The sequence below is a fragment of the Triticum urartu genome, chromosome 6A (genome assembly GCF_056163025.1).
Source record: "Triticum urartu cultivar PI428250 chromosome 6A, HENAU_Tu73, whole genome shotgun sequence".
Classification (NCBI taxonomy): domain Eukaryota; kingdom Viridiplantae; phylum Streptophyta; class Magnoliopsida; order Poales; family Poaceae; genus Triticum; species Triticum urartu.
In genome coordinates, this window is record NC_141878.1 from 8,344,727 (window position 1) to 8,416,815 (window position 72,089).

General features: G+C 45.7%; 2 protein-coding genes, 1 long non-coding RNA gene and 3 pseudogenes across 6 annotated transcripts; 4 read left to right on the plus strand and 2 right to left on the minus strand.

Moving 5' to 3' along the window:
• Positions 1-9,365: 9,365 nt before the first annotated feature.
• LOC147963092 (uncharacterized) lies at positions 9,366-10,860 on the minus strand (annotated as a pseudogene).
• Positions 10,861-14,300: 3,440 nt separating this feature from the next.
• On the plus strand, positions 14,301-15,193 carry LOC147963093 (uncharacterized). The gene is made up of 3 exons (XR_015608737.1): positions 14,301-14,400; positions 14,555-14,612; positions 14,851-15,193. It is a non-coding gene; the product is annotated as an uncharacterized LOC147963093 (long non-coding RNA).
• A 10,269-nt stretch (positions 15,194-25,462) lies between these two features.
• Positions 25,463-28,213, minus strand: LOC147963094 (putative F-box/kelch-repeat protein At3g17540; annotated as a pseudogene).
• A 1,999-nt stretch (positions 28,214-30,212) lies between these two features.
• Positions 30,213-33,144, plus strand: LOC147963095 (uncharacterized; annotated as a pseudogene).
• Positions 33,145-36,807: 3,663 nt separating this feature from the next.
• On the plus strand, positions 36,808-39,873 carry LOC147963096 (putative F-box/kelch-repeat protein At3g17540). Of its 2 annotated transcripts, none has more exons than XM_087527791.1 (4): positions 36,808-36,907; positions 37,062-37,119; positions 37,358-38,526; positions 39,511-39,873. In XM_087527791.1, exons 2-4 carry the CDS (start codon positions 37,085-37,087, stop codon positions 39,531-39,533), a joined length of 1,227 nt encoding a protein of 408 aa, XP_087383917.1. In that variant the 5' UTR covers positions 36,808-36,907; positions 37,062-37,084; the 3' UTR covers positions 39,534-39,873. The 2 variants fall into 2 exon arrangements, with proteins under 2 accessions (XP_087383917.1, XP_087383916.1); XM_087527790.1 differs by having other exon boundaries at positions 39,546-39,873.
• A 12,381-nt stretch (positions 39,874-52,254) lies between these two features.
• LOC125516338 (uncharacterized) lies at positions 52,255-55,797 on the plus strand. Of its 3 annotated transcripts, none has more exons than XM_087527498.1 (5): positions 52,255-52,402; positions 52,489-52,596; positions 53,029-54,188; positions 54,942-55,026; positions 55,505-55,797. In XM_087527498.1, exons 2-4 carry the CDS (start codon positions 52,559-52,561, stop codon positions 54,980-54,982), a joined length of 1,239 nt encoding a protein of 412 aa, XP_087383624.1. In that variant the 5' UTR covers positions 52,255-52,402; positions 52,489-52,558; the 3' UTR covers positions 54,983-55,026; positions 55,505-55,797. The 3 variants fall into 3 exon arrangements, with proteins under 3 accessions (XP_087383624.1, XP_087383623.1, XP_087383625.1); XM_087527497.1 differs by having other exon boundaries at positions 52,493-52,596; XM_087527499.1 differs by having other exon boundaries at positions 52,547-52,596.
• The last annotated feature ends 16,292 nt before the right edge of the window (positions 55,798-72,089 follow it).

Consider the following 72,089-nt stretch of genomic DNA (forward strand, 5'->3'; position numbering starts at 1 on the left):
ACTAGAGGCCAGCTGCCACCCTTCCTCTCCACTCTGATTTTACCCTTGATACACGTCGTCGCATCCACGCCCGCCAAATCCTCATCAACACCATGGATCCAACCCTGAAAGACAACCTCGACAAGCTTCATCAGGATTCCAAGGTGGACACCGCCAACGTCATGCATCGGCTCGATGTGCAGGCCTCGCAGCTCCCCACCCAGTCGTAATAGATCGACAATCTACTCCACTTGAAGCCGGATCTTGAGGCAAGCTTCCCCAAGCTGGAGACCGCAATTGCGGCTTCAAGCGACGACCCTAGGTGAAGCTCTGGCATCGTTGGGTGGAACGACACTGCAACAGAAATCGCGACGAATAATATGATCATAAACCCACAATTCCTCGGATCCCAACAAACACACCGTAAAAGATTACATCAAATGGATCTTAGAGAAGATCATTGTATTCTAAAATAAGAGAGAGAGAGAGAGAACCATCTAGGTACTACTATGGACTCGTAGGTCCTGAAGGAACTACTCACACATCGTCATGGAAGAAGGGGGTTCATGAAGATGGCCTCCCCAATGATCCCCCCCCCCCTTAGGTGAAGTACCGGAACATGGCTCTAGATGGGATCGCTGAGGAACAGAGGCTTGCGGTGGTGATAAAATTTTGTAGATGGATTTCCTAAAGGCCAAAAACAAGCAAAAAATAGGAACTGACACTGGGCACTAAATTAATATGTTAGTCCAAAAATTACTATAAAATGACATATATAAATCATACAAAAGTGATAACATAATATAATTAAATAATAAAAAAATTATAGATACGATTGAGACGTATCAACATCCCCAAGCTTAATTCCTACTCGTCCTCTAGTAGGTAAATGATAACAAAGTAATTTTGATGTTCAATGCTACCTATCATGTACTTGATCAAATTATGTAATTGTGGTATGAATATTGGGATACGAGTGATTCAAGGCAATAGTCTATCAATTTGACATTGAAACAATAATACATAAGCATACTAGTAATAGTAAACAATCATTGCCTTTCAAAATAATGACGTTAAAGAACGTGATCCCTACACACTTAATCATGTAAAACATGGCATGCACAGTCTTCCTAACATAAATATATCAAATCATGAACAGCCCCGGTGCCAAACGAAACAATTGAATCATACTTTTTCTCGCTTCAACATTTTTAATTCTCATGCAATACTTGAGCGTGAGTTAGGGACTTAGCAATTTGGATGGCAAAGAGAATGATTATGGGGATTTATAAGGGAAGACAAAAATGTATGAGAAAGTCTCACATCGACGAGGCTTGATCGTTCGGCAACAGAGGGGCCTTACAATCGATGTCAATGCGAGGAGTACGAATTGCTATGTAACAGATGTACTAGAGCTATAAGTGTATGAAAACTATCTATATGAAAGTAAGTGAGTTTGCTCATGAAGACCTCGAGCGTTTGAGAAAGCTCGTCATCGGAATATGCAACTCAAGTTCTATAATATAAAAATCCCACTAATATATGGAAATGAAAAACATGGAGACTCTCTATATGAAATACACGGTGTTACTGTGAAGCACAAGTGTGGTAAGACAATAGGTCTCATTTTCTTTCTTTTTTTTTCATTTTTCTCTTTCTTTTTTGTTAATGTAGCCACTGGTATGGCCCATGCTGAAATTAATAACACTCTGTATACTATGTTAGTTGTTCCATCCTTTATCATTGTACGTTGTTGCGTGTGAAGTGGCTTTGTAGGATTTAGTAGTGTAATTTGCTAACTTGTTTGTACTAATATTTTGTAATATAGTATGTATTAGTGAAGTTAGCAGTTTAGTTAGTGACTTTCTAGCTGCTGAGAGCATCTCCAATAGGTGCCCTAAAATAAGGCATGAAAAGGTGGTTGGAAAAAATTCGCAACACCTAAAACTGGTTTTCCACTGCATCAAAAACCAACAACTCCAATAGATGGCCTAATTTTTTTTGAAAGCATACTGCATACATCAATTCAAACAAACGTCCAAACGTTGCATATATTTAAACACTAAACATTATTGTTCATCATACTACTTGATTAAACATAACAGATCTTTATTACACCACTCGTTCGACATATAGTCAGCCTCGACAGAGTTCCAATATGTCAGGGTCTCCTCTGGATCGGAGGTGAACTCCTCCTCATCCGATGACGAAAGGTTGATCACCGTCGATAGGTCAGCCTCCTCCTTCTTCACCTCCTCCTCCTTCTTCTTCCCGTGGTTTCGCTTCTAGAAGAACTCTGCCTCGTACTTCACGTACTGGGGGTTCTCCCCCGCGAACCTCGCCATGGCCTCTCTCTCGCCGGGAATAATGCGGATTTCCTTCTTCTTCTCCCCTCCTCATTGATCAGCAAAATGGTCACCGGTGGATCGATGAACTCTGTATCCTCTTGGGTTGTGACCTCCGGCAAGTTGAGCACCTATCGCAGCCGGCCAAATCGTCAAGCGGCGACGTCATAGGCTCGTGTTGTGATGTCTGCCTTCTTGAACGGATTGATTCAGTAGTGAGTGTTGTCGCACTGAAATTTGAAGCTGAAGTGATTGGGGCCACGTGCTCACAACCCGTTGAAGTCGGTCTTTCTCTCAGACTTGAGCTTCGACGGCATGGCAGTGAAGCAGGTATGGCGACGACGAGACGAGACGGCGGCGGTGCAGCATGGGGGGATCCTCGTCCGTCTCCCTCCCAAGCCGTCCTCCCTGCCCTGCGCGTCTGCTGTATCCAAGCGCTGGAGCAGCATCCTCTCGGACCCTGTATTCCACAAACGCTTCCGCAAGCACCACCGGAAGCCTCCTCTTCTCGGCTTCTTCAACGCATTTGCTAACTGCTTCACTCCCATGATGGGCTCGCCTGACTGCATCCTTGCTGCCCGTTTCTCCCTGCCCAAGAGCGCCATACCCTAAAATGACTACGAGGTCTTCAGGGGCTGTCGACACGGCCTCGCTGTCCTAATCGACCTTTGTCCATCGATATGTTAGTTGCCCTAGATTCGATCGTCGGTATCTCTATACCTAGTTCAATACCGTTACCGGCAAGTCTCTTTACTCGTTCCGTAATACATCACCTCGTGACTAACTCCTTAGTCATTTGCTTGCAAGCTTTATGATGTGTATTACCGAGAGGGCGCAGAGATACCTCTCCTATACTCGGAGTGACGAATCTAATCTCGATCTATGCCAACACAACAAACACCTTCAGAGGTACCTGTAGAGAATTTTTATGATCACCCAGTTACGTTGTGACGTTTGATAGCACACAGGGTATTCCTACGGTATTCAGGAGTTGCATAATCTCATAGTCGAAGGAATAAATATTTGACATGAATAAAGCAATATCAATAAACTGGACGATCCTTATGCTAAGCTAACGTGTGGGTCTTGTCTCACATCATTATCCTAGTGATGTGATCCTGTTATCAAATGACAACACATGCCCATGGTTAGAAAACCTTAACCATCTTTGATCAACAAGCTAGTCTAGTAGAGGCTTACTAGGGACACGATATCTGTTTATGTATTCACACATGTATTTAAGTTTCCGATCAATAAAATGGCATGAATAATATGTTGGAAATATGCCCTAGAGGCAATAATAAATTAGTTATTATTATATTTCCTTGTTCATGATAATCGTTTATTATCCATGCTATAATTGTATTGATAGGAAACTCAGATACATGTGTGGATACATAGACAACACCATGTCCCTAGTAAGCCTCTAGTTGACTAGCTCGTTGATCAATAGATGGTTACGGTTTCCTGACCATGGACATTGGATGTCGTTGATAACGGGATCACATCATTAGGAGAATGATGTGATGGACAAGACCCAATCCTAAGCATAGCACTAGATCGTGTAGTTCGTATGCTAAAGCTTTTCTAATGTCAAGTATCATTTCCTTAGACCATGAGATTGTGCAACTCCCGGATACCGTAGGAGTGCTTTGGGTGTGCCAAACGTCACAACGTAACTGGGTAGCTATAAAGGTACACTACAGGTATCTCCGAAAGTGTCTGTTGGGTTGGCACGAATCGAGACTGGGATTTGTCACTCCGTGTAAACGGAGAGGTATCTCTGGGCCCACTCGGTAGGACTTCATCATAATGTGCACAATGTGATCAAGGAGTTGATCACGGGATGATGTGTTACGAAACGAGTAAAGAGACTTGCCGGTAACGAGATTGAACAAGGTATCGGGATACCGACGATCGAATCTCGGGCAAGTATCGTACCGCTAGACAAAGGGAATTGTATACGGGATTGATTAAGTCCTTGACATCGTGGTTCATCCGATGAGATCATCGTGGAACATGTGGGAGCCAACATGGGTATCCAGATCATGTCTGCATGTTGGTTATTGACCGGAGAGTCATCTCGGTCATGTCTGCATGTCTCCCGAACCCGTAGGGTCTACACACTTAAGGCTCGGTGACGCTAGGGTTATAGAGATATTAGTATGCGGTAACCTGAAAGTTGTTCGGAGTCCCGGATGAGATCCCGGACGTCACGAGGAGTTCCGGAATGGTCTGGAGGTAAAGAATTATATATAGGAAGTGCTATTTCGGCCATCGGGACAAGTTTCGGGGTCACCGGTATTGTACCGGGACCAACGGAAGGGTCCCGGGGGTCCACCGGGTGGGGCCACCTGCCCCGGGGGGCCACATGGGCTGTAGGGGGTGCGCCTTGGCCTATATGGGCCAAGGGCACCAGCCCCAAGAGGCCCATGCGCCAAGAGATGAGAGAAGGAAGAGTCCTAAAGGGGGAAGGCACCTCCGAGGTGCCTTGGGGAGGAGGGACTCCTCCCTGGCCGCACCCTTCCTTGGAGGAAGGGCCAAGGCTGCGCCTCCCCCCTCTCCCTTGGCCCTATATATAGTGGGGGAAAGGGAGGGCAGCAACACCTGAGCCCTGGCGCCTCCCTCTCCCTCCCATGACACATCTCCCTCCTCCCGCAGCGCTTGGCGAAGCCCTGTTGGAATCCCGCTACTTCCACCACCACGCCGTCGTGCTGCTGGATCTCCATCAACCTCTCCACCCCCCTTGCTGGATCAAGAAGGAGGAGACGTCGCTACTCCGTACGTGTGTTGAACGCGGAGGTGCCGTCCGTTCGGCGCTAGGATCATCGGTGATTTGGATCACGACGAGTACGACTCCATCAACCCCGTTCTCTTGAACGCTTCCGCGCGCGATCTACAAGGGTATGTAGATCCACTCCTCCCTCGCTGCTAGATGACTCCATAGATAGATCTTGGTGACACGTAGGAAAATTTTGAATTTCTGCTACGTTCCCCAACAGTGTGGCCCTCGTGCGATGCTTTTCGTTCGAAGGGAGGAGGGGATCGAAGGAGGTCGAACCATCACGACGTTCGATCCTCCTTTAATAGTAGAGATTTTTGCGTCGGTGTGGTGCGCGAGGTTTTCGGCAGATTTTTTTAGTGCGTGCTATCGTACGAAGGGAGGAAAGGGCCGATGTGTATCTCGTACGTGGGCTGAGCTGGCGATTTTTGGGCTGCTGCGGGCGTGTGGCCCTCGTGCGATGCTTTTCGTTCGAAGGGAGGAGGGGATCGAAGGAGGTCGAACCATCACGATGTTCGATCCTCCTTTAATAGTAGAGATTTTTGCATCGGTGTGGTGCGCGAGGTTTTCGGCAGATTTTTTTTAGTGCGTGCTATCGTATGAGGGGAGGAAAGGGCCGATGTGTATCTCGTACGTGGGCTGAGCTGGCGATTTTTGGGCTGCTGCGGGCGTGTGGCCCTCGTGCGATGCTTTTCGTTCGAAGGGAGGAGGGGATCGAAGGAGGTCGCACCATCACGACGTTCCATCCTCCTTTAATAGTAGAGATTTTTGCGTCGGTGTGGTGCGCGAGGTTTTTGGCAGATTTTTTTTAGTGCGTGCTATCGTACGAGGGGAGGAAAGGGCCGATGTGTATCTCGTACGTGGGCTGAGCTGGCGATTTTTGGGCTGCTGCGGGCGTGTGGCCCTCGTGCGATGCTTTTCGTTCGAAGGGAGGAGGGGATCGAAGGAGGTCGAACCATCACGACGTTCGATCCTCCTTTAATAGTAGAGATTTTTGCGTCGGTGTGGTGCGCGAGGTTTTCGGCAGATTTTTTTTAGTGCGTGTTATCGTACGAGGGGAGGAAAGGGCCGATGTGTATCTCGTACGTGGGCTGAGCTGGCGATTTTTGGGCTGCTGCGGGCGTGTGGCCCTCGTGCGATGCTTTTCGTTCGAAGGGAGGAGGGGATCGAAGGAGGTCGAACCATCACGACGTTCGATCCTCCTTTAATAGTAGAGATTTTTGCGTCGGTGTGGTGCGCGAGGTTTTCGGCAGATTTTTTTTAGTGCGTGCTATCGTACGAGGGGAGGAAAGGGCCGATGTGTATCTCGTATCCGTGAAGAAAGTATTCTTTATATGCCAAGCATGTTATTATGCTTCTTCCAATTGATCTACCACCAACACAGCAAGATTCACAAACTACTTAACCAGTACAGAGTTTCAACTACTTTACTTAAATTTTTGATTTTTGTGTAGTATTATGTTGTAATGAACCAATTGACCAATACACAGTAGTCTATGAGTGAATCTATCTCTCTTTCTTTTTTCGCGATGGAGACTGAATTGAGGTATTCAACATATGCTGTTGAAGACTGCATGAACAAGAAAAAAGAAATCTACAAGGTCAGGTCGAGTGCAGGCTACGACATTGTGAATGTCATGTCTGTACTGCAAGGAAATGGAGCATGGAGCAGGCCAGCAGGGCATGGCTAAAAGGTCAAATCGTATAGAACTGAAACTGTGCTAAAAAACTGAACATCACGGCCAAACATTTTAATTTTGACAGCAGCAAGGATCTAAGGCAGCATTTTTCCTTATGCGCACATAGCCCCAGAGGCCAAGGTGCAGCCGGAAGAAAAACGTCGCCGTGGCAGTCACCGGTTGGCTCTCTCGCCAGGCCGCTGCGGTCTTTGTTTTTCCTGGAGGACCAACTTATTGGACAAGTGTCAGAAATGGCAAGTCCAAGATCTGAAAAGTATCTTCGGTGTAACTGAGGACAAGAAAAATCTCTATGACAGATCCAGAATAAGACTAGCATTTAAGGAAAAAATCAGTAATTTTCTCCAGTCAAATAAAGTTCAAACAAAATCTCACAACTCTTTTGCTCAAGAGCCAAGTCATAAAACTCTTTGAAGTTCAAACAAAAACTGACAACATTTTTTTGATTTGTCTCCTCCAAGAAAGAGCCAAGTCAGTCTAACCCAATTAGGCAAACATCTCCTCTGAGTTCAAACAAAAACTCTTTGAAGTTCAAACAAAAACTGACAACATTTTTTTGATTTGTCAGCATTTTCCTTGCAATCCAGAAATCCAACTAAAGTTAATAACCATGACAATTTATCGGTGGCGAATATCCAGACACCGGAATATAAAAGTGTTTATGCATGAAGCAGGGGATACTGTTGAAAGTACTGAAAACATCAGAGGTGCTAAAGAGGGTCATGTTGCAACCCAACAATGAAGGTTGAAGTAGGCAACTAGGGCAGGGGATGCAAGCATTGTCTGCTTCTGCTGCAAGTGGTGATGTGAGCAGAGCATTATCACAGTTTGATCACTAGCAAGACTCACAGTTAGGGGACTTCACAAAGAAACTCTGTAAAGTGCCAGAGCCTACTGCTTCTTGTCCATCCAACTTGCTAGTACCTCACATCACAGAGCAAAGCATTAGCCTAACCAATTCCATGAGCCACTAATCAGGCACGCAAATTGACTGATGTCTGCTGATCTTAGAGAATATACAAGAGTAAGAGTTTGCACGCCTAAATCCGACAAGTTCCACTTCATAGGCCACGCTACATAAGAAAAGTAGGACAACCTACATACTACATAGAGGAGACATCTCAGCCTCAACCACTTCACATGACACAGCTTACATAGCGGAAGAACCTATACTACATAGCAGGATATTTTGAGCGTCGACCGCACTAAAAATAGAAGAACTTCCCCACACCAACTAGCCATGCCGAATTGAACCCTTAATACCTGCAGAAAAAACCAATGTCATCTCAGTAAAACAAATTGCTAATACTCTCTGACAGAAAAGCCAAAATTTGTATGATCCCCCAAAATAAAATTGAATTTCCCATAGGTAAAATTATACAAAAAATATCCAAACCGAATCATGCAGTGTTATTAGACAAACTAACACTACAACCGGAGAACAGCAAAAGAGAATATTTAGTTTATACTGGAACCCATTTGTTGACAGATTTTAAAGATTCTTACTATATAACTACGTACAATCGTGTTAGAAACTAAAAGATCAGTGACTTCACGCGTATCATCTGAGGTAAAAAAACTGAACTTCCAAGATTTTCAACTCAGTTCCGGATTTACCTTTTGTGCCGAGCCCATGTGAGAGGCTCAGAGTACAACGCAAAAATTTCTGGTATCTCTACTCAAAGGTATGCTTTTTTTCAAATATAAGAATCGACAATGCACAGGAATTCCTTGACATTCAATCACTGAATATGGCCTTCCACCTCCCCTTATTAATGCAGGCCAGAGAGGATGTCCGAGAGATTCAGAACAGCACTGCCACACAGCAACTCAACGAAGCTGAAAGTCTTTGCTTGGCTGCTCTTGTCTGATCGGTTGAACACATACAACATGCTGCGCAGATGCCACTACATCACTGGACCAGGTGTTGAAAAGAAATGTTAACTGCATCCTCTGCGAGCTTCAGACTGAAGAAACTCTTGTGCATCTATTCTTCTCATGTCATTCTGCCAGACAATGTTGGGCCTCTCTGAATATCAACTGGGGGTCTGATGGAGATAGATTTTAACTTATTAACTGCTGCCAAACAGGCCTGTGACAGACCCATGTTCATGTAGGCGTGTACTGTAGCTGTTTGGTCCTTGTGGAAGGAACGAAACAAAATGGTCTTCCAAAGAATTCCCCACTCTCACAGGTCATGGCTGTCTAGATTTAATCAAGATTTTGCCCTTGTTGAGATATAGGGGGAAGTCTGAGCTTGAGGATTTCATAAGCTCCCTAGTGCAACAAATTACCTAAAAACCTTGTACTAGTATCTTCTCTTTTGGTTAGGGTCAAAGACCCTATACCTTATACATATGATGTATCTTTAATTTTGTTTAATTAATACAAGACTGTAGAAGCCTCCCCTACTGTGTCCTTCACAGTTCAAAAATTAATAGACAATGCAGCTTTACTTAAACTGAGTAACCAAGAAAAAAAGATGTACAAAAAGATAAATTTACCTAAGTTTTTCGACCAAGATAGCACGTTAGCAGATATTGTGTGATCGCAGTTCTAGATTCAGTCCTTTCCACCCAACTCCCCTAACTACAAACAAATGAAAATAAAGCGAAGTTGAGTCAACGAAGTAGGCATGTGTGCAAACCACTATATAATATGCCAAGTGGTAAACTATTCGCATAGCAAATGGTTTCACTGTATTCTCTTACTACAGTTTTTGCCAGCTTCCAATTGTTAGAAACCCTCCGATGAAAATATCATTACGAGCACAAAATCATAGTTAACATTAAGCTTGTGCAATTTATACAGGGAGGTATTACCTGCAGTATAGAAATTTGTGTAGGGATAAAAGGTGTCCAAACACATGGTGTTTCTCTTTACAATCTGTTTAATCTGCATGGAGTCAAGTTTGAGTGTGAAATTTCCTGTCGGCGTAGTGAGAACAATCACACTTGTGTCCTCATCATAACCGACGAAAAATAAAGAATGCATTCTCCTTGGAAACACCCCCTCCAGTGGAATGGTTTTCTGCAGCCCCATAATTGGATGGTCAGGTCCAACAAAACGGCGAGGCCAAGTCCGCCATTCTCCATACGTAAGAGCTGAAAACACCCGTCGGGCATATTGTAGTATGCCGGACTCTCAATGAAATTGAGACTCTGAATTTCGAAATCAAACACAAAGATAGCACCTCTAGAAATCAACCAGCAGAGTGCATTCCCGACCAAGATGCTGGGCCTTAACACAGAAATTATACGTGATATCATGGTTGAGAAAACACCTCCCCAAACACCAGACGCCGAGTCGTAGACAGAACAAAATGCCTGCATATCGTATCCACCGCAGCAGACCAAAACCAATTTAAACGGGCTCAAGAAGCAATCTCCATGCACATGCCCATCTTTGGCGTCAGCACACAACACAGCGCCATGCCACATACAGAAACTCTCCGTAAAGGCGTCGTCGAGTCCTGGTGGAAAAGCCACGATGTGATGTCGGCCCGTGAGTGAGTCCCACACAACGGTGTTGCGCTCATGCTTATTGATTACGAGAGCGAGGCCATGCCGGCAGCCCATGTATTCTCCGTGGTCGTTGTAGGGTGAGCTGCTCCTGGGCAGGGAGAAGCCCGCGGCAGGGACGTGGTTCGGCGGGTCCAAGATGGGAGCAAAGCGGTCGGCATAGCCTTGGAAGAAGCCGAGCAGAGGAGGCTTCCGGTGGTGCTTGCGGAAGCGTTTGCGGAAGTGGGGGTCGGAGAGGATGCTGCCCCAGCGCTTGCATACCATGGACGAACGGGGGGGAGAGGACGGCTTCGGAGGGAGGCGGACGAGGATCTCGATGACGAGGTTGTAGTCGCCAAGCACCTTGGACACAGGGCCGGCCGGCGGCACTGAACGGCGCAGCCTCCTGCTGTACACACGCGACCAGCTGGGAATGAGATCGGCCCTGGCATGGAAAAAAAAGTATTTAATGCACAGACATATGCGCGTCGAGGCAGTTGCAAATAAAACATCCAACACACATGTGCACATCCATGATCGATACTCCAATACAGCATAGCGTACGACAAGTAATAATTAATCAACTGGTTTCTCCCATTATCTTATCCCACACACATATATGTACATCCATCCATCCATCCAGCATATATATACGATACACATATGTACATCCATCCAGCATATATATATATATATATATATATATATATATATATATATATATATATATATATATAGGAGTAGGATTTTCTACAAGAGAGATGCTCCCATATTTATTTCATATTTTTTGATAACTTTTGAATCGTTAAAAGTTTAGGGACACTTAACTAGTTCTGTGGCAAGCTATGATAGACACAGTTTTACCTATAAAGTAATGCAGAGGGCGAGGAAATGGATTGGGAATCTTCTTACCCTTGGCCGTGGGAAATCTCAGAGGGATCCATGAGCTGCAGCAGGGGAGGATTGTTAGGGTTTAATATTTGATTAGGAGGGGGGAATCTGGCTAGGGTTTTCTACTAGTACCAGGTAAAAATTAAGAAGAGAAAAGAAGAAGGGGGTAGATTAGATGGAGAAGGAGAGGAAGGAGTAGGGGTTGCCAGACCTCGAATCATCGGTGGGTGGCTGCCGGAGACGGGGCGGCGGTGGTCGCCGGCGGCTCCGCTCCTGCTTTCTCCCGTCCACAGCTGAGGGCATCTCCACTAGGCCCCCCAAGACGTCCCCCCAAGCCACTTTTTAGGCGCCGGCGGGTAAAAAACGTCCCAGTCAGGCCCCCAAGTCCTTGTTTTTCGCCGGCAAAAGCAAAAGTTAGTGCCGGCTGCCCCATGCCACACCCAGCGCACCGGGGGGCTCCTGGGGGCCTAAATCGCCGTTTTGTGGGCCAGCGCCTCTCCCTTGTCCACTCATTTTCACCCACGTGCTCCCTCCTCTTCCTCTCCCTCCATGCAGAACAGAGCTCTCTCCTCTTTCTCTCCCCGCCGCCTGGCACGGCCGCCTCGCCGAGCCGCCATGCTCCGGCCGCCCGGCCGCCTCAGCCTCGTCGCCGGAGGTACTCGCGCTCGCGTTCGCGCTCGCGGAGGTACTCGCGCTCGCGCCGAAGCTCGTCGAGGCCGGCCTGCTTGTCACCACCCAGCACATCACCGCCGGCCGCTCCTCACGATCGTCCCCACCCCTGCTGGCCTCGACCCGGCCGCACGCCGCGCCCGCGAGCGCCGCTGTGACTGGAACACCGGGCACGCGGGGCACGAGGACGGAGCGTCGACGGTCGAGCTCGGAGACTGCGGCGGTGCGCGGGTCCGCCACGCGTGCACGTTCCGGTGAGGCGGCCGCTCCTCCTGGCGTCGCTGGCCGCGGCGGGGGCACTGGGCGTCGGTGCTCTTCCTCATGGCCGCCTCCAAGGTCCTCCTCGTCTGCCTCAGTCTTCCCCTCGCAGCTCTCTCTTCCCTCTCCTCTGCTCTCTCTCTCTCGCTCGAACCCGAGCGTGTCTGAGAGTGCCGCCGTGCACTGCTGCGGCCACAGCCACCGCCTCGCCTCCCCGACGCATCCCAGAGATCCGCCGCGACCTACTCTTCCTCCTCACCGCGCCAAGTGAGCCGGGAAGCACCACTTCGTCCTCGGCGTCGTCTTCGACACCCTCCGGCAACCGAGATCGTCATCGCCGTTATGTCGCCGTCCGTGCCTTCCCGAGCTCGCTGACCACCCTTGCAGGCCCGCCGTGTGAGCTTCTCTTCATTTCCCTCCGTCCTCTCGCTTGATTTCGTGTCGTAACCGTCGTTCCCGCGAGCACCGAGCGCTGCCGTCCGCCATGGCCGATGCTCTGCTTGATGCCGAGCTCATCCCGCCATGCACAGCTGCCTGTCGTGCTCCGAGTGCTCTGCTGATGCTGCCTCGTTGCTCCGTTGGGTCGCTAGCTACCCGCAACACGGCCGCCGCTCCTCCCGTCGCTGCCGTCGCTACACCCCACGTCGGCGGCTGCAACGACCACTGTTGGACGCGCCGCACTGCGGACGTTCCAGCGAACCCACCCGCGCGACCAGCTGTGGCCGGAAACGGCTGGCCGGTGATCGCATCTCGCGCCGTTCCCGCGCTTGGCGCTGCTGCGCTTGGTGCCTGGGGGGCCAACGACTGAAAGAAATTTCAGCCCCAGGCTTAAATTCTCGTCGGCAGCCCCCCAAGCGGCGAAAAAAACGCCTCCTGGGGGTGCCAACGGCTGGACATGCCCTGAGAGTGGGAAACTGTGGAGTGAGGTTGCAGCCTAGCCTACCTTGTAATGCTGGCCCATCCAAGCCCAGCCCAATCTGTCAATTTGAAAAAGCCCTATCGCTAATCTTCTTACTCTTGCCACCCCTCAAAAAAAAGTCTTGCCTAAAAAAAACAATCTTCTTACTCGCACTTAAAAAGAAGCCAGTCTTCTTGCTCTTAAGTACACCTCAGAGAAAATAATATTCTCAGAAAAAACCACGGAGATTTTTTTTTAAATACGGATGACTATGTGCAAGTTTCTCGGAAAATATCCAAGTGTCAGTTGATTTTCTCCTCGGTAGAGTCGTTATGGAAAACCGTAGTCTTCTTAGGACAAGACTTTTTTTCCGTGAGATAAAAAAAATTTGTGAGATGATTTCATTTTTAAAAAACCATGATTTTTAGGAAAACCATGATCTCTACTATTAAAGGAGGATCGAATGTCGTGATGGTTCGACCTCCTTCGATCCCCTCCTCCCTTCGAACGAAAAGCATCGCACGAGGGCCACACGCCCGCAGCAGCCCAAAAATCGCCAGCTTAGCCCACGTTCTTACAGGAACATCAATGATGTCTCGATCAACTGGATGTGTCGCACTCCAATTAGCGATTTTCTTTAGGACACTTTTTCTATCCAGACTGCTGTTTACCATATTAACAGGAACATCAATGGAATAGCTCATGATTGTGCTCATCAGGTTCTCAACTCAAGAGTAGACTCTGTCCTTAGCTGTACTCATTCCTCTCAAAGCAATTCTCTTTGCCCAACTTTGCTTTATCTTCATAACTTTCAACTCCAGGGATATGTAATACACGTTGTACTATGCTTTTGAGATGAATGATATCTTGGCGCTTGGCGCCTTCTTGTGTTAAAAAAAATAAAAATAAATGAAGAAACTAAAAAATAGTTCCTAAAGTCAAGTTATTTGGTCAAACAATGATCAAAATAGGATTTACAAAATTGAAAGAAAGGGGGGGGGGGTTATTTTTAGAAATATAAACTGTGCAAAACATAACTCCTTGAAATATATCACAAGAAAGTGTATTAAAAAAATGAAAATTTAGAAATATAAGGATATTCATGTTTTTTAAAATCGGGTATCACAAAATAAAAAATGGAAAGAAAATATTTATGCTTCAACAAACATCATGATTTTCCTAAAAACCATGGTTTCCAAAAATGAAATTATCTCACAAAAAAAAATTATGCTTACTATAGTGGTCGTTCCCCACTCCCACTCTCAGCTGCGGACTGGAGAAGTTTCTAAAAAAAATTGTGGAGAGGAGAAAGGAGGAGCGGAGCCGCCGGCGACCTCACCCCACCGCCCCGTCTCCGACAGCCACCCACCGGCGATTCGAGGTCTGGCAACCCAATCTACTCGTTCCTCTCCCTCTCCATCTAAACTAGTAACTCCGTTCTTCTTTTCTCTTCTTAATTTTCCCTAGTTGTAAAAGTAAACCCTAGCTAGATTTCCCCCTCCTAATCAAACCCTAACAATCCTCCCCTGCTGCAGCTGTGGGGAGATAGGTGCTTCTAATGGATGCTGCTGCTGAGGTTCCCCAAGGCCAAGGGTAAGATTCCCAATCCAGTTCCTTTCCCTCTGCATTACTTTGTGTACGCTATTATATATGCTCGATGGATGTGCATATGTGTGTGGGATAATGGGAGAAACCAGTTGATTCATTAGTACTCGTTGTATGCTATGCTATTCTATTGATCAAGGATGTGCATATGTATGTTGGATGTTTAATTTGCAACTTCCCTGATGTGCATATGTGTGTCCATTGATTACATTTCTATTCATACCAGGGCCGATCCCATTCCCAGCTCGCCGCGTGTGGACCGGAAGAGGCGGCACCGTTCTGTGCCGCTGGCCGGCCCGGTGTCCAAGGTGCTTGGCGACGACAACCTCCTCACCGAGATCCTTGTCCGCCTCCCTCCGAAGCCGTCCTCGCTCCCCCATGCGTCTGTCGTATGCAGGCGCTGGGGCAGCATCCTCTCCGACCCCCAGTTCCTCAAACGCTTCAGCAAGCACCACAGGAAACCTCCTCTGCCCGGCTTCTTAAGAGGGTATGCTAAAAACTTCATTCCTGCCATGGACTCACCTGACCGCATCCCTGCTGCCCGCTTCTCCCTGCCCAAGAGCAGCATACCCTACCACACGCCCGCAGCAGCCCAAAAATCGCCAGCTCAGCCCACGTACGAGATACACATCGGCCCTTTCCTCCCCTCGTACGATAGCACGCACTAAAAAAAATCTGCCGAAAACCTCGCGCACCACACCGACGCAAAAATCTCTACTATTAAAGGAGGATGGAACGTCGTGATGGTGCGACCTCCTTCGATCCCCTCCTCCCTTCGAACGAAAAGCATCGCACGAGGGCCACACGCCCGCAGCAGCCCAAAAATCGCCAGCTCAGCCCACGTACGAGATACACATCGGCCCTTTCCTCCCCTCATACGATAGCACGCACTAAAAAAAATCTGCCGAAAACCTCGCGCACCACACCGATGCAAAAATCTCTACTATTAAAGGAGGATCGAACGTCGTGATGGTTCGACCTCCTTCGATCCCCTCCTCCCTTCGAACGAAAAGCATCGCACGAGGGCCACACGCCCGCAGCAGCCCAAAAATCGCCAGCTCAGCCCACATACGAGATACACATCGGCCCTTTCCTCCCTTCGTACGATAGCACGCACTAAAAAAATCTGCCGAAAACCTCGCGCACCACACCGACGCAAAAATCTCTACTATTAAAGGAGGATCGAACGTCGTGATGGTTCGACCTCCTTCGATCCCCTCCTCCCTTCGAACGAAAAGCATCGCACGAGGGCCACACTGTTGGGGAACGTAGCAGAAATTCAAAATTTTCCTACGTGTCACCAAGATCTATCTATGGAGTCATCTAGCAGCGAGGGAGGAGTGGATCTACATACCCTTGTAGATCGCGCGCGGAAGCGTTCAAGAGAACGGGGTTGATGGAGTCGTACTCGTCGTGATCCAAATTACCGATGATCCTAGCGCCGAACGGACGGCACCTCCGCGTTCAACACACGTACGGAGTAGCGACGTCTCCTCCTTCTTGATCCAGCAAGGGGGGTGGAGAGGTTGATGGAGATCCAGCAGCACGACGGCGTGGTGGTGGAAGTAGCGGGATTCCAACAGGGCTTCGCCAAGCGCTGCGGGAGGAGGGAGATGTGTCATGGGAGGGAGAGGGAGGCGCCAGGGCTCAGGTGTTGCTGCCCTCCCTTTCCCCCACTATATATAGGGCCAAGGGAGAGGGGGGAGGCGCAGCCTTGGCCCTTCCTCCAAGGAAGGGTGCGGCCAGGGAGGAGTCCCTCCTCCCCAAGGCACCTCGGAGGTGCCTTCCCCCTTTAGGACTCTTCCTTCTCTCATCTCTTGGCGCATGGGCCTCTTGGGGCTGGTGCCCTTGGCCCATATAGGCCAAGGCGCACCCCCTACAGCCCATGTGGCCCCCCGTGGCAGGTGGCCCCACCCGGTGGACCCCCGGGACCCTTCCGTTGGTCCCGGTACAATACTGGTGACCCCGAAACTTGTCCCGATGGCCGAAATAGCACTTCCTATATATAATTCTTTACCTCCAGACCATTCCGGAACTCCTCGTGACGTCCGGGATCTCATCCGGGACTCCGAACAACTTTCAGGTTACCGCATACTAATATCTCTATAACCCTAGCGTCACCGAGCCTTAAGTGTGTAGACCCTACGGGTTCGGGAGACATGCAGACATGACCGAGATGACTCTCCGGTCAATAACCAACATGCAGACATGATCTGCATACCCATGTTGGCTCCCACATGTTCCACGATGATCTCATCGGATGAACCACGATGTCAAGGACTTAATCAATCCCGTATACAATTCCCTTTGTCTAGCGGTACGATACTTGCCCGAGATTCGATCGTCGGTATCCCGATACCTTGTTCAATCTCGTTACCGGCAAATCTCTTTACTCGTTTCGTAACACATCATCCCGTGATCAACTCCTTGATCACCTTGTGCACATTATGATGAAGTCCTACCGAGTGGGCCCAGAGATACCTCTCCGTTTACACGGAGTGACAAATCCCAGTCTCGATTCGTGCCAACCCAACAGACACTTTCGGAGATACCTGTAGTGTACCTTTATAGCTACCCAGTTACGTTGTGACGTTTGGCACACCCAAAGCACTCCTACGGTATCCGGGAGTTGCACAATCTCATGGTCTAAGGAAATGATACTTGACATTAGAAAAGCTTTAGGATACGAACTACACGATCTAGTGCTATGCTTAGGATTGGGTCTTTGTCCATCACATCATTCTCCTAATGATGTGATCCCGTTATCAACGACATCCAATGTCCATGGCCAGGAAACCGTAACCATCTATTGATCAACGAGCTAGTCAACTAGAGGCTTACTAGGGACATGGTGTTGTCTATGTATCCACACATGTATCTGAGTTTCCTATCAATACAATTATAGCATGGATAATAAACGATTATCATGAACAAGGAAATATAATAATAACTAATTTATTATTGCCTCTAGGGCATATTTCCAACATATTATTCATGCCATTTTATTGATCGGAAACTTAAATACATGTGTGAATACATAAACAGATATCGTGTCCCTAGTAAGCCTCTACTAGACTAGCTTGTTGATCAAAGATGGTTAAGGTTTTCTAACCATGGGCATGTGTTGTCATTTGATAACAGGATCACATCACTAGGATAATGATGTGAGACAAGACCCACACGTTAGCTTAGCATAAGGATCGTCCAGTTTATTGATATTGCTTTATTCATGTCAAATATTTATTCCTTCGACTATGAGATTATGCAACTCCTGAATACCGTAGGAATACCCTGTGTGCTATCAAACGTCACAACGTAACTGGGTGATCATAAAAATTCTCTACAGGTACCTCTGAAGGTGTTTGTTGTGTTGGCATAGATCGAGATTAGATTCGTCACTCCGAGTATAGGAGAGGTATCTCTGCGCCCTCTCGGTAATACACATCATAAAGCTTGCAAGCAAATGACTAAGGAGTTAGTCACGAGGTGATGTATTACGGAACGAGTAAAGAGACTTGCCGGTAACGGTATTGAACTAGGTATAGAGATACCGACGATCGAATCTAGGGCAACTAACATATCGATGGACAAAGGTCGATTAGGACAGCGAGGCCGTGTCGACAGCCCCTGAAGACCTCGTAGTCATTTTAGGGTATGGCGCTCTTGGGCAGGGAGAAACAGGCAGCAAGGATGCAGTCAGGCGAGCCCATCATGGGAGTGAAGCAGTTAGCAAATGCGTTGAAGAAGCCGAGAAGAGGAGGCTTCCGGTGGTGCTTGCGGAAGCGTTTGTGGAATACAGGGTCCGAGAGGATGCTGCTCCAGCGCTTGGATACAGCAGACGCGCAGGGCAGGGAGGACGGCTTGGGAGGGAGACGGACGAGGATCCCCCCATGCTGCACCGCCGCCGTCTCGTCTCGTCGTCGCCATACCTGCTTCACTGCCATGCCGTCGAAGCTCAAGTCTGAGAGAAAGACCGACTTCAACGGGTTGTGAGCACGTGGCCCCAATCACTTCAGCTTCAAATTTCAGTGCGACAACACTCACTACTGAATCAATCCGTTCAAGAAGGCAGACATCACAACACGAGCCTATGATGTCGCCGCTTGACGATTTGGCCGGCTGCGATAGGTGCTCAACTTGCCGGAGGTCACAACCCAAGAGGATACAGAGTTCATCGATCCACCGGTGACCATTTTGCTGATCAATGAGGAGGGGAGAAGAAGAAGGAAATCCGCATTATTCCCGGCGAGAGAGAGGCCATGGCGAGGTTCGCGGGGGAGAACCCCCAGTACGTGAAGTACGAGGCAGAGTTCTTCTAGAAGCGAAACCACGGGAAGAAGAAGGAGGAGGAGGTGAAGAAGGAGGAGGCTGACCTATCGACGGTGATCAACCTTTCGTCATCGGATGAGGAGGAGTTCACCTCCGATCCAGAGGAGACCCTGACATATTGGAACTCTGTCGAGGCTGACTATATGTCGAACGAGTGGTGTAATAAAGATCTGTTATGTTTAATCAAGTAGTATGATGAACAATAATGTTTAATGTTTAAATATATGCAACGTTTGGACGTTTGTTTGAATTGATGTATGCAGTATGCTTTCAAAAAAAATTAGGCCATCTATTGGAGTTGTTGGTTTTTGATGCAGTGGAAAACCAGTTTTAGGTGTTGCGAATTTTTTCCAACCACCTTTTCATGCCTTATTTTAGGGCACCTATTGGAGATGCTCTCAGCAGCTAGAAAGTCACTAACTAAACTGCTAACTTCACTAATACATACTATATTACAAAATATTAGTACAAACAAGTTAGCAAATTACACTACTAAATCCTACAAAGCCACTTCACACGCAACAACGTACAATGATAAAGGATGGAACAACTAACATAGTATACAGAGTGTTATTAATTTCAGCATGGGCCATACCAGTGGCTACATTAACAAAAAAGAAAGAGAAAAATGAAAAAAAAGAAAGAAAATGAGACCTATTGTCTTACCACACTTGTGCTTCACAGTAACACCGTGTATTTCATATAGAGAGTCTCCATGTTTTTCATTTCCATATATTAGTGGGATTTTTATATTATAGAACTTGAGTTGCATATTCCGATGACGAGCTTTCTCAAACGCTCGAGGTCTTCATGAGCAAACTCACTTACTTTCATATAGATAGTTTTCATACACTTATAGCTCTAGTACATCTGTTACATAGCAATCCCTACTCCTCGCATTGACATCGATTGTAAGGCCCCTCTGTTGCCGAACGATCAAGCCTCGTCGATGTGAGACTTTCTCATACATTTTTGTCTTCCCTTATAAATCCCCATAATCATTCTCTTTGCCATCCAAATTGCTAAGTCCCTAACTCACGCTCAAGTATTGCATGAGAATTAAAAATGTTGAAGCGAGAAAAAGTATGATTCAATTGTTTCGTTTGGCACCGGGGCTGTTCATGATTTGATATATTTATGTTAGGAAGACTGTGCATGCCATGTTTTACATGATTAAGTGTGTAGGGATCACGTTCTTTAACGTCATTATTTTGAAAGGCAATGATTGTTTACTATTACTAGTATGCTTATGTATTATTGTTTCAATGTCAAATTGATAGACTATTGCCTTGAATCACTCGTATCCCAATATTCATACCACAATTACATAATTTGATCAAGTACATGATAGGTAGCATTGAACATCAAAATTACTTTGTTATCATTTACCTACTAGAGGACGAGTAGGAATTAAGCTTGGGGATGTTGATACGTCTCAATCGTATCTATAATTTTTTTATTATTTAATTATATTATGTTATCACTTTTGTATGATTTATATATGTCATTTTATAGTAATTTTTGGACTAACATATTAATTTAGTGCCCAGTGTCAGTTCCTATTTTTTGCTTGTTTTTGGCCTTTAGGAAATCCATCTACAAAATTTTATCACCGCCGCAAGCCTCTGTTCCTCAGCGATCCCATCTAGAGCCATGTTCCGGTACTTCACCTAAGGGGGGGGGGATCATTGGGGAGGCCATCTTCATGAACCCCCTTCTTCCATGACGATGTGTGAGTAGTTCCTTCAGGACCTACGAGTCCATAGTAGTACCTAGATGGTTCTCTCTCTCTCTCTCTCTTATTTTTGAATACAATGATCTTCTCTAAGATCCATTTGATGTAATCTTTTACGGTGTGTTTGTTGGGATCCGAGGAATTGTGGGTTTATGATCATATTATTCGTCGCGATTTCTGTTGCAGTGTCGTTCCACCCAACGATGCCAGAGCTTCACCTAGGGTCGTCGCTTGAAGCCGCAATTGCGGTCTCCAGCTTGGGGAAGCTTGCCTCAAGATCCGGCTTCAAGTGGAGTAGATTGTCGATCTATTACGACTGGGTGGGGAGCTGCGAGGCCTGCACATCGAGCCGATGCATGACGTTGGCGGTGTCCACCTTGGAATCCTGATGAAGCTTGTCGAGGTTGTCTTTCAGGGTTGGATCCATGGTGTTGATGAGGATTTGGCGGGCATGGATGCGACGACGTGTATCAAGGGTAAAATCAGAGTGGAGAGGAAGGGTGGCAGCTGGCCTCTAGTACCAAGAGTTTTGATTTTTCCTTTTATGATTCTATTCGTCCCAGGCCAAGATGGCTGAATTTCAGCCATTTTTCAAAAAATTCGGCTAAAATTTGACCAAAATCTATTTTTTCGTTGAAAGGTACTTTCCGCCCTAGGCCGAGATGACTGAAATTCCGCCGAAATCCATTTTTTTCCGGCTGAAAATCAAAACACAGCTGGTACCACGATGTTAGGGTCCAATTTGATCTAATTTCTCTCACTGATACACCTCGCAGTTCTTACAGATCTTGATTCGGTAGGTAGTTAGTCGAAGAGATTTCCATGATCCACTGTTTGACATCTTCCTTCCTCTTCTCTTCTTTAAGTAGTGGTCGCAGAAGAGTTGGTCGAGGCCTTGGTGCAGTTGACACAGTGCCGATAAAGGCATGTACAACGGTGTCCAGTCAGCCGTCTGTAACACATGCCATGTAGAATATTTATCTAGGTGGAGGGGAGAAAACGAGGAGAGAGAAAAAGGGCGTCTGCAATTCGGCAGACGGTCGATAGCCCTGAAATTTCGCTAGTTGTACGGCTGGGTGTCTGTAGTTTTTCTTTTCCCCATCCAAACCGTCAAATCCCGTCCTCGACAAATCTAATCCACGCAACATGTTTTGCTTTTCTCCGTCGCTACCCGACGAGACCTGCACGGTTGGGGGCCGCCGGACTGCTGGGATCGATAGACGTCATGAACGAATGAGCTGCAGCGACCAAAATAATCGATCAAGGATCAGTTAGCTAAACGTCTATGCACAGGTCCAGGGAGGAACTGATTAGATTAACGTACGTGTGTGTACATGCTCCTCGATCTTCAGCGACGGCGGCGGTCCGGCTTTGAGAGCTGTGATTCCCCAATACACACCTTCTTCCTGGGATGCATCACCACGCCGACGCCGTCGCCAGTCTCTTCACGTTCTGGAGCAGTGGCTGATGGAGGTGGATCATTGGAATAAATTTCACTCTAACGTCGTAATTTTAGAGGGCTATAGACAGCAAAAAGACGATCCATTGTAGAGGGTGTTTTTACTCATGTCTGTGAATGACGTGGATGGTTGCTATAGCTAATGTACATGCCCAAACTTGCGGTTGGGCTGCACCATCCGCACTGGTCGAGTGGCACTTCTCCTCCCGTTTGGCTGCCATGGCAGCACTTCCGACCTCGCTGTCGTCCGAGTTGGTTGCCATGGCAGTGTTTTGAGCAGGAGCTGCATTTGGGTTCCTGGCATAGCCGGGGGCTAGGGTTTCACTCCCAAGTCTCCCATGAGGAGTACACGTAACGATAGAAGCCTTAGGCCTAATAATATCTTTGTATATGAGAAAGATCTACTAAACTATTATCAGGTGTCGAACGGAAAATGTTTGGCGGGAGTACAACATTATGGAGCACACACGAAGATAAAACAACTTTATTCGATTTTTCAATGGATGGAACAATTAATGCTTAAACTGCCGGTTGATCAATTATATTAGATGCAACGACTTCATTCATCAGCACTGTTTTCCACAAGCATGAGATATTGAGATCTAGTATCATGGTGGCGGCGGCGCCGTAGTCCACTTTGGGCAGCAACACTTTGTTTTGTTGCCACTGCATATGGAACTGAAACTGTGACCACCTTGATTATATCCTCTTTCCTTGCACTGATTGTGCCACTCTGGGGCAGTGCAGTCCTCTAATTCCTTGCACTTCCACTTACCTACAAAGGCAATATATTGTGGTACCAGCAATTTAGCTTAGCTTGTACAGTATACAAAGATAAAACAAGAATATAGCTAGCTAGATTTTTATTGTTTTTTCCACGGTTGGAAATCATAGAGTAAAACAATGGCATTGTTGCATACCTTTCTTTGCAATACAGTAAAACAATGCCATTGTTGCATACCTTTCTTTGCATGACAAGATGGCAACAAAGAGGACATCATCACCATGACCATGAGAGCAAGCGCCATTGCGTAGACAATCGTCCTTGTATTGCGATTGATGAGTGCCATTCTATGAGAAAAGACTACTTGCCCTCTGTTTCTTCCTTCTCCTATGTGGGATCCACGTCGCCAAGCTCCATTGCAGGTATTTATACAGAGCCACCACCAAGGTTGTGGATATTGATTGATTACTTATTGAATTTATGCGTATCTGTAAACTAATGTTCACGTATCCTTGTACTGACATACTCCGACCTTTCTATACACTATATTTATTGAGTTCATATTCTTTTTTGTGGTATTTAATGCCAGGGTTTGTATAGGAGAAAAGCACGAACTAGATGGCATGCATTAGTTGCATGTTGCATTTATTTCGCCAAACTAATTGTTGCTAGCAAAATAATATTATAAGAGATTACATATCCTATTAAGTTCAAATAAATGTCACATCCCTTGTATTTGTTTTTGTTTGGTTTATATGAGCACTAATGCAAGATATCCGGTTGTACCATGCATTTATTTCAAGTTTCTCATAGTAACCATGGGCCACATATGGGCCGTAATAACCTCGGGTAGCAAACGGGCCAAAACATAACATCAGCCACTAATGGGCCATATAACACCGTACATTTAAAAAGGTCCAAAACACAACATGGGCCACAAACGTGCTAAAAGCACAACCGCCCGCTAATGAGCACAAACACATAAGGGCGTCCATGATCTTGCCCGAGTAAGAGGCGGATGGGCTCAGTGGCGAGTCTACTGGGAGGGCTTAAACAGGCTCAAGCCTACCCTCCAAATAACAATATTTTTTACTACTAGTACTTTTATCCCAGCTGAATAGTACATCTACTATCAAGTAGCAAACACACAGTGCCACACACGCACAGCAAACAGGCCACACACGAATGCCCAGCCTCCATCTACTGTAATCACTAGTTCATGTACTGTTATCTAATTTAGTGTCCAATGCAACTTATTTGCAAAAAAGAAGAGTACAAAAATGAGTATGCATGCATGTACTCCTCGCGCTGAACCTGAACCTATCCCAGCTAATCTGAACCTAGATACCCCTCCCTTAACTATTGTGATTGTAATCCCTCCTCCAACTTATGTGGACAGCAAAATGAGGAGATGATGGTTATTCTGCAAGATAAATTCAAATTTTGGTTCAAAATTTCATATATATATATATATATATATTTCAAAATTCCTAGAAAAAATCTAGTTAATACTACATGTTTTAAGTAGTAGTTTGGGAAATTCTGACCTTATTTTGACAGCAAGGCTTGGACATCATGTTTTTTTTTCAAAAGAGAGCTTAGTTTTCTCGTCGTTGACTTTAGCCTACCCTTCATTTTCTTCCTAGATTCGCCACTGGATGGGCTGGTATATGATGGTATGCATTGGGTGGTGGCTCCTTGATCAGCGCCGAAAAGATCTGGGTTGGTGGTGCCACAAGCTGCCCCGTGGTCATGCTTTATCTCATTGCCTCAACTAGACCAGGCCACAATTTCGCCACTTCGGCTTTAGTGGTGGTTTCTACTCTGGCATTGAAACCATTTTCCGTTTCTTTTTTAAATTTGGTCATTTCTCATCAACGGACTCCCGGCTAGCTTTCCTTCTTTACTTTCTAAGCTCGGGGTCTTCAGGATATGTATGTCCCATCTTTCATGATAGCTTCCTTGTAAGCTGAAAATGCCAGCACATCTCTGTTTATACGAAGGATAATGCCAGCACATACTCTGTTTATCCAAAATAGTACTCCCTCCGTACATATCTTAGTTTCTTTGAAGTAGCTAGGCAACTGGGCTAGGTGTGTACTCTAGTGGATCTGAGCAGCATTATCACAGTTCTCACTAGCAAGACTCGCAAGATCAACCGTACAAAGATGTAAATGTCTTAGTTTCTTTGAAGTGGCTAGGCAACTGGGACTTCACAAGGAAACTGTGTAAAGTACAGACCTTCACAACAGAGCCGAGCATTAACCAGGCATGCAGGTCGACAAACGTCTGCTGATATTAGATAATATACAAGAGTTCACACGGCTAAATCCAACAAGTTCCACTTCACGGGACAGGTGCATAAAAGTATTACAGCCTACATTCTGCATAGAGGAGCAATCTCAGCATCAACCACATCACAGGCCATACATAATAGAAGAACCCACAGACTACATAGCAGGACAATTTGAGCATCGAGTAGCCATGTCTGCGTCTCGGCAAAATAGAAGAACTTCACTGCACTAACTACCCATGCCAGCGTCTCAGCAAAACAGAAGAACCTCCCTAGACCAACTAGTCATGGCTGCGTCTCAGCTCTCCTGCCTACAATGAAGGTTACACTGTACATATCTTAGTACCTGCAGAACAATGAATGTCATCCCGGTCAAACAAATTTGTAATGCTCTCTCACAGCAAAACAAATTTTGTATGATCCCCGAAAATAAGTATTAACTTTGCCGTAGTGCAGATTATACGAAAAATATCCAAAGCTGAATCACCCCAGTATACAAGCTAATACTACAAACGGAGAACAACAATAAGGGAACATTTAGTTTGTACTGCCACCTATATGCTAACATGTTTTCAAGATTCTTGCCATATAACTGCGTATGATCGCAGTAGAAATTACGAGATCGGTGACTCACCGCCTATCATCTGATGCAAAAAAAGAACTGAACTTTTAAGATTGTTAGCTCATTCCAGATTTACTTTTGTGTGCCAAGCCATATGTGAGGCTCAGGGTACAAATGGAAAATGGCACGGCTTGGAAAACCAGAGTTCCATAACAAGTATTACATAGTACTACGTGAAAATAATGAACTAGTACTACTCTTCGATAAAAATTAGACCACATGGTATTATGAATTGACGATTTCTATGAAGATCAATCAAGTTAAATTTTAAACTTGCAAGGAAAAAAATAGTGAATAAGAAAACATAACAAGCTTTAAGCCGCCTCTAGATATTCCAATTTCTTAATTACTTCAGATGGTTTCACCACTGCAGCAATTGCCACTTTCCAATTTTAAAACACCTCTGATGAAAAGATCATTACAAGCACATAATTGTATTTAGCCTTTCGCAATGGCCAGGCATCAGAGCAATATTTATATTCCTGTTCTAGCTTTAATGGAGCTCTATAATAACAAGAAATTAGATAACCATAAGATGATCAGATCAACAGAGGAACAAATAAGACAACATATTTTTATGTATCTAGCTCAATCCTAATAATAGGAACAATGTTACCGCAATAACGTACCAAAAGTAACTGGAACGAATACGAGCGAAACAAACTAAATTGACTTTTTTGCTTGTGCAATGTAGATAGGGCATATTACCTGCAGCATAGAAATTCCTGTAGGGATAAAAGGTGTCAAGACATATGTTGTTTCTTTTAACAATATGTTTGATCTGCATCGAGTCAACTTGGAGTGTGAAGTTGCCGGTTATAGTAGTGAGAACAATCACATTTGCATCCTCATCATACCCGACGAAAAGTGCAGAATCCATTCTCCTTGGAACCATACCCTCGAGTGGAATGGTTTTCTGCAGCAGCACCCATTCGAAAACACCATCGCAGTTAGATTTCCTCGCCCATAATTTGATAGTCAGGTCCAACAAAATAGCAAGACCTAGTCCATCATTCTCCATCCGTAAGAGCTGAAAATACCAGTCGTCGGTACCATGGTTTTCTACCGGCTTTTCGATCAGGCTAAGACTTTGCATTTCGAAATCAAACACAAGGACATCACCTCGAGAAATCAACAAGCAAAGTGCATTCCCGACAAGGGTGCTGGGCCTTCTTAACCTAGACATTCCAGCTGTTATTGTCATCGTTGAGAAAATATCTCCCCAAACATCAGACGCCGAGTCGTAGACAGAACAAACTGCCGGTGTATTGTACTCAGCGCAGACCAAAACCAATTTAAACGGGCTCGAGAAGCAATCTCCGTGGACATGCCCATCTTCAGCATTGACGCACAATACAGTGCCATGCCAGCCACTGTAACTCCACATTAAGGTACTGTTGAACCCTGGTGGAAAAGCCACGATGCGCTCTTCACCGGTGAGGGGATCCCACACGACGGTCTCGCGCTTATGCATGTTGATTAAGAGAGAGAGGCCATGGCGGCAGCCCATGTATGCTTCATCGGTGTGGTAGGGTATGCTGCTCTTGGGCAGGGAGAAGCGGGCAGCAGGGATGCGGTCAGGTGAGTCCATGGCAGGAATGAAGTTTTTAGCATACCCTCTTAAGAAGCCGGGCAGAGGAGGTTTCCTGTGGTGCTTGCTGAAGCGTTTGAGGAACTGGGGGTCGGAGAGGATGCTGCCCCAGCGCCTGCATACGACAGACGCATGGGGGAGCGAGGACGGCTTCGGAGGGAGGCGGACAAGGATCTCGGTGAGGAGGTTGTCGTCGCCAAGCACCTTGGACACCGGGCCGGCCAGCGGCACAGAACGGTGCCGCCTCTTCCGGTCCACACGCGGCGAGCTGGGAATGGGATCGGCCCTGGTATGAATAGAAATGTAATCAATGGACACACATATGCACATCAGGGAAGTTGCAAATTAAACATCCAACATACATATGCACATCCTTGATCAATAGAATAGCATAGCATACAACGAGTACTAATGAATCAACTGGTTTCTCCCATTATCCCACACACATATGCACATCCATCGAGCATATATAATAGCGTACACAAAGTAATGCAGAGGGAAAGGAACTGGATTGGGAATCTTACCCTTGGCCTTGGGGAACCTCAGCAGCAGCATCCATTAGAAGCACCTATCTCCCCACAGCTGCAGCAGGGGAGGATTGTTAGGGTTTGATTAGGAGGGGGAAATCTAGCTAGGGTTTACTTTTACAACTAGGGAAAATTAAGAAGAGAAAAGAAGAACGGAGTTACTAGTTTAGATGGAGAGGGAGAGGAACGAGTAGATTGGGTTGCCAGACCTCGAATCGCCGGTGGGTGGCTGTCGGAGACGGGGCGGTGGGGTGAGGTCGCCGGCGGCTCCGCTCCTCCTTTCTCCTCTCCACAATTTTTTTTAGAAACTTCTCCAGTCCGCAGCTGAGAGTGGGAGTGGGGAACGACCACTATAGTAAGCATAATTTTTTTTTGTGAGATAATTTCATTTTTGGAAACCATGGTTTTTAGGAAAATCATGATGTTTGTTGAAGCATAAATATTTTCTTTCCATTTTTTATTTTGTGATACCCGATTTTAAAAAACATGAATATCCTTATATTTCTAAATTTTCATTTTTTTAATACACTTTCTTGTGATATATTTCAAGGAGTTATGTTTTGCACAGTTTATATTTCTAAAAATAACCCCCCCCCCCTTTCTTTCAATTTTGTAAATCCTATTTTGATCATTGTTTGACCAAATAACTTGACTTTAGGAACTATTTTTTAGTTTCTTCATTTATTTTTATTTTTTTTAACACAAGAAGGCGCCAAGCGCCAAGATATCATTCATCTCAAAAGCATAGTACAACGTGTATTACATATCCCTGGAGTTGAAAGTTATGAAGATAAAGCAAAGTTGGGCAAAGAGAATTGCTTTGAGAGGAATGAGTACAGCTAAGGACAGAGTCTACTCTTGAGTTGAGAACCTGATGAGCACAATCATGAGCTATTCCATTGATGTTCCTGTTAATATGGTAAACAGCAGTCTGGATAGAAAAAGTGTCCTAAAGAAAATCGCTAATTGGAGTGCGACACATCCAGTTGATCGAGACATCATTGATGTTCCTGTAAGAACGTGGGCTAAGCTGGCGATTTTTGGGCTGCTGCGGGCGTGTGGCCCTCGTGCGATGCTTTTCGTTCGAAGGGAGGAGGGGATCGAAGGAGGTCGAACCATCACGACATTCGATCCTCCTTTAATAGTAGAGATCATGGTTTTCCTAAAAATCATGGTTTTTTAAAAATGAAATCATCTCACAAATTTTTTTTATCTCACGGAAAAAAAGTCTTGTCCTAAGAAGACTACGGTTTTCCATAACGACTCTACCGAGGAGAAAATCAACTGACACTTGGATATTTTCCGAGAAACTTGCACATAGTCATCCGTATTTAAAAAAAAATCTCCGTGGTTTTTTCTGAGAATATTATTTTCTCTGAGGTGTACTTAAGAGCAAGAAGACTGGCTTCTTTTTAAGTGCGAGTAAGAAGATTGTTTTTTTTAGGCAAGACTTTTTTTTGAGGGGTGGCAAGAGTAAGAAGATTAGCGATAGGGCTTTTTCAAATTGACAGATTGGGCTGGGCTTGGATGGGCCAGCATTACAAGGTAGGCTAGGCTGCAACCTCACTCCACAGTTTCCCACTCTCAGGGCATGTCCAGCCGTTGGCACCCCCAGGAGGCGTTTTTTTCGCCGCTTGGGGGGCTGCCGACGAGAATTTAAGCCTGGGGCTGAAATTTCTTTCAGTCGTTGGCCCCCCAGGCACCAAGCGCAGCAGCGCCAAGCGCGGGAACGGCGCGAGATGCGATCACCGGCCAGCCGTTTCCGGCCACAGCTGGTCGCGCGGGTGGGTTCGCTGGAACGTCCGCAGTGCGGCGCGTCCAACAGTGGTCGTTGCAGCCGCCGACGTGGGGTGTAGCGACGGCAGCGACGGGAGGAGCGGCGGCCGTGTTGCGGGTAGCTAGCGACCCAACGGAGCAACGAGGCAGCATCAGCAGAGCACTCGGAGCACGACAGGCAGCTGTGCATGGTGGGATGAGCTCGGCATCAAGCAGAGCATCGGCCATGGCGGACGGCAGCGCTCGGTGCTCGCGGGAACGACGGTTACGACACGAAATCAAGCGAGAGGACGGAGGGAAATGAAGAGAAGCTCACACGGCGGGCCTGCAAGGGTGGTCAGCGAGCTCGGGAAGGCACGGACGGCGACATAACGGCGATGACGATCTCGGTTGCCGGAGGGTGTCGAAGACGACGCCGAGGACGAAGTGGTGCTTCCCGGCTCACTTGGCGCGGTGAGGAGGAAGAGTAGGTCGCGGCGGATCTCTGGGATGCGTCGGGGAGGCGAGGCGGTGGCTGTGGCCGCAGCAGTGCATGGCGGCACTCTCAGACACGCCCGGGTTCGAGCGAGAGAGAGAGAGCAGAGGAGAGGGAAGAGAGAGCTGCGAGGGGAAGACTGAGGCAGACGAGGAGGACCTTGGAGGCGGCCATGAGGAAGAGCACCGACGCCCAGTGCCCCCGCCGCGGCCAGCGACGCCAGGAGGAGCGGCCGCCTCACCGGAACGTGCACGCGTGGCGGACCCGCGCACCGCCGCAGTCTCCGAGCTCGACCGTCGACGCTCCGTCCTCGTGCCCCGCGTGCCCGGTGTTCCAGTCACGGCGGCGCTCGCGGGTGCGGCGTGCGGCCGGGTCGAGGCCAGCAGGGGTGGGGACGATCGTGAGGAGCGGCCGGCGGTGATGTGCTGGGTGGTGACAACCAGGCCGGCCTCGACGAGCTTCGGCGCGAGCGCGAGTACCTCCGCGAGCGCGAACGCGAGCGCGAGTACCTCCGGCGACGAGGCTGAGGCGGCCGGGCGGCCGGAGCATGGCGGCTCGGCGAGGTGGCCGTGCCAGGCGGCGGGGAGAGAGAGAGGAGAGAGCTCTGTTCTACATGGAGGGAGAGGAAGAGGAGGGATCACGTGGGTGAAAATGAGTGGACAAGGGAGAGGCGCTGGCCCACAAAACGGCGATTTAGGCCCCCAGGAGCCCCCCGGTGCGCTGGGTGTGGCATGGGGCAGCCGGCACTAACTTTTGCTTTTGCCGGCGAAAAACAAGGACTTGGGGGCCTGACTGGGACGTTTTTTACCCGCCGGCGCCTAAAAAGTGGCTTGGGGGGACGTCTTGGGGGGCCTAGTGGAGATGCCCTCAGCTGTGGACGGGAGAAAGCAGGAGCGGAGCCGCCGGCGACCACCGCCGCCCCGTCTCCGGCAGCCACCCACCGATGATTCGAGGTCTGGCAACCCCTACTCCTTCCTCTCCTTCTCCATCTAATCTACCCCCTTCTTCTTTTCTCTTCTTAATTTTTACCTGGTACTAGTAGAAAACCCTAGCCAGATTCCCCCCTCCTAATCAAATATTAAACCCTAACAATCCTCCCCTGCTGCAGCTCATGGATCCCTCTGAGATTTCCCACGGCCAAGGGTAAGAAGATTCCCAATCCATTTCCTCGCCCTCTGCATTACTTTATAGGTAAAACTGTGTCTATCATAGCTTGCCACAGAACTAGTTAAGTGTCCCTAAACTTTTAACGATTCAAAAGTTATCAAAAAATATGAAATAAATATGGGAGCATCTCTCTTGTAGAAAATCCTACTCCTATATATATATATATATATATATATATATATATATATATATATATATATATATGCTGGATGGATGTACATATGTGTATCGTATATATATGCTGGATGGATGGATGGATGTACATATATGTGTGTGGGATAAGATAATGGGAGAAACCAGTTGATTAATTATTACTTGTCGTACGCTATGCTGTATTGGAGTATCGATCATGGATGTGCACATGTGTGTTGGATGTTTTATTTGCAACTGCCTCGACGCGCATATGTCTGTGCATTAAATACTTTTTTTTCCATGCCAGGGCCGATCTCATTCCCAGCTGGTCGCGTGTGTACAGAAGGAGGCTGCGCCGTTCAGTGCCGCCGGCCGGCCCTGTGTCCAAGGTGCTTGGCGACTACAACCTCGTCATCGAGATCCTCGTCCGCCTCCCTCCGAAGCCGTCCTCTCTCCCCCGTTCGTCCATGGTATGCAAGCGCTGGGGCAGCATCCTCTCCGATCCCCACTTCCGCAAACGCTTCCGCAAGCACCACCGGAAGCCTCCTCTGCTCGGCTTCTTCCAAGGCTATGCCGACCGCTTTGCTCCCATCTTGGACCCGCCGAACCACGTCCCTGCCGCGGGCTTCTCCCTGCCCAGGAGCAGCACACCCTACAACGACCACGGAGAATACATGGGCTGCCGGCATGGCCTCGCTGTCGTAATCAATAAGCATGAGCGCAACACCGTTGTGTGGGACCCACTCACGGGCCGACATCACATCGTGGCTTTTCCACCAGGACTCGACGACGCCTTTACGGAGAGTTTCTGTATGTGGCATGGCGCTGTGTTGTGTGCTGACGCCAAAGATGGGCATGTGCATGGAGATTGCTTCTTGAGCCCGTTTAAATTGGTTTTGGTCTGCTGCGGTGGATACGATATGCAGGCATTTTGTTCTGTCTACGACTCGGCGTCTGGTGTTTGGGGAGGTGTTTTCTCAACCGTGATATCACGTATAATTTCTGTGTTAAGGCCCAGCATCTTGGTCGGGAATGCACTCTGCTGGTTGATTTCTAGAGGTGCTATCTTTGTGTTTGATTTCGAAATTCAGAGTCTCAATTTCATTGAGAGTGCGGCATACTACAATATGCCCGACGGGTGTTTTCAGCTCTTACGTATGGAGAATGGCGGACTTGGCCTCGCCGTTTTGTTGGACCTGACCATCCAATTATGGGGCTGCAGAAAACCATTCCACTGGAGGGGGTGTTTCCAAGGAGAATGCATTCTTTATTTTTCGTCGGTTATGATGAGGACACAAGTGTGATTGTTCTCACTACGCCGACAGGAAATTTCACACTCAAACTTGACTCCATGCAGATTAAACAGATTGTAAAGAGAAACACCATGTGTTTGGACACCTTTTATCCCTACACAAATTTCTATACTGCAGGTAATACCTCCCTGTATAAATTGCACAAGCTTAATGTTAACTATGATTTTGTGCTCGTAATGATATTTTCATCGGAGGGTTTCTAACAATTGGAAGCTGGCAAAAACTGTAGTAAGAGAATACAGTGAAACCATTTGCTATGCGAATAGTTTACCACTTGGCATATTATATAGTGGTTTGCACACATGCCTACTTCGTTGACTCAACTTCGCTTTATTTTCATTTGTTTGTAGTTAGGGGAGTTGGGTGGAAAGGACTGAATCTAGAACTGCGATCACACAATATCTGCTAACGTGCTATCTTGGTCGAAAAACTTAGGTAAATTTATCTTTTTGTACATCTTTTTTTCTTGGTTACTCAGTTTAAGTAAAGCTGCATTGTCTATTAATTTTTGAACTGTGAAGGACACAGTAGGGGAGGCTTCTACAGTCTTGTATTAATTAAACAAAATTAAAGATACATCATATGTATAAGGTATAGGGTCTTTGACCCTAACCAAAAGAGAAGATACTAGTACAAGGTTTTTAGGTAATTTGTTGCACTAGGGAGCTTATGAAATCCTCAAGCTCAGACTTCCCCCTATATCTCAACAAGGGCAAAATCTTGATTAAATCTAGACAGCCATGACCTGTGAGAGTGGGGAATTCTTTGGAAGACCATTTTGTTTCGTTCCTTCCACAAGGACCAAACAGCTACAGTACACGCCTACATGAACATGGGTCTGTCACAGGCCTGTTTGGCAGCAGTTAATAAGTTAAAATCTATCTCCATCAGACCCCCAGTTGATATTCAGAGAGGCCCAACATTGTCTGGCAGAATGACATGAGAAGAATAGATGCACAAGAGTTTCTTCAGTCTGAAGCTCGCAGAGGATGCAGTTAACATTTCTTTTCAACACCTGGTCCAGTGATGTAGTGGCATCTGCGCAGCATGTTGTATGTGTTCAACCGATCAGACAAGAGCAGCCAAGCAAAGACTTTCAGCTTCGTTGAGTTGCTGTGTGGCAGTGCTGTTCTGAATCTCTCGGACATCCTCTCTGGCCTGCATTAATAAGGGGAGGTGGAAGGCCATATTCAGTGATTGAATGTCAAGGAATTCCTGTGCATTGTCGATTCTTATATTTGAAAAAAAGCATACCTTTGAGTAGAGATACCAGAAATTTTTGCGTTGTACTCTGAGCCTCTCACATGGGCTCGGCACAAAAGGTAAATCCGGAACTGAGTTGAAAATCTTGGAAGTTCAGTTTTTTTACCTCAGATGATACGCGTGAAGTCACTGATCTTTTAGTTTCTAACACGATTGTACGTAGTTATATAGTAAGAATCTTTAAAATCTGTCAACAAATGGGTTCCAGTATAAACTAAATATTCTCTTTTGCTGTTCTCCGGTTGTAGTGTTAGTTTGTCTAATAACACTGCATGATTCGGTTTGGATATTTTTTGTATAATTTTACCTATGGGAAATTCAATTTTATTTTGGGGGATCATACAAATTTTGGCTTTTCTGTCAGAGAGTATTAGCAATTTGTTTTACTGAGATGACATTGGTTTTTTCTGCAGGTATTAAGGGTTCAATTCGGCATGGCTAGTTGGTGTGGGGAAGTTCTTCTATTTTTAGTGCGGTCGACGCTCAAAATATCCTGCTATGTAGTATAGGTTCTTCCGCTATGTAAGCTGTGTCATGTGAAGTGGTTGAGGCTGAGATGTCTCCTCTATGTAGTATGTAGGTTGTCCTACTTTTCTTATGTAGCGTGGCCTATGAAGTGGAACTTGTCGGATTTAGGCGTGCAAACTCTTACTCTTGTATATTCTCTAAGATCAGCAGACATCAGTCAATTTGCGTGCCTGATTAGTGGCTCATGGAATTGGTTAGGCTAATGCTTTGCTCTGTGATGTGAGGTACTAGCAAGTTGGATGGACAAGAAGCAGTAGGCTCTGGCACTTTACAGAGTTTCTTTGTGAAGTCCCCTAACTGTGAGTCTTGCTAGTGATCAAACTGTGATAATGCTCTGCTCACATCACCACTTGCAGCAGAAGCAGACAATGCTTGCATCCCCTGCCCTAGTTGCCTACTTCAACCTTCATTGTTGGGTTGCAACATGACCCTCTTTAGCACCTCTGATGTTTTCAGTACTTTCAACAGTATCCCCTGCTTCATGCATAAACACTTTTATATTCTGGTGTCTGGATATTCGCCACCGATAAATTGTCATGGTTATTAACTTTAGTTGGATTTCTGGATTGCAAGGAAAATGCTGACAAATCAAAAAAATGTTGTCAGTTTTTGTTTGAACTTCAAAGAGTTTTTGTTTGAACTCAGAGGAGATGTTTGCCTAATTGGGTTAGACTGACTTGGCTCTTTCTTGGAGGAGACAAATCAAAAAAATGTTGTCAGTTTTTGTTTGAACTTCAAAGAGTTTTATGACTTGGCTCTTGAGCAAAAGAGTTGTGAGATTTTGTTTGAACTTTATTTGACTGGAGAAAATTACTGATTTTTTCCTTAAATGCTAGTCTTATTCTGGATCTGTCATAGAGATTTTTCTTGTCCTCAGTTACACCGAAGATACTTTTCAGATCTTGGACTTGCCATTTCTGACACTTGTCCAATAAGTTGGTCCTCCAGGAAAAACAAAGACCGCAGCGGCCTGGCGAGAGAGCCAACCGGTGACTGCCACGGCGACGTTTTTCTTCCGGCTGCACCTTGGCCTCTGGGGCTATGTGCGCATAAGGAAAAATGCTGCCTTAGATCCTTGCTGCTGTCAAAATTAAAATGTTTGGCCGTGATGTTCAGTTTTTTAGCACAGTTTCAGTTCTATACGATTTGACCTTTTAGCCATGCCCTGCTGGCCTGCTCCATGCTCCATTTCCTTGCAGTACAGACATGACATTCACAATGTCGTAGCCTGCACTCGACCTGACCTTGTAGATTTCTTTTTTCTTGTTCATGCAGTCTTCAACAGCATACGTTGAATACCTCAATTCAGTCTCCATCGCGAAAAAAGAAAGAGAGATAGATTCACTCATAGACTACTGTGTATTGGTCAATTGGTTCATTACAACATAATACTACACAAAAATCAAAAATTTAAGTAAAGTAGTTGAAACTCTGTACTGGTTAAGTAGTTTGTGAATCTTGCTGTGTTGGTGGTAGATCAATTGGAAGAAGCATAATAACATGCTTGGCATATAAAGAATACTTTCTTCACGGATAATCTCTTACAGGAACATCAATGATGTCTCGATCAACTGGATGTGTCGCACTCCAATTAGCGATTTTCTTTAGGACACTTTTTCTATCCAGACTGCTGTTTACCATATTAACAGGAACATCAATGGAATAGCTCATGATTGTGCTCATCAGGTTCTCAACTCAAGAGTAGACTCTGTCCTTAGCTGTACTCATTCCTCTCAAAGCAATTCTCTTTGCCCAACTTTGCTTTATCTTCATAACTTTCAACTCCAGGGATATGTAATACACGTTGTACTATGCTTTTGAGATGAATGATATCTTGGCGCTTGGCGCCTTCTTGTGTTAAAAAAAATAAAAATAAATGAAGAAACTAAAAAATAGTTCCTAAAGTCAAGTTATTTGGTCAAACAATGATCAAAATAGGATTTACAAAATTGAAAGAAAGGGGGGGGGGGGTTATTTTTAGAAATATAAACTGTGCAAAACATAACTCCTTGAAATATATCACAAGAAAGTGTATTAAAAAAATGAAAATTTAGAAATATAAGGATATTCATGTTTTTTAAAATCGGGTATCACAAAATAAAAAATGGAAAGAAAATATTTATGCTTCAACAAACATCATGATTTTCCTAAAAACCATGGTTTCCAAAAATGAAATTATCTCACAAAAAAAAATTATGCTTACTATAGTGGTCGTTCCCCACTCCCACTCTCAGCTGCGGACTGGAGAAGTTTCTAAAAAAAATTGTGGAGAGGAGAAAGGAGGAGCGGAGCCGCCGGCGACCTCACCCCACCGCCCCGTCTCCGACAGCCACCCACCGGCGATTCGAGGTCTGGCAACCCAATCTACTCGTTCCTCTCCCTCTCCATCTAAACTAGTAACTCCGTTCTTCTTTTCTCTTCTTAATTTTCCCTAGTTGTAAAAGTAAACCCTAGCTAGATTTCCCCCTCCTAATCAAACCCTAACAATCCTCCCCTGCTGCAGCTGTGGGGAGATAGGTGCTTCTAATGGATGCTGCTGCTGAGGTTCCCCAAGGCCAAGGGTAAGATTCCCAATCCAGTTCCTTTCCCTCTGCATTACTTTGTGTACGCTATTATATATGCTCGATGGATGTGCATATGTGTGTGGGATAATGGGAGAAACCAGTTGATTCATTAGTACTCGTTGTATGCTATGCTATTCTATTGATCAAGGATGTGCATATGTATGTTGGATGTTTAATTTGCAACTTCCCTGATGTGCATATGTGTGTCCATTGATTACATTTCTATTCATACCAGGGCCGATCCCATTCCCAGCTCGCCGCGTGTGGACCGGAAGAGGCGGCACCGTTCTGTGCCGCTGGCCGGCCCGGTGTCCAAGGTGCTTGGCGACGACAACCTCCTCACCGAGATCCTTGTCCGCCTCCCTCCGAAGCCGTCCTCGCTCCCCCATGCGTCTGTCGTATGCAGGCGCTGGGGCAGCATCCTCTCCGACCCCCAGTTCCTCAAACGCTTCAGCAAGCACCACAGGAAACCTCCTCTGCCCGGCTTCTTAAGAGGGTATGCTAAAAACTTCATTCCTGCCATGGACTCACCTGACCGCATCCCTGCTGCCCGCTTCTCCCTGCCCAAGAGCAGCATACCCTACCACACCGATGAAGCATACATGGGCTGCCGCCATGGCCTCTCTCTCTTAATAAACATGCATAAGCGCGAGACCGTCGTGTGGGATCCCCTCACCGGTGAAGAGCGCATCGTGGCTTTTCCACCAGGGTTCAACAGTACCTTAATGTGGAGTTACAGTGGCTGGCATGGCACTGTATTGTGCGTCAATGCTGAAGATGGGCATGTCCACGGAGATTGCTTCTCGAGCCCGTTTAAATTGGTTTTGGTCTGCGCTGAGTACAATACACCGGCAGTTTGTTCTGTCTACGACTTGGCGTCTGATGTTTGGGGAGATATTTTCTCAACGATGACAATAACAGCTGGAATGTCTAGGTTAAGAAGGCCCAGCACCCTTGTCGGGAATGCACTTTGCTTGTTGATTTCTGGAGGTGATGTCCTTGTGTTTGATTTCGAAATGCAAAGTCTTAGCCTGATCGAAAAGCCGGTAGAAAACCATGGTACCGACGACTGGTATTTTCAGCTCTTACGGATGGAGAATGATGGACTAGGTCTTGCTATTTTGTTGGACCTGACTATCAAATTATGGGCGAGGAAATCTAACTGCGATGGTGTTTTCGAATGGGTGCTGCTGCAGAAAACCATTCCACTCGAGGGTATGGTTCCAAGGAGAATGGATTCTGCACTTTTCGTCGGGTATGATGAGGATGCAAATGTGATTGTTCTCACTACTATAACCGGCAACTTCACACTCCAAGTTGACTCGATGCAGATCAAACATATTGTTAAAAGAAACAACATATGTCTTGACACCTTTTATCCCTACAGGAATTTCTATACTGCAGGTAATATGCCCTATCTACATTGCACAAGCAAAAAAGTCAATTTAGTTTGTTTCGCTCGTATTCGTTCCAGTTACTTTTGGTACGTTATTGCGGTAACATTGTTCCTATTATGAGGATTGAGCTAGATACATAAAAATATGTTGTCTTATTTGTTCCTCTGTTGATCTGATCATCTTATGGTTATCTAATTTCTTGTTATTATAGAGCTCCATTAAAGCTAGAACAGGAATATAAATATTGCTCTGATGCCTGGCCATTGCGAAAGGCTAAATACAATTATGTGCTTGTAATGATCTTTTCATCAGAGGTGTTTTAAAATTGGAAAGTGGCAATTGCTGCAGTGGTGAAACCATCTGAAGTAATTAAGAAATTGGAATATCTAGAGGCGGCTTAAAGCTTGTTATGTTTTCTTATTCACTATTTTTTTCCTTGCAAGTTTAAAATTTAACTTGATTGATCTTCATAGAAATCGTCAATTCATAATACCATGTGGTCTAATTTTTATCGAAGAGTAGTACTAGTTCATTATTTTCACGTAGTACTATGTAATACTTGTTATGGAACTCTGGTTTTCCAAGCCGTGCCATTTTCCATTTGTACCCTGAGCCTCACATATGGCTTGGCACACAAAAGTAAATCTGGAATGAGCTAACAATCTTAAAAGTTCAGTTCTTTTTTTGCCTCAGATGATAGGCGGTGAGTCACCGATCTCGTAATTTCTACTGCGATCATACGCAGTTATATGGCAAGAATCTTGAAAACATGTCAGCATATAGGTGGCAGTACAAACTAAATGTTCCCTTATTGTTGTTCTCCGTTTGTAGTATTAGCTTGTATACTGGGGTGATTCAGCTTTGGATATTTTTCGTATAATCTGCACTACGGCAAAGTTAATACTTATTTTCGGGGATCATACAAAATTTGTTTTGCTGTGAGAGAGCATTACAAATTTGTTTGACCGGGATGACATTCATTGTTCTGCAGGTACTAAGATATGTACAGTGTAACCTTCATTGTAGGCAGGAGAGCTGAGACGCAGCCATGACTAGTTGGTCTAGGGAGGTTCTTCTGTTTTGCTGAGACGCTGGCATGGGTAGTTAGTGCAGTGAAGTTCTTCTATTTTGCCGAGACGCAGACATGGCTACTCGATGCTCAAATTGTCCTGCTATGTAGTCTGTGGGTTCTTCTATTATGTATGGCCTGTGATGTGGTTGATGCTGAGATTGCTCCTCTATGCAGAATGTAGGCTGTAATACTTTTATGCACCTGTCCCGTGAAGTGGAACTTGTTGGATTTAGCCGTGTGAACTCTTGTATATTATCTAATATCAGCAGACGTTTGTCGACTTGCATGCCTGGTTAATGCTCGGCTCTGTTGTGAAGGTCTGTACTTTACACAGTTTCCTTGTGAAGTCCCAGTTGCCTAGCCACTTCAAAGAAACTAAGACATTTACATCTTTGTACGGTTGATCTTGCGAGTCTTGCTAGTGAGAACTGTGATAATGCTGCTCAGATCCACTAGAGTACACACCTAGCCCAGTTGCCTAGCTACTTCAAAGAAACTAAGATATGTACGGAGGGAGTACTATTTTGGATAAACAGAGTATGTGCTGGCATTATCCTTCGTATAAACAGAGATGTGCTGGCATTTTCAGCTTACAAGGAAGCTATCATGAAAGATGGGACATACATATCCTGAAGACCCCGAGCTTAGAAAGTAAAGAAGGAAAGCTAGCCGGGAGTCCGTTGATGAGAAATGACCAAATTTAAAAAAGAAACGGAGAATGGTTTCAATGCCAGAGTAGAAACCACCACTAAAGCCGAAGTGGCGAAATTGTGGCCTGGTCTAGTTGAGGCAATGAGATAAAGCATGACCACGGGGCAGCTTGTGGCACCACCAACTCAGATCTTTTCGGTGCTGATCAAGGAGCCACCACCCAATGCATACCATCATATACCAGCCCATCCAGTGGCGAATCTAGGAAGAAAATGAAGGGTAGGCTAAAGTCAACGACGAGAAAACTAAGCTCTCTTTTGAAAAAAAACATGATGTCCAAGCCTTACTGTCAAAAAGGTCAGAATTTCCCAAACTACTACTTAAAACATGTAGTATTAACTAGATTTTTTCTAGGAATTTTGAAATATATATATATATATATATATATATATATATATATATATATATATGAAATTTTGAACCAAAATTTGAATTTATCTTGCAGAATAACCATCATCTCCTCATTTTGTTGTCCACATAAGTTGGAGGAGGGATTACAATCACAATAGTTAAGGGAGGGGTATCTAGGTTCAGATTAGTTGGGATAGGTTCAGGTTCAGCGCGAGGAGTACATGCATGCATACTCATTTTTGTACTCTTCTTTTTTGCAAATAAGTTGCATTGGACACTAAATTAGATAACAGTACATGAACTAGTGATTACAGTAGATGGAGGCTGGGCATTCGTGTGTGGCCTGTTTGCTGTGCGTGTGTGGCACTGTGTGTTTGCTACTTGATAGTAGATGTACTATTCAGCTGGGATAAAAGTACTAGTAGTAAAAAATATTGTTATTTGGAGGGTAGGCTTGAGCCTGTTTAAGCCCTCCCAGTAGACTCGCCACTGAGCCCATCCGCCTCTTACTCGGGCAAGATCATGGACGCCCTTATGTGTTTGTGCTCATTAGCGGGCGGTTGTGCTTTTAGCACGTTTGTGGCCCATGTTGTGTTTTGGACCTTTTTAAATGTACGGTGTTATATGGCCCATTAGTGGCTGATGTTATGTTTTGGCCCGTTTGCTACCCGAGGTTATTACGGCCCATATGTGGCCCATGGTTACTATGAGAAACTTGAAATAAATGCATGGTACAACCGGATATCTTGCATTAGTGCTCATATAAACCAAACAAAAACAAATACAAGGGATGTGACATTTATTTGAACTTAATAGGATATGTAATCTCTTATAATATTATTTTGCTAGCAACAATTAGTTTGGCGAAATAAATGCAACATGAAACTAATGCATGCCATCTAGTTCGTGCTTTTCTCCTATACAAACCCTGGCATTAAATACCACAAAAAAGAATATGAACTCAATAAATATAGTGTATAGAAAGGTCGGAGTATGTCAGTACAAGGATACGTGAACATTAGTTTACAGATACGCATAAATGCAATAAGTAATCAATCAATATCCACAACCTTGGTGGTGGCTCTGTATAAATACCTGCAATGGAGCTTGGCGACGTGGATCCCACATAGGAGAAGGAAGAAACAGAGGGCAAGTAGTCTTTTCTCATAGAATGGCACTCATCAATCGCAATACAAGGACGATTGTCTACGCAATGGCGCTTGCTCTCGTGGTCATGGTGATGATGTCCTCTTTGTTGCCATCTTGTCATGCAAAGAAAGGTATGCAACAATGGCATTGTTTTACTGTATTGCAAAGAAAGGTATGCAACAATGCCATTGTTTTACTCTATGATTTCCAACCGTGGAAAAAACAATAAAAATCTAGCTAGCTATATTCTTGTTTTATCTTTGTATACTGTACAAGCTAAGCTAAATTGCTGGTACCACAATATATTGCCTTTGTAGGTAAGTGGAAGTGCAAGGAATTAGAGGACTGCACTGCCCCAGAGTGGCACAATCAGTGCAAGGAAAGAGGATATAATCAAGGTGGTCACAGTTTCAGTTCCATATGCAGTGGCAACAAAACAAAGTGTTGCTGCCCAAAGTGGACTACGGCGCCGCCGCCACCATGATACTAGATCTCAATATCTCATGCTTGTGGAAAACAGTGCTGATGAATGAAGTCGTTGCATCTAATATAATTGATCAACCGGCAGTTTAAGCATTAATTGTTCCATCCATTGAAAAATCGAATAAAGTTGTTTTATCTTCGTGTGTGCTCCATAATGTTGTACTCCCGCCAAACATTTTCCGTTCGACACCTGATAATAGTTTAGTAGATCTTTCTCATATACAAAGATATTATTAGGCCTAAGGCTTCTATCGTTACGTGTACTCCTCATGGGAGACTTGGGAGTGAAACCCTAGCCCCCGGCTATGCCAGGAACCCAAATGCAGCTCCTGCTCAAAACACTGCCATGGCAACCAACTCGGACGACAGCGAGGTCGGAAGTGCTGCCATGGCAGCCAAACGGGAGGAGAAGTGCCACTCGACCAGTGCGGATGGTGCAGCCCAACCGCAAGTTTGGGCATGTACATTAGCTATAGCAACCATCCACGTCATCCACAGACATGAGTAAAAACACCCTCTACAATGGATCGTCTTTTTGCTGTCTATAGCCCTCTAAAATTACGACGTTAGAGTGAAATTTATTCCAATGATCCACCTCCATCAGCCACTGCTCCAGAACGTGAAGAGACTGGCGACGGCGTCGGCGTGGTGATGCATCCCAGGAAGAAGGTGTGTATTGGGGAATCACAGCTCTCAAAGCCGGACCGCCGCCGTCGCTGAAGATCGAGGAGCATGTACACACACGTACGTTAATCTAATCAGTTCCTCCCTGGACCTGTGCATAGACGTTTAGCTAACTGATCCTTGATCGATTATTTTGGTCGCTGCAGCTCATTCGTTCGTGACGTCTATCGATCCCAGCAGTCCGGCGGCCCCCAACCGTGCAGGTCTCGTCGGGTAGCGACGGAGAAAAGCAAAACATGTTGCGTGGATTAGATTTGTCGAGGACGGGATTTGATGGTTTGGATGGGGAAAAGAAAAACTACAGACACCCAGCCGTACAACTAGCGAAATTTCAGGGCTATCGACCGTCTGCCGAATTGCAGACGCCCTTTTTCTCTCTCCTCGTTTTCTCCCCTCCACCTAGATAAATATTCTACATGGCATGTGTTACAGACGGCTGACTGGACACCGTTGTACATGCCTTTATCGGCACTGTGTCAACTGCACCAAGGCCTCAACCAACTCTTCTGCGACCACTACTTAAAGAAGAGAAGAGGAAGGAAGATGTCAAACAGTGGATCATGGAAATCTCTTCGACTAACTACCTACCGAATCAAGATCTGTAAGAACTGCGAGGTGTATCAGTGAGAGAAATTAGATCAAATTGGACCCTAACATCGTGGTACCAGCTGTGTTTTGATTTTCAGCCGGAAAAAAATGGATTTCGGCGGAATTTCAGTCATCTCGGCCTAGGGCGGAAAGTACCTTTCAACGAAAAAATAGATTTTGGTCAAATTTTAGCCGAATTTTTTGAAAAATGGCTGAAATTCAGCCATCTTGGCCTGGGGCGAATAGAATCATAAAAGGAAAAAATCAAAACTCTTGGTACTAGAGGCCAGCTGCCACCCTTCCTCTCCACTCTGATTTTACCCTTGATACACGTCGTCGCATCCACGCCCGCCAAATCCTCATCAACACCATGGATCCAACCCTGAAAGACAACCTCGACAAGCTTCATCAGGATTCCAAGGTGGACACCGCCAACGTCATGCATCGGCTCGATGTGCAGGCCTCGCAGCTCCCCACCCAGTCGTAATAGATCGACAATCTACTCCACTTGAAGCCGGATCTTGAGGCAAGCTTCCCCAAGCTGGAGAACGCAATTGCGGCTTCAAGCGACGACCCTAGGTGAAGCTCTGGTATCGTTGGGTGGAACGACACTGCAACAGAAATCGCGATGAATAATATGATCATAAACCCACAATTCCTCGGATCCCAACAAACACACCGTAAAAGATTACATCAAATGGATCTTAGAGAAGATCATTGTATTCAAAAATAAGAGAGAGAGAGAGAGAGAGAGAGAGAGAGAGAACCATCTAGGTACTACTATGGACTCGTAGGTCCTGAAGGAACTACTCACACATCGTCATGGAAGCAGGGGTTCATGAAGATGGCCTCCCCAATGATCCCCCCCCCCTTAGGTGAAGTACCGGAACATGGCTCTAGATGGGATCGCTGAGGAACAGAGGCTTGCGGCGGTGATAAAATTTTGTAGATGGATTTCCTAAAGGCCAAAAACAAGCAAAAAATAGGAACTGACACTAGGCACTAAATTAATATGTTAGTCCAAAAATTACTATAAAATGACATATATAAATCATACAAAAGTGATAACATAATATAATTAAATAATAAAAAAATTATAGATATGATTGAGACGTATCAACATCCCCAAGCTTAATTCCTACTCGTCCTCTAGTAGGTAAATGATAACAAAGTAATTTTGATGTTCAATGCTACCTATCATGTACTTGATCAAATTATGTAATTGTGGTATGAATATTGGGATACGAGTGATTCAAGGCAATAGTCTATCAATTTGACATTGAAACAATAATACATAAGCATACTAGTAATAGTAAACAATCATTGCCTTTCAAAATAATGACGTTAAAGAACGTGATCCCTACACACTTAATCATGTAAAACATGGCATGCACAGTCTTCCTAACATAAATATATCAAATCATGAACAGCCCCGGTGCCAAACGAAACAATTGAATCATACTTTTTCTCGCTTCAACATTTTTAATTCTCATGCAATACTTGAGCGTGAGTTAGGGACTTAGCAATTTGGATGGCAAAGAGAATGATTATGGGGATTTATAAGGGAAGACAAAAATGTATGAGAAAGTCTCACATCGACGAGGCTTGATCGTTCGGCAACAGAGGGGCCTTACAATCGATGTCAATGCGAGGAGTAGGGATTGCTATGTAACAGATGTACTAGAGCTATAAGTGTATGAAAACTATCTATATGAAAGTAAGTGAGTTTGCTCATGAAGACCTCGAGCGTTTGAGAAAGCTCGTCATCGGAATATGCAACTCAAGTTCTATAATATAAAAATCCCACTAATATATGGAAATGAAAAACATGGAGACTCTCTATATGAAATACACGGTGTTACTGTGAAGCACAAGTGTGGTAAGACAATAGGTCTCATTTTCTTTCTTTTTTTTTCATTTTTCTCTTTCTTTTTTGTTAATGTAGCCACTGGTATGGCCCATGCTGAAATTAATAACACTCTGTATACTATGTTAGTTGTTCCATCCTTTATCATTGTACGTTGTTGCGTGTGAAGTGGCTTTGTAGGATTTAGTAGTGTAATTTGCTAACTTGTTTGTACTAATATTTTGTAATATAGTATGTATTAGTGAAGTTAGCAGTTTAGTTAGTGACTTTCTAGCTGCTGAGAGCATCTCCAATAGGTGCCCTAAAATAAGGCATGAAAAGGTGGTTGGAAAAAATTCGCAACACCTAAAACTGGTTTTCCACTGCATCAAAAACCAACAACTCCAATAGATGGCCTAATTTTTTTTGAAAGCATACTGCATACATCAATTCAAACAAACGTCCAAACGTTGCATATATTTAAACATTAAACATTATTGTTCATCATACTACTTGATTAAACATAACAGATCTTTATTACACCACTCGTTCGACATATAGTCAGCCTCGACAGAGTTCCAATATGTCAGGGTCTCCTCTGGATCGGAGGTGAAATCCTCCTCATCCGATGACGAAAGGTTGATCACCGTCGATAGGTCAGCCTCCTCCTTCTTCACCTCCTCCTCCTTCTTCTTCCCGTGGTTTCGCTTCTAGAAGAACTCTGCCTCGTACTTCACGTACTGGGGGTTCTCCCCCGCGAACCTCGCCATGGCCTCTCTCTCGCCGGGAATAATGCGGATTTCCTTCTTCTTCTCCCCTCCTCATTGATCAGCAAAATGGTCACCGGTGGATCGATGAACTCTGTATCCTCTTGGGTTGTGACCTCCGGCAAGTTGAGCACCTATCGCAGCCGGCCAAATCGCCAAGCGGCGACGTCATAGGCTCGTGTTGTGATGTCTGCCTTCTTGAACGGATTGATTCAGTAGTGAGTGTTGTCGCACTGAAATTTGAAGCTGAAGTGATTGGGGCCACGTGCTCACAACTCGTTGAAGTCGGTCTTTCTCTCAGACTTGAGCTTCGATGGCATGGCAGTGAAGCAGGTATGGCGACGACGAGACGAGACGGCGGCGGTGCAGCATGGGGGGATCCTCGTCCGTCTCCCTCCCAAGCCGTCCTCCCTGCCCTGCGCGTCTGCTGTATCCAAGCGCTGGAGCAGCATCCTCTCGGACCCTGTATTCCACAAACGCTTCCGCAAGCACCACCGGAAGCCTCCTCTTCTCGGCTTCTTCAACGCATTTGCTAACTGCTTCACTCCCATGATGGGCTCGCCTGACTGCATCCTTGCTGCCCGTTTCTCCCTGCCCAAGAGCGCCATACCCTAAAATGACTACGAGGTCTTCAGGGGCTGTCGACACGGCCTCGCTGTCCTAATCGACCTTTGTCCATCGATATGTTAGTTGCCCTAGATTCGATCGTCGGTATCTCTATACCTAGTTCAATACCGTTACCGGCAAGTCTCTTTACTCGTTCCGTAATACATCACCTCGTGACTAACTCCTTAGTCATTTGCTTGCAAGCTTTATGATGTGTATTACCGAGAGGGCGCAGAGATACCTCTCCTATACTCGGAGTGACGAATCTAATCTCGATCTATGCCAACACAACAAACACCTTCAGAGGTACCTGTAGAGAATTTTTATGATCACCCAGTTACGTTGTGACGTTTGATAGCACACAAGGTATTCTTACGGTATTCAGGAGTTGCATAATCTCATAGTCGAAGGAATAAATATTTGACATGAATAAAGCAATATCAATAAACTGGACGATCCTTATGCTAAGCTAACGTGTGGGTCTTGTCTCACATCATTATCCTAGTGATGTGATCCTGTTATCAAATGACAACACATGCCCATGGTTAGAAAACCTTAACCATCTTTGATCAACAAGCTAGTCTAGTAGAGGCTTACTAGGGACACGATATCTGTTTATGTATTCACACATGTATTTAAGTTTCCGATCAATAAAATGGCATGAATAATATGTTGGAAATATGCCCTAGAGGCAATAATAAATTAGTTATTATTATATTTCCTTGTTCATGATAATCGTTTATTATCCATGCTATAATTGTATTGATAGGAAACTCAGATACATGTGTGGATACATAGACAACACCATGTCCCTAGTAAGCCTCTAGTTGACTAGCTCGTTGATCAATAGATGGTTACGGTTTCCTGGCCATGGACATTGGATGTCGTTGATAACGGGATCACATCATTAGGAGAATGATGTGATGGACAAAGACCCAATCCTAAGCATAGCACTAGATCATGTAGTTCGTATGCTAAAGCTTTTCTAATGTCAAGTATCATTTCCTTAGACCATGAGATTGTGCAACTCCCGTATACCGTAGGAGTGCTTTGGGTGTACCAAACGTCACAACGTAACTGGGTGGCTATAAAGGTACACTACAGGTATCTCCGAAAGTGTCTGTTGGGTTGGCACGAATTGAGACTGGGATTTGTCACTCCGTGTAAACGGAGAGGTATCTCTGGGCCCACTCGGTAGGACATCATCATAATGTGCACAATGTGATCAAGGAGTTGATCACGGGATGATGTGTTACGGAACGAGTAAAGAGACTTGCCGGTAACGAGATTGAACAAGGTATCGGGATACCAACGATCGAATCTTGGGCAAGTATCATACCGATAGACAAAGGGAATTGCATATGGGATTGATTAAGTCCTTGACATCGTGGTTCATCCGATGAGATCATCGTGGAACATGTGGGAGCCAACATGGGTATCCAGATCCCGCTGTTGGTTATTGACCGGAGAGTCATCTCGGTCATGTCTGCATGTCTCCCAAACCCGTAGGGTCTACACACTTAAGGTTCGGTGACGCTAGGGTTATAGAGATATTAGTATGCGGTAACCCGAAAGTTGTTCGGAGTCCCGGATGAGATCCCGGACGTCACGAGGAGTTCCGTAATGGTCCGGAGGTAAAGAATTATATATAGGAAGTGCTATTTCGGCCATCGGGACAAGTTTCGGGGTCACCGGTATTGTACCGGGACCACCGGAAGGGTCCCGGGGGTCCACCGGGTGGGGCCACCTGCCCCGGGGGGCCACATGGGCTGTAGGAGGTGCGCCTTGGCCTATATGGGCCAAGGGCACCAGCCCCAAGAGGCCCATGCGCCAAGAATCAAGGGAGAGGAAGAGTCCTAAAGGGGGAAGGCACCTCCGAGGTGCCTTGGGGAGGAGGGACTCCTCCCTGGCCGCACCCTTCCTTGGAGGAAGGGCCAAGGCTGCGCCTCCCCCTCTCCCTTGGCCCTATATATAGTGGGTGGAAGGGAGGGCAGCAACAACCTAAGCCCTGGCGCCTCCCTCTTCCTCCCATGACACATCTCCCTCCTCCCGCAGCGCTTGGCGAAGCCCTGTTGGAATCCCGCTACTTCCACCACCACGCCGTCGTGCTGCTGGATCTCCATCAACCTCTCCTCCCCCTTGTTGGATCAAGAAGGAGGAGACGTCGCTGCTCCGTACGTGTGTTGAACGCGGAGGTGCCGTCCGTTCGGCGCTAGGATCATCGGTGATTTGGATCACGACGAGTACGACTCCATCAACCCCGTTCTCTTGAACGCTTCCGCGCACGATCTACAAGGGTATCTAGATCCACTCCTCCCTCGTTGCTAGATGACTCCATAGATAGATCTTGGTGACACGTAGGAAAATTTTGAATTTATGCTACGTTCCCCAACATAATAAACCTTTATCATGAATAAGGAAATATAAAATAACAACTTTATTATTGCCTCTAGGGCATATTTTCTTCAGTTCGAGTTTATGATCAGATCAATATCCATGAATATTATTTAAGTCTTCTTTGATCTCTTATATGCATGATTATTTATAGCCTCGTATTTCTTATCCGAATGTTTGGTTTAGTTAGGCCAACTAGATTGATTTTTCTTGCAATGGGAAGAGGTGCTTTGTGATGGGTTCGATCATACGGTGTCCTCACCCAGTGACAAAAGGGGTAGCAAGGCACGTATGTATCGTTGCTATTAAGGATAAAAATATGGGGTCTATTCCTACATGAATAGATCTTGTCTACATCATGTCATCGTTCTTATTGCATTACTCTGTTTCTCCATGAGCTTAATACACTAGATGCATGCTGGATAGCGGTCGATGTCTAGAGTAATAGTAGTAGATGGAGAATCGTTGGTCTACTAATCTTGGACATGATGCCTATATACATGATCATTGCCTTGGATATTGTCATAATTATTTGTTCTTCTATCCATTGCCCAACAGTAATTTGTTTACCCACCGTATGCTATTTTCTCGAGAGAAGCCACTAGTGAAATCTACGGCCCCGGGTCTATCTTTTATCATATTTGCTTTCCAATCTATCTTTTGCCGTATTTTATTTCAGATATATTATTCCAAGAACGCAAAAATACCTTGCTGCACTTTTTCTTTACCTATTTTATTTTGTGTTTTATTCAGATCTACTTATCCAAACTCATAAAAATTTAACTATCTTTTTACCATGGAGGGATTGACAACCCCTCTTACGCGTCGGTTGCAACTATTTGTTCTTTGTGTGCAGGTACCGTTTACATAGTGTTGCTTGGTTCTCCTACTGGATTGATACCTTGGTTTCACAACTAAGGGAAATACCTACCGTAGATGTACTGCATCATCCCTTCCTCTTTAGGGAAATACCGACGCAGTTTCAAGCCGCATCAGTGGGCTGGGCCGCACTGTTGACCTAGAGCCAAAGTGCATAGTGTGTATTTTCCTTATGTTCTTTTTGTTTTCTGTTTTATTATTTCTTCTTAGTTTTGCAATGTCTTTTAGTACAAATTGAATTTTGGTGAATATTAAATTTGGCACATAAATACTATACAAGGTTTTGAAGTATCACACAAAGTTTCAATTTAATCTGAATATTTTAGCTAATTTTTTAAATTGAAATGTCTCAATTTAATGTTGCTGGTCCAATTTTAAATAGATTAAGGGCATTTCAAATATTCAAATAATGTTGGTTCATGCATGACAGTTAGTTAGTGAAATTTTGCAACCTAGAAAACATTTTTATTTTACTGTTCGTGGAAATAATAATTTGACTTTATTTTAAATTTGAATTTGAATTGGGTTTGGATCAAAGTGAGGTTTAGCAACATTAATTGTGATAAGGTTTCCTATTTGGCCCTGGAGAAAATTTTCTTCCCTATTTGACATCTGCTCTAAATTTCTTTCCCAATATGACACTCTACTGCATTTCGTTAACTAACGGTGTTAAAGACAGACACGAAGAGACCTTTCTACCCCTGGTGCATAAGGTGACCAAAAATGTGCGATAATATCTACAGTGATGTTGCATATTTGGTCATGTTAAATGACCAATTAAGACCCCATAATTTGGTCACCGAACATATTTCAATCCAAAAATTATCCTCTGATTTTAATTGAAAAAATGAAAAATTGGGTAGAACCTCCCCTATAATTTGATCCCGTATCTCACACAATTTATATATATACATACAAAATGCGTCACAACATGTACAACTACTAGAAACATCCATGTTCACGAATACATCACATTCAGGTTCACACTTACCACATACATCAACAAGTAGTACACAGCGAATGCATCACATATTGTTTCACACATGAGGTCAAGTCCACATGTACATCACATGAGCAACACAAAAGAACCTCCAAAAGTAACCATGACATAAAAGGAAAACAAATGAGAATCACATGCTTATGGAGGTTCTTGTGCTCATTGAAGGGCTTGCAGGGTTAATTTTTTGTTTCTTGTGCACATGCTGGGCTGTCTTGTGGCACCATAGGAATCTTTTCAGCACACTCTTTCTTTTACTCTTGCCCCTAACCTTCGCAGGAACATTTGTTTCATCGCCGGGCATAGGAAACTGGATGGAAATTGGCTCCCACTGATTTGAGACGGTTATAGGTCTGCACTTATACATGTATGGCAATAGTAATATTTAGCAAATGAAAAAAAATTATACATAACATGTGAGCGAAAAACAAAAACAATACCTCTTGGATCAAACCGATTCAGATTTGCCCCCCTTTCCCTTTTTGTCTGTATTCTCCAAGCTTTTGTTATGGTGAGTAGGAAGCAACCAGAATACTCAACAAGTTTTAGTTTAATCAAAAATGTAAATCTAAACTAGTTGTAATCACCTTTTTGATGTTGCAGTACTAGAGTTAACATGTTTGCCCTTTTTCCTAGTTGTAGTTTCTAAGCTTTGGCTATGGTGAGCAGAAAGCTACTTAGAATTCAACATTTTTTTCATGTAATCATGAGCATATGTGTAAAATTACTAACCTTGGTGGAAAACACATTCTTGTTGGTGCTCCATCCTCCAAGGCACAATGGATACCTCAGCTGTTTTGGTTGTCTTTCCCCTATTCTTTGGTGGTTCTCTACATGAGCAATAGGAAAGCAGTGAGCCTGCATAGTTGGAAGAATAATACAAGAATAAGTAAATCTATATTATGCCACCGCCGACGGCACGAGCTAGCACTCCGTTGCCGCCGCCGCTAGGGTTCGGGTGGGGACTCGAGACAGAGACGTGGGGGGCGACAGGTTCGGGTTGGGATTTGTTTTCTTTGTTTGATGTAGGATAGCAACTAGAAGAGGGGTATTTTGGTCCACACGATTTTTTTGACGGAATGGTCTAACTTTACCAACAGCGGTGTCACATAAGGAAATAAATTAATACTGAATGTCAAATAAGGGATTTTTTTCTCCAGGGCCAAATAAGGAACCTCATTTTAGGTTAGTGTCAAATAAGGATTTTTCTCTACATTCTGTGTACCCCCTCGTTCGTCAGTCCCTAATCTCCACCCTCACACAGTTGGTCCAAGAGATAAAGGAGGAGCGGAGCCACCGGCGACCTGATCCCGCCGCCCCGTCTGGCGGAGTGAAGCCACCCACCGGCGATTCGAGGTCTGCAAACCCTTCTCCTTCCTCTTCCTCTCCATCCAATCCTTCTTCATCCGTCTTCTTAACTTTTCCGTACAATAAAACCCTAGCCAGATTTCCCCTTCTGATTGAACCCTAACATTCCTCCCCTGCTGCAACAATTGAGAGGGAGGAGAAGAGATGGCGGATCCTGCTGCCGAGATTCCCCAAGTCCAAGGGTAAAATTCCCCATCTAGTTCCTCTCCCTCTTAATTTCTTGTATGCTATGTCGTGCTGGATGTACTCCTTCCATTTCTTTTTACTCTGCATATCTCAAGTCAAACTTCGTAAAGTTTTACCAGCTTTATAAGAAAAAAAATATCAACATTCACAATCTGAAACCAATATCATTACATGCATCATGAAAATATTTTTATATTATATAACTTTTTTATTGTAGATCTTAATATATTTTTTATATAAATTTGGTCAAACTTAAGAAAGTTTGATTTCAGACAAATCTTATATGCAGAGTAAAAAGAAACGGAGGGAGTACATATATGTGAGAGCAGCTACTTACTTTGTGTATGCTGTGCTGGATGGATGTACGTATGTGTGCTAGATCATTGGAGAAACCAGTCAATTGATTAAATTTTCTTTTATTGTGTCAGTGTCAATCCCACTCCCAGTTCTCAGTCTATGGATGGAAATAGGCTGTTGTGTTCCAGGCCGCCAGCCGACCCATTGTCTGATGTGCTCGGAGATGACAACCTCCTCACCAAGATCCTCATCCGCCTCCCACCAAAGCCATCCTCGCTCCCCCGTGCGTCCGTTGTATGCAAGCAGTGGGGCAGCATCCTCTCCGAGCCCGAGTTCCGTAAACGCTTCCGCAAGCATCACCGGAAACCTCCTCTGCTCGGCTTCTTCAGAGGGTATGCTAAAAACTTCATTCCTTCCATGGACTCGCCAGACCGCATCCCTGCTGCCCGCTTCTCCCTGCCCAAGAGCAGCACACCCTACCACCAAAATGAAGCATACATGGGCTGCCGCCATGGCCTCTCTCTCCTAATCAACCTGCATAAGCTTGAGACCGTCGTGTGGGATCCCCTCACAGGTGAAGAGCGCATTGTGGCTTTTCCACCAGGGTGCACGTTGGGGCGTTCCTGGGCCTGGCATGGCGCTGTATTGTGCGTCAATGCCGAAGATGGGCATGTCCACGAAGATTGCTTCTCGAGCCCATTTAAATTGGTTTTGATCTTTGCTGACTACAATACACCGGCACTTTGTTCTGTCTACGACTCAGCGTCTGGTGTTTGGGGAAATATTTTCTCGACGATGACGAAAACAGCTGGAATGTCTTGGTTAAGAAGGCCCAGCATCCTTGTCGGGAATGCACTTTGCTTGTTGATTCGTGGAGGTGATGTCCTTGTGTTTGATTTGGAAATGCAAAGTCTTGGTCTGATCAAGAAGCCGGTTGAAAACCATGGTACCGACAACTGGTGTTTTCAGCTCTTACGGATGGAGAATGATGGACTTGGCCTCGCTGTTTTGTTGGACCTCACTATCGAATTATGGGAGAGGAAATCTAACCGTGATGGTGTTTTCGAATGGGTGCTGCTGCAGAAAACCATTCCACTCGAGGGTATGGTTCCAACGAGAATGGATTCTGTACTTTTCGTCGGGTATGATGAGGACGCAAATGTGATTGTTCTCACTACTATGACCGGCAACTTCACACTCCAACTCGACTCAATGCAGATCAAACATATTGTTAAAAGAAACAATATATGTCATGACACCTTTTATCCCTACAGAAATTTCTGTACTCCAGGTAATACCCCCTATCTACATTGCACAAGCAAAAAAGTCGAATTAGTTTGTTTCGCTCGTATTCATTCCAGTTACCTTTGGTACGTTATTGCGGTAACATTGTTCCTGTTATTAGGATTGAGCTAGATACATAAAAATACATTGTTTATTTGTTCCTCTGTTGATCTGGTCATCTTATGGTTGTCTAGTTTCTTCTTCTTATTATAGACGTCCATTAAAGCTAGAACAGGAATATTGCTTTGATGCCTGGCCATTGCTAATGGCTAAGTCCGATTATGTGCTAGTAACGATCTTTTCATCAGGGGGGTTCTAAAAATTGGGAAGTGGCAATAGAGTAATTAAGCAATTGGAACATCTGGAGGCGGCTTAAAGCTTGTTATGTTTTCTTATTCACTATTTTTCCTTGCAAGATTAAAATTTAACTTGATCGTTCTTGATAGAAATCGTCAATTCATAATACCATGCACTCTATTTTTATCGAAGAGTAGTACTAGTTCATTAATTTCATGTAGCACTATGTAATGCTTGTGTCGGAACTCTGGGTTCCCAATCCGTGCATATTTTATTTTGGCCTTATGGTCATAACTGTTACAAAACTGACTCGACAATAATTCTGGATAAATGCATTTTCTCTGAACATGTAATCAATTTTACCATTCTTTTTTGGACCTGGCGATATATGTGGCTTCATTTTCTATCCTGGACTCAACTTCTCTTAGAATTTTCATATGGTTTGGGCTACTTTTGCTTGTAGGCAGGAGAGTTGGGGCGAAAGGGGCGGATCTGAAACTGTGAACACACTAGATCTGCTAACGTGCTATCTTGGTCAAACAACTTAGGTAATTTTATCTTTTCATATATCTTTTTTTTGCTTGGCTACCCAATTTACAAGATGCATTTTCAAGAAGCATGCCTTTGTGCCATTTTCCATTTGTACTTGAGCCTCACATATGGGTTGGCACACAAAAGTAAATCTGGATTGAGTTGACAATCTTAAAAGTTCAGTTTGTTTGCCTCAGATGATAGGTGGTGAGCCACCGATCTCCTAATTTCTACTGTGATCGTACGTAGTTATATAGCAAGAATCTTGAAAACATGTCAGCATATAGGTGGCAATGCACACTAAATGTTCCCTTATTGTTGTTCTCCGTTTGTATTATTAGCTTGTATACTTGGATGATTCAGCTTTGGATATTTTTTGTATAATCTGCACCACGGAAAAGTTAATGCTTATTTTTGGGGATCATATAAAATTTGTTTTGCTGTGAGAGAGCACTTCAAATTTGTTTGACTGGGATGACATTGACTGTTCTGCAGGTATTAAGAGTTAAATTCCGGTTGCTGAGACACAGCCATGGCTAGTTGGCACAGGGAAGTTCTTCTATTTTTCTTAGATGAAGTTCTTCTATTTTGCTGAGATACAGACTTGCCTAGTTGATGCTCAAATTGTAGTTGGTAATTTCTTCTATTATGTATGCTGTGGCATGTGATGTTGTTGATGCTGGTGCTCTTCTATGTGGTATATGTAGGTCGTTCTACTTGTATGTACCTGTCCTGTCAAGTGTAACTTGTCGGATTTAATAGTGTGAAGTCTTGTATATTATGTGAAATGAGCAGATGTTAGTGACTCGCTGTGCTAGTGACTCGCTGTGTTTCTTGGATTGATGCTTGACACTCAGGAAGAAATAGTCTCTGGTACTTTACACATACTCCTGGCTGTATGTTGTAATGACTGAACTTTGGGTAGGCGAGACACTGGTTCTGTTTTCCCTCAAGGTAGTGTAGTGCTAGTTGCAACTTGCAAGTGGTATAAAATGAATTGGACATTCTGTTAACCCTAAGGACATTCTGTTCATATTTGCTGTACTCCATATGTGCGGTCTTCTGCTGTGGGGTGTTCTCTCCGGCGAGGTCCCCTGTCTGCCCTGCCCTATTGCTCCCGTGGCTCCTACCCTGCCAGTACCGCCGGTTCTTGCTGCTGAGGCCACTCAAGCTGATCGGGATGCAGCCAAGGCTCTCGATGCTGCTGCAGTTGGTGCTTATGATCAACAGGTATCTGCTTATTCTGATGCTCTTTTCGTCTAGCGTGATGATCTGGCTGCTTACACTCAGTGGTCCAATGATGATGCTCGGGCTGCTGCTATTCTCACTGCGAGTGTCCTCCCTTAGTTTGCTTCGGAGTTCATGGGCCTAGGCACTGTTGCACCAATGGGGTCTTATCTCTGGTAGCGCTATCATCCCTCTAGTGATGCTCTCTACTTATCTGTGGTGCGTCAGGAGCATGCTCTTCAGCAGGGTGACTCTTCTGTTGATGAGTTCTACACACAGAGTTCTGCCATCTGGCGCCAGTTTGACTCTCTTCGGACAATTGTGAATCCTGCCGCTGCTGCCAGACTATGCGGTCCGACCTGGTGTTTCAACAGATCCATGAGTTCTTATCTCGCCTCCGCTCCGAGTTTGAACCTCGACGTACTCACTTGTTTGCGCGTGGTCATGTTCCTACCTCGGAGGTCCTCGCTGAGCTTCATGCTGAGGACACCCGCCTTCGTTCTGTTGGGTTGCTTGCGGTTCCTTTAGTGTTGGCTGCCCGAGCTCCTATGTCGTCTGCTCGTCTCACAACTCCACCGCTCCTGTGCACAACTTCAGGGGGATGGGTCGCCCTCCTTATGCTGAGAAGGCCCGGTCAGGCCGTGACACCTTCTGTGGCTACTGATCCAGGCCAGGTCATAAAGTGTCTGATTGTCGCCAGAAGCAGCGAGACCAGAGGCGCTCCTTGAGGGAGTCCTGGATTACGGGGTCCTCGGGCGTCCGGGCTATGTGACGTGGGCCGGACTGATGGGCCGTGAAGATACAAGACGGAAGACTTCCCCCCCGTGTCCAGATGGGACTCTCCTTGGCGTAGGAGGCAAGCTTGGCGTGCGGATATGAAGATTCCTTTCTCTGTAAACCGACTTTGTACAACCCTAGCCCCCTCCGGTGTCTATATAAACCGGAGGGTTTAGTTCTTAGAGATAATCATAATCATAATCATATAGGCTAGACATCTAGGGTTTAGCCATTACGTAGGGTATATTACCTCCATCAAGAGGGCCTGAACCTGGGTAAACATTGTGTCCCTGTCTCCTGTTACCTTCGTTCCTTAGAAGCACAGTTCGGGACCCCCTACCCGAGATCTACTGGTTTTGACACCGACATTGGTTCTTTCATTGAGAATTCCACCGTGCCTCGTCGAAAGGCTCGATGGCTCGCCTTTTCATCAAGGACAGCATCACTTCCGGAGGAGCCTTAGTTTCAGGGAAAACCCTCCGGCTTGGCGACTTCACCATGGGTGCCCGTTCGGCCGTTAAGCCGAAAGCAACCCCCCAAGTCACCGAAAACCCCCTCTGTATCAGCCCCGAATACTCCGACAAGATGGATCCGGCAGATCTATCGTCTTTGAACGAGCTGCTAGATCGCATCGCCGCCCTGGGGGTCTCGATTGACTATGATCCGATCGGGCTTAAACCCGACTAGAGAGAAATTAAAACTCCACTGATCACCCATCAGGTAGCGGTTGGGGAGGAACAAGCTGACAATGATTCTTCTCCTACGTTGAGAACAAACTACGTTCGGATTTCCGAACCAGGAAAACCGGATACCCATCCTCGGGAGGACACTCCCTATCCTCCGAGTACAAAATCGGACATTAAGCGTGAGATTTCTCCGGACACTCCGGAAACTGGGCTGGTAATCTCGGAAATTCTTCAAACTCCAGGTTCCATAGGGAGTCACGGTGCGAATTTAAGCCCGCCCACCCACCACAAGCAATATTCTCCAAGAAATTCCGGCCCTCCGGACATATGTGACTTAATGTATGTGCGTCAGCAGCCTTGGGAGACAGTCCATCACTTTTGGGCCAGATTCCTTCTTGTTAAAAACAAGATAAAAGACTGATGCGACGACGACGCAATTTTAGTATTTCGCAACAAATGTATGGACGAGGGAATCCTTAATGTCCTCAATCGCCGTCGCGTACTGCACTTTGCAGATTTGGCACACATAGTATGGAAGTTCTGCACAATGAAAAGCGCCTGGAAAAATCAGACAACCTGCTAGGAACCGCATGCCTTTAAGCCATCTCCCGGGCGGGCAAAAATGATGCACCCTTGCGGGGCACCTGATCATCACCCCATGGATAAGAAAACCAAGTCCTTTACGGGACATATAACTGTCTTCGAGGAATGGCTTGGTAGGCCCTGTCAAATACACATGACGCCGAATACCGAATGAACACATAGCCTACAGGCATGTTGGATACTCCGGCAGGTGGCCAAGAGCGGCGAGGGTATCCTCACCAACAATACCCCAATGAAGTACTCTTTGGAGGACACCGATCTCAAAGTATTCACGATCTTCGAGATCTTCTCATCAAATAATCGGCGCAAAAGGCACTCCGTGACTTCGCCGAAGTGTGCCAAATAGCAGCAATAAACCCTTGGAATGATACGGCGACCACTTTCAATGCCGAGGACGAACCAAGGTCCCGCTTAGTCCGGGCACCAGCCACTTTGGTCCTAAAACCAATCGTGGACGGCTTTCGGCTCACTAAAGTGCTAATGGACGGTGGCAGCGGGCTGAACCTCATCTATGAGGACATGCTCAATAAAATGCAAATGGACAGGAGTCTCATTGAGAAGAGCAATACATCCTTTAGGGGAATCATCCCCAGCAGGGAAGCAAGATGCTCAGGGGAAATTAAACTAGATGTGGTATTCGGCACACCAGAAAACTATAGGTCCGAAGAGATAATCTTCCAGGTGGCTCCTTTCAACAGCGGATATCATGCCCTGTTAGGGCGAGATGCATTCACACGCATTCAAGCTATACCTCATTACGGGTATATGAAGCTCAAAATGCCCAGGCCCAATGGTGTTATCACTATTTCCAGTGATCCGGACATAGCACTCCACGCCGAAAATAAAACCGCATCCCTGGCCCTTGAGGCACTGTCCGAAGCCCTAGCGGCCGAGGAACTCACTGCTCTGCGTTCCACAGTGGATAGGGACGATGTAATCCTTGATAAAAGGCCTAAATCCACCTGTTTCAAGCCAGTTGACAAAATAGTCAAATTTCAAGTCCACCTGACGGATCCCAAGAAAACAGCTTCTATCGGGTCACAACTGTGTTGGAAATATGCCCTAGAGGCAATAATAAATTGATTATTATTATATTTCCTTGTTCATGATAATCATTTATTATCCATGCTAGAATTGTATTGATAGGAAACTCAGATACATGTGTGGATACATAGACAACACCATGTCCCTAGTAAGCCTCTAGTTGACTAGCTCATTGATCGATAAATGGTTACGGTTTCCTGACCATGGACATTGGATGTCATTGATAACGGGATCACATCATTAGAAGAATGATGTGATGGACAAGACCCAATCCTAAGCCTAGCACAAGATCATGTAGTTCGTATGCTAAAGCTTTTCTAATGTCAAGTATCATTTCCTTAGACCATGAGATTATGCAACTCCCGGATACCGTAGGAGTGCTTTGGGTGTGCCAAACGTCACAACGTAACTGGGTGGCTATAAAGGTACACTACAGGTATCTCCAAAAGTGTCTGTTGGGTTGGCACGAATCGCGACTGGGATTTGTCACTCCGTGTAAACGGAGAGGTATCTCTGGGCCCACTCGGTAGGACATCATCATAATGTGCACAATGTGATCAAGGAGTTAATCACGGGATGATGTGTTACGGAACGAGTAAAGAGACTTGCCGGTAACGAGATTGAACAAGGTATCGGGATACCGACGATCGAATCTCGGGCAAGTATCGTACCGATAGACAAAGGGAATTGTATATGGGATTGATTAAGTCCTTGACATCGTGGTTCATCCGATGAGATCATCGTGGAGCATGTGGGAGCCAACATGGGTATCCAGATCCCGCTGTTGGTATTGACCAGAGAGTTATCTCGGTCATGTCTGCATGTTTCCCGAACCCGTAGGGTCTACACACTTAAGGTTTGATGACGCTAGGGTTATAGGGAATAGATATACGTGGTTACGGAATATTGTTCGGAGTCCTGGATGAGATCCCGGACGTCACGAGGAGTTCCGGAATGGTCCGGAGGTAAAGATTTATATATGGGAAGTCCTGTTTTGGTCGCCGGAAAAGTTTCGGGGTTTATCGGTAACGTACCGGGACCACCGGGAGGGTCCCGGGGGTCCACCAAGTGGGGCCACAAGCCCCGGAGGGCTACATGGGCCAAGTGTGGGAGGGGACCAGCCCCAGGTGGGCTGGTGCGCCCCCCCACAAGGGCCCAAGGCGCCTCCAAGAGGGAAGGGGGGGGGCAAACCCTAGGGCAGATGGGCCCTAAGGCCCACCCCAGGTGCGCCTCCCCCTCTCTCCCCTTGTGGCCGCCACCCAGATGGGATCTCGGGGCTGCCGCCACCCCTAGGGAGGGAACCCTAGGTGGGGGCGCAGCCCTCCCCTCCCCCTATATATACATGAGGTTTGGGCTGCCCAAAACACATGAGTTCTTGACCTCTCCCTGGCGCAGCCCTACCTCTCTTTCTCCTCATATCTCGCGGTGCTTGGCGAAGCCCTGCTGGAGTACCACGCTCCTCCACCACCACCACGCCGTTGTGCTGCTGCTGGATGGAGTCTTCCACAACCTCTCCCTCTCTCCTTGCCGGATCAAGGCATGGGAGACGTCGTCGGGCTGTACGTGTGTTGAACGCGGAGGTGCCGTCCGTTTGGCACTAGGATCTCCGGTTATTTGGATCACGACGAGTACGACTCCTTCAACCCCGTTCTCTTGAACTCTTTCGCTTAGCGATCTATAAGGGTATGTAGATGCACTCTCCTTCCCTCGTTGCTGGTTTCTCCATAGATAGATCTTGGTGACACGTAGGAAAATTTTGAATTTCTGCTACGTTCCCCAACAAGCTGGACCCGACGGTCGATGCTGCATTGCGCGTGTTCTTGCGCGAGAACTGGGACATCTTCGCCTGGCACCCCTCGGATATGCCAGGAATCCCACGCGCGCTGGCTGAACATAGCAACAATATACTGAAGGGATACAAGCCGGTGAAGCAAACGCTCCGGTGATTTTTTGAACCCAAGCGACAGGCTATGGGGGAGGAGCTAGCCAAGCTACTCGAAGCTAGGTTTATCAGAGAGATCAAACATCCGGACTAGCTAGCAAACCTGGTCATGGTACCAAAGAAGGACAAATCCTAGCGTCTATGTGTCGATTTCAAAGACCTCAACAAGGCCTTCCCTAAGGACCCCTTCCCACTACCTCGCATCGACCAGATTATTGATGCAACCGCGGGACACGATTCACTGTGTTTCCTCGAAGCATACTCCAGATACCATCAAATTAAGATAAAGAATCCGACCAAGCCGCAACGCCATTCATCACCCCGTATGGGCCTTTCTACTTCAACACTATGCCTTTCGGGCTCAAGAACGCCGGCGCCACTTACCAACGCATGATTCAAACATTCCTAGCAAAGCAAATCGGCAAGACTGTGGAGGCATATGTAGATGATGTAGTCATCAAAACCAAGCATGTTGAATCATTGGTGGATGACTTACGCCTCACATTTGACAACCTCCGAACATATGACATAAGGCTCAATCCGAAAAAGTGTGTTTTCGACGTTCCCGCCGGTAAACTGCTCGGGTTTCTTGTCTCCAATAGAGGGATTGAAGCAAACCCAGGAAAAATCTGTGCCCTATCACAATTGGCAACACCAACTGACCTCAAGCAGGTCCAAAAACTAGCCGGGTGTGTGGCTGCCTTGAGCCGTTTTATCTCCAGACTAGGATAAAAGGCATTGCCACGGTATCGCCTGCTCCGACGCACCGACCATTTTGTGTGGACGGACGCTGCAACAGCCGGACTGGAGGAATTAAAAACATTGCTAGCAAGCAACCCCATCCTGGCCGCACCAAACGTCGGTGAACCAATGTTGCTCTACATATAGGCAACTCACCAGGTGGTGAGTGCGGTGCTTGTCGTCGAACAAAAAGAAGAGGGGCATAAATTCCTAACCCAAAAACCAGTATACTACGTATCAACGGTCCTTACACCATGAAAATCTCGATACCCGCATTATCAGAAGATAGCATATGCGGTCTTTATGGCATCCCGCAAGCTGTGGCACTACTTTCAAGAGTGCTCGATCACGGTAGCTTCAGAAGTACCGCTCAATGATATTAGAAACAACCGGGACGCCACCGGCCGGATTTCCAAATGGGCTATTGAGCTCCTACCATTTGAAATAACATACGAACCACGTCGAGCAATTAATTATCAGGTGTTGGCTGACTTCGTCGCCGAATGGACAGAGGCCGAACTCAATAAAGAGTATGGCACGTATTCCAACTGGGTGATGCACTTCGATGGCCCTAAAATGCTAGCCGTACTTGGGGCTGGCGTGTGGCCCTCGTGCGATGCTTTTCGTTCGAAGGGAGGAGGGGATCGAAGGAGGTCGAACCATCACGATGTTCGATCCTCCTTTAATAGTAGAGATTTTTGCGTCGGTGTGGTGCGCGAGGTTTTCGGCAGATTTTTTTAGTGCGTGCTATCGTACGAGGGGAGGAAAGGGCTGATGTGTATCTCGTACGTGGGCTGAGCTGGCGATTTTTGGGTTGTTGCGGGCGTGTGGCCCTCGTGCGATGCTTTTCGTTCGAAGGGAGGAGGGGATCGAAGGAGGTCGAACCATCACGACGTTCGATCCTCCTTTAATAGTAGAGATTTTTGCGTCGGTGTGGTGCGCAAGGTTTTCGGCAGATTTTTTTAGTGCGTGCTATCGTACGAGGGGAGGAAAGGGCGATGTATCTCGTACGTGGGCTGAGCTGGCGATTTTTGGGCTGCTGCGGGCGTGTGTGTTGGAAATATGCCCTAGAGGCAATAATAAATTAGTTATTATTATATTTCCTTGTTCATGATAATCGTTTATTATCCATGCTAGAATTGTATTGATAGGAAACTCAGATACATGTGTGGATACATAGACAACACCATGTCCCTAGTAAGCCTCTAGTTGACTAGCTCGTTGACCAATAGATGGTTACGGTTTCCTGACCATGGACATTGGATGTCGTTGATAACGGGATCACATCATTAGGAGAATGATGTGATGGACAAGACCCAATCCTAAGCATAGCACTAGATCGTGTAGTTCGTATGCTAAAGCTTTTCTAATGTCAAGTATCATTTCCTTAGACCATGAGATTGTGCAACTCCCGGATACCGTAGGAGTGCTTTGGGTGTGCCAAACGTCACAACGTAACTGGGTAGCTATAAAGGTACACTACAGGTATCTCCGAAAGTGTCTGTTGGGTTGGCACGAATCGAGACTGGGATTTGTCACTCCGTGTAAACGGAGAGGTATCTCTGGGCCCACTCGGTAGGACTTCATCATAATGTGCACAATGTGATCAAGGAGTTGATCACGGGATGATGTGTTATGAAACGAGTAAAGAGACTTGCCGGTAACGAGATTGAACATGGTATCGGGATACCGACGATCGAATCTCGGGCAAGTATCGTACCGCTAGACAAAGGGAATTGTATACGGGATTGATCAAGTCCTTGACATCGTGGTTCATCCGATGAGATCATCGTGGAACATGTGGGAGCCAACATGGGTATCCAGATCATGTCTGCATGTTGGTTATTGACCGGAGAGTCATCTCGGTCATGTCTGCATGTCTCCCGAACCCGTAGGGTCTACACACTTAAGGTTCGGTGACGCTAGGGTTATAGAGATATTAGTATGCGGTAACCTGAAAGTTGTTCGGAGTCCCGGATGAGATCCCGGACGTCACGAGGAGTTCCGGAATGGTCCGGAGGTAAAGAATTATATATAGGAAGTGCTATTTCGGCCATCGGGACAAGTTTCGGGGTCACCGGTATTGTACCGGGACCAACGGAAGGGTCCCGGGGCTCCACCGGGTGGGGCCACCTGCCCCGGGGGGCCACATGGGCTGTAGGGGGTGCGCCTTGGCCTATATGGGCCAAGGGCACCAGCCCCAAGAGGCCCATGCGCCAAGAGATGAGAGAAGGAAGAGTCCTAAACGGGGAAGGCACCTCCGAGGTGCCTTGGGGAGGAGGGACTCCTCCCTGGCCGCACCCTTCCTTGGAGGAAGGGCCAAGGCTGCGCCTCCCCCCTCTCCCTTGGCCCTATATATAGTGGGGGAAAGGGAGGGCAGCAACACCTGAGCCCTGGCGCCTCCCTCTCCCTCCCATGACACATCTCCCTCCTCCCGCAGCGCTTGGCGAAGCCCTGTTGGAATCCCGCTACTTCCACCACCACGCCGTCGTGCTGCTGGATCTCCATCAACCTCTCCATCCCCCTTGCTGGATCAAGAAGGAGGAGACGTCGCTGCTCCGTACGTGTGTTGAACGCGGAGGTGCCGTCCGTTCGGCGCTAGGATCGTCGGTGATTTGGATCACGACGAGTACGACTCCATCAACCCCGTTCTCTTGAACGCTTCCGCGCGCGATCTACAAGGGTATGTAGATCCACTCCTCCCTCGCTGCTAGATGACTCCATAGATAGATCTTGGTGACACGTAGGAAAATTTTGAATTTCTGCTACGTTCCCCAACAGTGGCATCATGAGCTAGGTCTATGCGTAGTTTCTATGCACGAGTAGAACACAAAGTAGTTGTGGGCGTTGATTTTGTTCAATATGCTTGCCGTTACTAGTCTTGTCTTGATTCGGCGGCATCGTGGGATGAAGCGGCCCGGACCAACCTTACACGTACGCTTACGTGAGACCGGTTCCACCGACTGACATGCACTAGTTGCATTAGGTGGCTGGCGGGTGTCTGTCTCTCCCACTTTAGTCAGATCGGATTCGATGAAAAGGGTCCTTATGAAGGGTAAATAGCAATTGGCATATCACGTTGTGGTTTTTGCGTAGGTAAGAAACATTCTTGCTAGAAACCCATAGCAGCCACATAAAACATGCAAACAACAATTAGAGGACGTCTAACTTGTTTTTGCAGGGTATGCTATGTGATGTGATATGGCCAAAGGATGTGATGAATGATATATGTGATGTATGAGATGATCATGTTCTTGTAATAGGAATCACGACTTGCATGTCGATGAGTATGACAACCGGCAGGAGCCATAGGAGTTGTCTTTATTTATTTATGACCTGCGTGTCAACTTAAACGTCATGTAATTACTTTACTTTATTGCTAACCGTTAGCTGTAGAAGTAGAAGTAATAGTTGGCGAGACAACTTCATGAAGACACGATGATGGAGATCATGGTGTCATGCCGGTGACGATGATGATCATGGAGCCCCGAAGATGGAGATCAAAAGGAGCAATATGATATTGGCCATATCATGTCACTATTTGATTGCATGTGATGTTTATCATGTTTTTGCATCTTGTTTACTTAGAACGACGGTAGTAAATAAGATGATCCCTCATAATAATTTCAAGAAAGTGTTCCCCCTAACTGTGCACCGTTGCGACAGTTCGTTGTTTCGAAGCACCACGTGATGATCGGGTGTGATAGATCCTAACGTTCACATACAACGGGTGTAAGACAGATTTACACACGCGAAACACTTAGGTTGACTTGATGAGCCTAGCATGTGTACAGACATGGCCTCGGAACACAGAAGACCGAAAGGTCGAGCATGAGTCGTATGGTAGATACGATCAATATGAAGATGTTCACCGATGTTGACTAGTCCGTCTCACGTGATGATCAGACACGGCCTAGTTGACTCGGATCATGTAATCACTTAGATGACTAGAGGGATGTCTATCTGAGTGGGAGTTCATAAGATGAACTTAATTATCCTGAACATAGTCAAAAGGGATTTTGCAAATTATGTCGTAGCTCGCGCTTTAGTTCTACTATTTAGATATGTTCCTAGAGAAAAATTAGTTGAAAGTTGATAGTAGCAATTATGCGGACTAGGTCCGTAAACTGAGGATTGTCCTCATTGCTTCTTAGAAGGCTTATGTCCTTAATGCACCGCTCAGTGTGCTGAACCTCGAACGTTGTCTGTGGATGTTGCGAACATCTGACATACACGTTTTGATAACTACGTGATAGTTCAGTTAAATGGTTTAGAGTTGAGGCACCGAAGACGGTTTTGAAACGTCACGAAACATATGAGATGTTTCAAGGGCTGAAATTGGAATTTCAGGCTCGTGCCCACGTCAAGAGGTATAAGACCTCCGACGATTTTCTTAGCCTGCAAACTAAGGGAGAAAAGCTCAATTGTTGAGCTTGTGCTCAGATTGTCTGAGTACAACAATCATTTGAATCGAGTGGGAGTTGATCTTCCAGATAAGATAGTGATGTTTCTCCAAAGTCATTACCACCAAGCTGCTAGAGCTTCGTGATGAACTATAATATATCAGGGACATATATGCTGATCCTTGAGATATTCGCGATGTTTGACACCAAAGTAGAAATCAAGAAGGAGCATCAATTGTTGATGGTTGGTGAAACCACTAGTTTCAAGAAGGGCAAGGGCAAGAAGGGATACTTCATGAAACGGCAATTCAGCTGCTGCTCTAGTGAAGAAACCCAAAGTTGAACCCAAACCCGAGACTAAGTGCTTCTGTAATAAAGGGAACAGCCACTGGAGCAGAATTACCCTAGATACTTGGTAGATGAGAAGGCTGGCAAGGTCGATAGAAGTATATTGGATATACATTGTGTTGATGTGTACTTTACTAGTACTCCTAGTAGCACCAGGGTATTAGATACCGGTTCGGTTGCTAAGTGTTAGTAACTCGAAATAAAAGCTACGGAATAAACGGAGACTAGCTAAAAGGTGAGATGACGATATGTGTTGGAAGTGTTTCCAATGTTGATATGATCAAGCATCGCACGCTCCCTCTACCATCAAGATTGGTGTTAAACCTAAATAATTGTTATTTGGTGTTTGCGTTGAGCATAGACATGATTGGATTATGTCTATCGCAATACGGTTATTCATTTAAAGAGAATAATGGTTACTCTGTTTATTTGAATAATACCTTCAATGGTCTTACACATGAAATGAATGGTTTATTGAATCTCGATCGTAGTGATACACATGTTCATGCCAAAAGATAGTAATGATAGTACCACCTACTTGTGGCACTGCCACGTAAGTCATATAGGTATAAAACGCATGAAGAAGCTCCATGTTGATGGATCTTTGGGCTCACTCGTTTTTGAAAAGTTTGAGGCATGCGAACCATGTCTATTGGTGTATATGCATGAAGAAACTCCATGCAAATGGACCGTTTGGACTCACTTGATTTTGAATCACTTGAGACATGCAAATCATACCACATGGGCAAGATGACTGAAAGCCTCGTTTTCAGTAAAATGGAACTAGAAAGCAACTTGTTGGAAGTAATACATTTTGATGTGTGCAGTCCAATGAGTGCTGAGGCGTGTAGTGGATATCGTTATGTTCTTACTTCACAGGTGATTTGAGTAGATGTTGAGTACATTTACTTGATGAATCACGAGTCTGAATTATTGAAAGGTTCAAGTAATTTCAGGGTGAAGTTGAAAGATCGTCGTGACAAGAGGATAAAATATCTATGATATGATCATAGAGATGAATATATGAATTACGAGTTTGGCACAGAATTAAGACATTGTGGAAATTGTTTCACAACTAATACAACCTGGAACACCATAGTGTGATGGTGTGTCCGAACATCATAACTGCACCCTATTGGATATGATGCATACCATGATGTCTCTAATCGAATTACCATGATAGTTTATGGGTTAGGCATTAAAGACAACCACATTCACTTTAAATAGGGCACCATGTAATTCCGATGAGATGACACCGTATGAACTATGGTTTAGAGAAACCTAAGCTGTCATTTCTTAAAAGTTTGGGGCTGCGACGCTTATGTGAAAAAGTTTCAGGCTGATAAGCTCAAACCCAAAGCGGATAAATGCATCTTCATAGGACACCCAAAACAGTTGGGTATACCTCCTGTCTCAGATCCGAAAGCAATAAGGGATTGTTTCTGGAATCAGGTCCTTTCTCGAGGAAAAGTTTCTCTCGAAAGAATTGAGTGGGAGGATGGTGGAGACTTGATGAGGTTATTGAACCGTCTCTTCAACTAGTGTGTGGCAGGGCACAGGAAGTTGTTCCTGTGGCACCTACACCAATTGAAGTGGAAGCTTATGATAGTGATCATGAAACTTCAGATCAAGTCACTAACAAACCTCGTGGGATGACAAGGATGTGTACTACTTCAGAGTGGTGCGTAATCCTGTCTTGGAAGTCATGTTGCTAGACAATAATGAACCTACGAGCCATGGAGAAGCGATGGTGGGCCCGGATTCCGATAAATGGCTCGAGGCCATAAAATCCGAGATAGGATCCATGTATGAAAACAAAGTGTAGACTTTGGAAGAACTATTCGATGGTCGTAAGGCTGTTGAGTGCAGATGGATTTTAAAAGGAAGACAGACAATGATGGTAAATGTCACCATTAAGAAAGCTCGACTTGTCGTTAAGATGTTTTCCGACGAGTTCAAGGAGTTGACTACGGTGAGACTTTCTCACTCGTAGCGATGCTAAGAGTCTGTTGGAATTATATTAGCAACTACTGCATTATTTATGAAATCTTGCAGATAGGATGTCAAAGCATTGTTTCCTCGACATTTTCTTGAGGAAAGGTTGTATGTGATACAACCAGAAGGTTTTGTCAATCCTGAAAGATGCTAATAAGTATGCAAAGCTCCAGCAATCCTTCTAAGGACTGGAGTAAGCATCTCGGAGTTGGAAGGTATGCTTTGATGAGATGATCAAAGTTTTTGGGTTTATACAAAGTTTATGAGAAACTTGTATTTCCAAAGAAGTGAGTGGGAGCACTATAGAATTTCCGATGAGTATATGTTGTTAACATATTGTTGATCGGAAATGATGTAGAATTTCTGGAAAGCATGCAGAGTTATTTGAAAAATGTTTTTCGATGGAAAACCTGGATTAGGCTGCTTGAGTATTGAGCATTAGGATCTATGAGGATAGATCAAAACGCTTAATAGTACTTTCAAATGAGCACATACCTTGACATGATCTTGAAGGTGTTCAAGATGGATCAGTCAAAGAAGGAGTTCTTGCCTGAGTTGTAAGGTATGAAGTTAAGACTTAAAGCTCGACCACGGCAGAATAGAGAGAAAGGACGAAGGTCGTCCCCTATGCTTAAGACATAGGCTCTACAGTATGCTATGCTGTGTACCGCACCTGAAATGTGCCTTGCCATGAGTCAGTCAAGGGGTACAAGAGTGATCCAAGAATGGATCACAGGACAGCGGTCAAAGTTATCCTTAGTAACTAGTGGACTAAGGAATTTTCTCGATTATGGAGGTGATAAAGAGTTCGACGTAAAGAGTTACGTCGATGCAAGCTTAACACCTATCCGGATAGCTCTAAGTAGAGATACCGGATACGTATAATGGAGCAACAATTTAGAATAGCTCCAAGTAGAACAGTTATTTGGAATAGCTCCAAATGTAGCGTAGTAGTTGCATCTACAAGATGACATAGAAATTTGCGAAGTACATACGGATCAGAATGTTGCAGACCCGTTGATTAAAACCTCTCTCACAAGCAACATGATCAAACCCAGAACTCTGTGAGTGTTAATCACATGGCGATGTGAACTAGATTATTGACTCTAGTGCAAGTGGGAGGCTGTTGGAAATATGCCCTAGAGGCAATAATAAATTAGTTATTATTATATTTCCTTGTTCATGATAATCGTTTATTATCCATGCTAGATTTGTATTGATAGGAAACTCAGATACATGTGTGGATACATAGACAACACCATGTCCCTAGTTAGCCTCTAGTTGACTAGCTCGTTGATCAATAGATGGTTACGGTTTCCTGACCATGGACATTGGATGTCGTTGATAACGGGATCACATCATTAGGAGAATGATGTGATGGACAAGACCCAATCCTAAGCATAGCACTAGATCGTGTAGTTCGTATGCTAAAGCTTTTCTAATGTCAAGTATCATTTCCTTAGACCATGAGATTGTGCAACTCCCGGATACCGTAGGAGTGCTTTGGGTGTGCCAAACGTCACAACGTAACTGGGTAGCTATAAAGGTACACTACAGGTATCTCCGAAAGTGTCTGTTGGGTTGGCACGAATCGAGACTGGGATTTGTCACTCCGTGTAAACGGAGAGGTATCTCTGGGCCCACTCGGTAGGACTTCATCATAATGTGCACAATGTGATCAAGGAGTTGATCACGGGATGATGTGTTACGAAACGAGTAAAGAGACTTGCCGGTAACAAGATTGAACAAGGTATCGGGATACCGACGATCGAATCTCGGGCAAGTATCGTACCGCTAGACAAAGGGAATTGTATACGGGATTGATTAAGTCCTTGACATCGTGGTTCATCTGATGAGATCATCGTGGAACATGTGGGAGCCAACATGGGTATCCAGATCATGTCTGCATGTTGGTTATTGACCGGAGAGTCATCTCGGTTATGTCTGCATGTCTCCCGAACCCGTAGGGTCTACACACTTAAGGCTCGGTGACGCTAGGGTTATAGAGATATTAGTATGCGGTAACCTGAAAGTTGTTCGGAGTCCCGGATGAGATCCCGGACATCACGAGGAGTTCCGGAATGGTCTGGAGATAAAGAATTATATATAGGAAGTGCTATTTCGGCCATCGGGACAAGTTTCGGGGTCACCGGTATTGTACCGGGACCAAGGGAAGGGTCCCGGGGGTCCACCGGGTGGGGCCACCTGCCCCGGGGGGCCACATGGGCTGTAGGGGGTGCGCCTTGGCCTATATGGGCCAAGGGCACCAGCCCCAAGAGGCCCATGCGCCAAGAGATGAGAGAAGGAAGAGTCCTAAAGGGGGAAGGCACCTCCGAGGTGCCTTGGGGAGGAGGGACTCCTCCCTGGCCGCACCCTTCCTTGGAGGAAGGGCCAAAGCTGCGCCTCCCCCCTCTCCCTTGGCCCTATATATAGTGGGGGAAAGGGAGGGCAGCAACACCTGAGCCCTGGCGCCTCCCTCTCCCTCCCATGACACATCTCCCTCCTCCCGCAGCGCTTGGCGAAGCCCTGTTGGAATCCCGCTACTTCCACCACCACGCCGTCGTGCTGCTGGATCTCCATCAACCTCTCCATCCCCCTTGCTGGATCAAGAAGGAGGAGACGTCGCTGCTCCGTACGTGTGTTGAACGCGGAGGTGCCGTCCGTTCGGCGCTAGAATCATCGGTGATTTGGATCACGACGAGTACGACTCCATCAACCCCGTTCTCTTGAACGCTTCCGCGCGCGATCTACAAGGGTATGTAGATCCACTCCTCCCTCGCTGCTAGATGACTCCATAGATAGATCTTGGTGACACGTAGGAAAATTTTGAATTTCTGCTACGTTCCCCAACAGTGTGGCCCTCGTGCGATGCTTTTCGTTCGAAGGGAGGAGGGGATCGAAGGAGGTCGAACCATCACGACGTTCGATCCTCCTTTAATAGTAGAGATTTTTGCGTCGGTGTGGTGCGCGAGGTTTTCGGCAGATTTTTTTTAGTGCGTGCTATCGTACGAAGGGAGGAAAGGGCCGATGTGTATCTCGTACGTGGGCTGAGCTGGCGATTTTTGGGCTGCTGCGGGCGTGTGGCCCTCGTGCGATGCTTTTCGTTCGAAGGGAGGAGGGGATCGAAGGAGGTCGAACCATCACGACGTTCGATCCTCCTTTAATAGTAGAGATTTTTGCATCGGTGTGGTGCGCGAGGTTTTCGGCAGATTTTTTTTAGTGCGTGCTATCGTATGAGGGGAGGAAAGGGCCGATGTGTATCTCGTACGTGGGCTGAGCTGGCGATTTTTGGGCTTCTGCGGGCGTGTGGCCCT

Coding starts and splice junctions, on each gene's coding strand:
- LOC147963096 (XM_087527790.1), top strand. CDS start 37,085: ATGGATGCTGCTGCTGAGGTTCCCCAAGGCCAAGG. Junction 37,120..37,357: donor GAGGTTCCCCAAGGCCAAGG/GTAAGATTCCCA, acceptor TATTCATACCAG/GGCCGATCCCATTCCCAGCT. Junction 38,527..39,545: donor CAGGAATTTCTATACTGCAG/GTAATATGCCCT, acceptor CCTTCATTGTAG/GCAGGAGAGCTGAGACGCAG.
- LOC125516338 (XM_087527498.1), top strand. CDS start 52,559: ATGGCGGATCCTGCTGCCGAGATTCCCCAAGTCCAAGG. Junction 52,597..53,028: donor GAGATTCCCCAAGTCCAAGG/GTAAAATTCCCC, acceptor TTATTGTGTCAG/TGTCAATCCCACTCCCAGTT. Junction 54,189..54,941: donor CAGAAATTTCTGTACTCCAG/GTAATACCCCCT, acceptor TTTTGCTTGTAG/GCAGGAGAGTTGGGGCGAAA.